The sequence below is a fragment of the Phyllobates terribilis genome, unplaced genomic scaffold (genome assembly GCF_046119375.1).
Source record: "Phyllobates terribilis strain yellow unplaced genomic scaffold, ASM4611937v1 Scaffold_12__6_contigs__length_324123572, whole genome shotgun sequence".
NCBI classification, from domain to species: domain Eukaryota; kingdom Metazoa; phylum Chordata; class Amphibia; order Anura; family Dendrobatidae; genus Phyllobates; species Phyllobates terribilis.
In genome coordinates, this window is record NW_027362772.1 from 292,965,732 (window position 1) to 293,037,820 (window position 72,089).

Genomic DNA, 72,089 nt, shown 5'->3' on the forward strand with positions numbered 1-72,089 from the left:
AGCCGAGCTCGATCCTTATAAAAGCTTTTTAACTGCAGCAGCTTTAGTGGACGCTACTGGAGCTGGAATTACGCAGCTGCTGGCATGAGACTTGCCCTCCAATAGATCCTTGTAAATGGATTTAAAGTGTATTCATTCAAATTAGAGAGACAATTTAAATTAAAAAGCTTAGAGCTGCCTCCACCACAGGGGGGCTCGCTCGACCCACCAGCGGACAGGCACCAGTATTGGGAGAGGGGGGCTGGCCATCAGGGTTCACCGCGGCTCTGGCACAAACCCGGCGACACGGAGGTGGCACGGGCAGGAGCGGACTGGCCGTGTCGGCTTCTCACTTTTTGGATTTTAGAAGGGCATGACATGCCTATATCTGTGTCTCCCCCTCCTTTTACTCCTCCACCTCTTTTCTTTTCGCATGACTATATGTACTTGTCACTTTTCCATGTGTTAGTTGTGTCTTCTGAGCAGTTTGTCAGCTTTTGGACACCTTTGAAGGTGTTTTCTATGTGTTTCTATGTGTTTTTGTTTGCCTGCCATTGGTTTTAACGGTGTTCGAAGGTGTTCGACGAACAGTTCGACGAACAGTTCGGCGAACACACGGGTGTTCGACGAACCGAACTCGAACACTACGGGGGTGGCTCAACACTAGTTGTCATGTCTCAATTGCAATGAGCGCCACCTAGTGGTCAGCGCTCATAGCAAGTGAGCATTTCTCCTGCATACAAGCGATCTGCTCATCGCTTGTATGCAGTAGAAGCAATCAGACAACTGCTGCTTCTAGTCTCCTCTGGAGACAATAGAAGCAAGCAGAAAGTGTTAAAAAAAAGTTTTTTTAAAAAAAATAAAAAATATATAAAAGTTTAAGTCACCCCCCTTTCGCCCCATTCAAAATAAAATATATATATATATAAAAAAAAAAACACATACACATATTTGGTTCAGAATCGCCCGATCTATCAATATAAAAGAAGAATTAATACAATCAGTAAACGGCGTAACGAGAAAAAAATTTTAAACGCCAGAATTAAGTTTTTTTGGTCGCTACAACTTTGCAATAAAATGCAATAACGGGCAATCAAAACATCGGATCTACCCCAAAATGGAATCAATAAAAACGTCAGCCCGGCACGCAAAAAATAAGCCCTCACCTGGCCCCAGATCCCGAAAAATGGAGAAGCTAAGGGTCTCGGAAAATGGCGTCATTTTTTTTGTTTTTATTAGCAAGCTTTGGATTTTTTTTCACCACTTAAATAAAAAAGAACCTATACATGTTTGGTGTCTATGAACTCGTAACGACCTGGAAAATAATGATGGCAGGTCAATCTGTGAACGTGATAAAAAAAGGACCCAAAAAACAACTGTGGAATTGCATTTTTTTTGCAGTTTCACTGCACTTGGATTTTTTTTCCCATTTTCCAGCACACGATATGGTAAAACCAGTGATGGTGTTTAAAAGTACAACTCGTCTCGCAAAAAATAAGCCCTCACATGGCCATATTGAACGAAAATTAAAAAAGTTCTGGCTCTGGGAAAAAGGGGAGCAAATAAGGAAAACACAAAAACAGAAAGACCCATGGTCGTTAAGGGGTTAACATATTTCACAGGAAAGCACTTTCACTTTCGTTTTTGAACGTTTTATTGGGAGCCTGTAAAAGTGGCTTAATACCTCTGACCACGTTGTTGACAGCAGTGACCTGGGGGTCAGAAATTCTTCCAGGGGCGATCCCCATGCTGTCCCCATGTCATTTGAGCACTGTCACTATCGTTTTGGGCACTTTTTAGGCTTTCTACAGACTGCCGGGGGAGCCGCCGCAAAAATGTTCGGGTCTTCCATAGACTAACATTGGGCTCGCTGCTCGGGTCGAGCACCCGAGTATCACAGTGAGCTCTGCTCGAGCTTCGAGCACCCGAGCATTTTAGTGCTCGCTCAACACTAGTATTATTCTCTTCATTTAATTTGCTTGCAAGGAAAAAACACAAAAGAGAATGAAGCAAAAATCAAATCATTGATCATTTCACACAAAACTCCAAAAATGGACCAGACAAAAGTATTGGCACCCTCAGCCTAATACTTGGTTGCACAACCTTTAGCCAAAATAACTGCGAACAACCGCTTCCGGTAACCATCAATGAGTTTCTTACAATTCTCTGCTGTAATTGTAGACCATTCTTCTTTGGAAAACTGCTCCAGGTCCCTGATATTTGAAGGGTGCCTTCTCCAAACTGCCATTTTGAGATCTCTCCACAGGTGTTCTATGGGATTCAGGTCTGGACTCATTGCTGGCCACCTTCGAAGTCTCCAGTGCTTTCTCTCAAACCATTTTATAGTGCTTTTGGAAGTGTGTTTTGGGTCATTGTCCTGCTGGAAGACCCATGACCTCTGAGGGAGACCCAGCTTTCTCACACTGGGCCCTACATTATGCTGCAAAATTTGTTGGTAGCCTTCAGACTTCATAATGCCATGCACACGGTCAAGCAGTCCAGTGCCAGAGGCAGCAAAGCAACCCCAAAACATCAGGGAACCTCCGCCATGTTTGACTGTAGGGACCGTGTTCTTTTCTTTGAATGCCTCTTTTTTTTTCCAGTACACTCTATGTTGATGCTTTTTCCCAAAAAGCTCTACTTTTGTCTCATCTGACCAGAGAACATTCTTCCAAAACGTTTTAGGCTTTCTCAGGTAAGTTTTGGCAAACTCCAGCCTGGCTTTTTTATGTCTCGGGGTAAGAAGTGGGGTCTTCCTGGGTATCCTACCATACAGTCCCTTTTCATTCAGACGCCAACGGATAGTACGGGTTAACACTCTTGTACCCTCGGACTGCAGGGCTGCTTGAACTTTTTTGGATGTTAGTCGAGGTTCTTCATCCACCATCCGCACAATCTTGCGTTGAAATCTCTCGTCAATTTTTCTTTTCCGTCCACATCTAGGGAGGTTAGCCACAGTGCCATGGGCTTTAAACTTCTTGATGACACTGCGCACGGAAGACATAGGAACATTCAGGTCTTTGGAGATGGACTTGTAGCCTTGAGATTGCTCATGCTTCCTCACAATTTGGTTTCTCTAGTCCTCAGAGAGTTCTTTGGTCTTCTTTCTTTTCTCCATGCTCAATGTGGTACACACAAGGGCACAGGACAGAGGTTGAGTCAACTTTAATCCATGTTAACTGGCTGCAAGTGTGATTTAGTTATTGCCAACACCTGTTAGGTGCCACAGGTAAGTTACAGGTGCTGTTAATTACAAGAATTAGAGAAGCATCACATGATTTTTCAAACAGTGCCAATACTTTTGTCCACCCCCTTTTTTAGGTTTGGTATGAAATTATATCCAATTTGGCTTTAGGACAATTCTTTTTGTGTTTTTTCATTGAAGACAAATTAAATGAAGAGAATAATACCAAAGAATTTGTGATTGCAATCATTTTCAGGAAGAAACGGAGTATTATCTGACAGAATTGCAGAGGTGCCAATACTTTTGGCCACCACAGTAGGTTGTTCAATAATAAAACAATATTGTTGCCACAATTAGAATACAGAGTAAGGACAGAGCAAATTTATAGCTTAATCACATGTTGTGGCTAAATCACATGTTTAATCACATGTTGTGGTTAAATCACATGTTGTATGCATATAGAGAAAACTGTGTCAACAACATTGAATACCACCTGTTTGGTAGAGGAATAGGTAAGTATGGACTGACATGTAAAGACAAAAATGAATAGCTGCCAATCAAAAACAATTCCAAACACAGTTTCCCAATGCCTATGTGAATGAATAGAAATAAACAAAAGAATGTATATCAAAAGGGTTAATACCTTGATAAAATGCTCTGTGCAGCGCCTGCCCATCGCCTCGACACACGTTTCGTCTAGCCTTCTGGGACCTGTAGTTGGTATACCGCATGTATGATATATATAGTGGAAAAATGGATCTCACATCATTAGCCGGTGTGTGCTCTGCTGTTTCCGGTCATGACCCAACCTCCAATGGCGCATGCGCCGGATGACAACTTCCTTTCATGGAACTTCCATTCGTGTCCGGTGGAACACAAGCGACAGGTTGCTAAGCAACACATGTACGCTCGGGGTCAGAATGGCCGAGTTGGGAAGAATCCTGGCAGCAGTCAATTCTGCGCATGCGCACCGGTCTGGGCATCATGGTAGTAGCATATATGAATGATATGAATAGAAAATAACAATCGAGTTAGTGTTACCAGCCGTTACTGTTTATAATCTGGATCCCAGTATCACGCATGTGATATTTCCCAAGCTTGTATAAATAATACACATGGTAAACATGATAAATCAATATACAAAAGAAATATTTTACATACTACATCAATTACTATAAATAATTGATACCATATAATCATTGTGCAAAATATAACTCAGAATCTGAAATATTACCTTTGTAAACTGATGAATAAATAAATAGATAAAATGAATGAATGAAGTGCTGGAATGTTACTGTGCTTAAATGTGATATGAACATTACAAGCATGTGAACACGTATGACATGGATTGTGAATATCTGTGAATGAATATGTGACAATGATTGAAGCCATACTGGTATAGTGAATGTAAATATGAGTATGAATGTCAATGGGAAAAGGGGTATGATTGGAAGCTTAATGGTGTTATAAATAAAATATGTATGTGAATATCAGTGAAAGCTTACTAGTGTTATAGATGAAATTGAATGAATGGTGAATGAAAATATGTATGTGAATGTCTAAGTGTGTAAATGAAAAATTGTGAATGAATGGAAACATGTGAGTGTTATGAATAAACTTGTGTGTCGGCATGAAGCCAAAACATTCATAAAATATGTATGTGAATATCAGTGAAAACTTACTGGTGTTATGGTGAATGAAAATGCATATGTGAATGCCAGTGAGTGAATGTGTGTGAATAAAACATTGTGAATGAATGGAAACATGTGAGTTTTGTGACTAACCTTGTGTGTCTGCAGGAAGCTGAAATAAGGTGCTAGATACAGGATGTGTATAAAGTGTAAATTTGAAAGGAAAACAATACAAGAAAGTGCAAAAAAGGAAACATTAGTGTAAGAGTACATATATGTGGCCAGTAGTGATGAGCGAGTATGTTCGGTTAACCCTTTCACTGAGTATACTCGGCCAAGCACCGAGTATTTATAGCGTGCTCGGGCTTTAAGTTTTCATCTCTCCGTGAACATGATTTGTGACTGTTTGACAGATTTAATACATGTGAGGAATGCCTGTTTTTCCAGCATTCCTCACATGTATTAAATCTGTCAAACAGTTGCAAATCATGTTCACGGAGAGACGAAAACTTAAAGCCCGTGCATTCTATAAATGCTCGGCCGAGTATACTCGGCGAAAGGGTTAACCGAACATACTCGCTCATCACTAGTGGCCAGATAAAGTGCAAGTGCAACTGTATGTTAAGATAACACAGCAAATATAAAAAGGAATAAATAACGTTCCATCTAAAAAATAATAATAAAATGTACATATCAAATGCATCATGAAAGAAAATACATTATAAATTATAAAGTCCAATACGATATATAATGTTCACGTGAATGCTGTATCCTGATGAAATGTTCAAGACATTCATAATGTTATGCAAACAACCCCAGGCAGCCAATGATGACCAAATTGGACAAATCTTCAACACAATCGATAACAGGATTAGAAAGAGAACTTCAACATCCACCATATAAAAAGCATATATACCTGATGTGCAAATAATAATGAAATTAAAATCACTTAAAAACACTTTAAGAACAAATACTCAGAATGTTTACAAGAATGAACCAAAGCCAAAGTTCTCATTCAATCCGTATGGGACAATTGAATTTAATCGGTATAGCCACCGACTTTCTACCTGGGATAAAGTCTTAAATAAATCTCCACCTCTCACACCTAACGATACCTTATTGATGGCTTTAATTTTCAAAAGGGTTGCATCAGAGTCATGGAATCGTTTGAAGTGGCCTGGAAGAGTCTTTAACTGTTCAATATCTTCAGCATTTCTCGACTTCTCAATATCGCGCACGTGCTCTCTCACTCAAATTCAAAATTCTCTAGTAGTCATGCCCACATAAATTTTCTTGCATGGGCATTCAGCCACATATACCACTGTCTTATGGAGAATTCACGGTCCTTTGCAGAATTATAGAATACTTTACTTTTAACAGTATTAGGGCATGCTTTACACTGTCTGCAGGGACAGAAACCTTGTACTTGGTCCCTAAAAGATGTGAATGTGCTTTTGATTTGTTTGTATTGACTCCGTACCAAGAAGTCTTTTAAATTTTTTGATCTCTTGGCTGTGATACATGGTTTCAATGGCAACATTTTTCCAAGAATCACATCTGTTTGGAGGATGGTCCAATGTTTTTGGATGATTTGAGTAAACCTATCCCATTGACTATTGTATGGAGTGATTAGTCTAGTCTGATTGATGCCCTGATTTTCCTTAGGATTACTGTATGAGTAAAGCGCCTGATCCCTACTAACTACCTTGGCTCTTCTATATCCACGTCTAATTTGTCTATGTCCATAGCCACGTTCCCTAAAACGGCTATATAAATCCGTTGCCTGTTTCTCAAAAGCTTCCTCAGTTGAGCAAATTCTTCTCGCTCGTAAGTATTGACTAACTGGTATGCCACTTACAGTAGATGGTAAATGGGAGGAATCAGCCCTCAAAATAGAATTAGTAGCAGTGGGTTTTCGAAATATATCTGTATAATTCCACCAGATGACACTTCAATGTCTATGTCAAGAAAATTAACTCTGCGTCCATATTGATATGTTAATCTGATGTAAGATCATTGTTGTTGATAGTACGCATAAATTCATGGAGGTCCTCACTAGAGCCCTCCCACACAATTAGGACATTGTCAATATATGTGATCCAGTTATGGATCTTTTCACTGCCTACAATTGGGAAACATTGGAAAATGTCTTTCTCCCATGCTCCTAAGAATAAGTTTGCATAGGCTGGGGCACATGTTGCCCCCATGGCCGTCCACTGTGTTTGTAAGAATACTTGATACTTGAATAAGAAGTAGTTGTGTGACAGTACAAATTCTAACAGCGCGACTAATAGTTCAAAGAGGTCAGGATCCAAATTACTATTCTTGAGATACCACCTTGTGGCCTTCAAGCCATGAGCATGTTTAATAGAGGTGTATAGGGCTTCCACATCTGCGGTGACCAATATCATGTGGGCATCTAAATGTAGCTGGTCCAAACGTCTCAGTGCCGCAGATCTATCCTGAACATATGAAGGAAGTGTGGCCATGATGGGCTTTAAATAGTGGTCTATTAATAGGCAAATAGTCTCACATAGTCCCCCATTCCCAGAAATAATTGGCCTACCTGAAGGATCAGTGGGATTTTTGTGAATCTTTGGGATCAGGTATAGAGTTGGCATGCGTGGTTTTAATTTTATAATGCTGTCCAGAAATTTTTTTGGGATTATTCCATTTTTATATGCTTTTTCCAAAATATCAAACAATTCAGACTGAAACCTGGCTATGGGACTACTGGGAAGTTTTTTGTAACATCTCTGGTCTGACAGGAGTTTATAGGCCTGTATTTCATATAGTTGATTAGGCCAAATAAATAAATTCCCCCCTTTGTCAGCCATCTTAAGAACACAGTCGTTCCATTTACCAATTTCCTGAATTGTTCTCATAAATTGATTCTTATGGTGGTGACCAGCGGTACCGAGCTTCAATTGCTCGATATCCCTGCTCACCAGTTTTACAAAAATGTCAACAGCTGAACATGTGCTTATATTAGGAATTTTTTTGGATTTGTTAACCAACTGCATCGGAAATGTACTTAGCCCTCCAGTTCTTCATCAGCTAAAGATTCAAGAATGACAAGAGCTGCTTTTTCCTCCTCAGAATCAAGGGTCAGGCCCATGTTTGAATTTTCATGGAACCTTTTAAGTATCAGCTTCCTGGCAAATAGATGAATGTCCTTCACTGCCGTGAAGGTATCTAGAGGTTGATGAGGGGAGAACATTAATCCTTTTTCTAAGAGCGTAATTTGTTGTTCAGGTAATATGTGAGTAGACAAAGTAATTACCTTGGGGTGATCGGTACATTTATTTTCATAATTAGGTACATGATCATTACGGGGTCTTCCTTTTCCACCATACTGTGTTTTTATATATCGATATGTAACAGATTCATTTTCGAAACCTGAAGTTGTGTAGCGCTGGCGTCCCTGCCCTCTGCTAGGCAGGGACGCTGCTCCCCTCACCGCTCTGCTCCGTGCCCGGCGTCCTCTCCCCGCTCTGCTGTCAGCGCGCGCTCCTTCCCGGCGTCCTCCTCCCGCTCTGCTCTCAGCGCGCGCTCCTTCCCGGCCCCTGTGCTTAGGGCGCGCGCGCGCTCCCCTCCTCTTAAAGGGGCCGCGCGCGCCGTCCTAAGGAGTCCCCGGCCAATGGCCGGAGGACTTCATCATATATAAGGCACCTCCTCCAAAATGGAGGTGCCCGAGCAATGTTGTTTGCACCTGTGTCTCACCTGTGCTTCAGCCCTCAGGTCCCGTTGCCAGTTACCTGCCAGTTACCTGCCAGTTTCCTGCCAGTTTCCTGCTAGTTACCTGCCTGATTCCTGCCTGAATACTTGTTACCTGTCTGCCAGTCTGAGGTCCGACGGTCTGCCTTACTACTCCTGTCAGTCTGTCTAAAGGACCAGCCTGCCCGCTCACCTGGGAGCGCATATCAGCTACCTGCCTGCTTGCCTGAGGTCCGACGGTCTGCCTTACTACTCCGGTCAGTCTGTCTATGGACCAGCTTGCCCGCTCACCTGGGAGCGCTTCTCCGTTATCTGCCTGCTTGCCAGCCCGGAGGCTCCGTTGTCACGTGCTGTGACCACCAGCTATCTCAGAGACTCTTGCCCGCTCACCTGGGAGCGCATCTCCGTTACCTGCCTGCTTGCCAGCCCGGAGGTCCCGTTGTCACGTGCGGTGACCACCAGCTATTCCAGAGACTCTTGCCCGCTCACCTGGGAGCGCTTCTCCGTTACCTACCTGCCTGCCAGCCCGGAGGTTCCGCCGTCACGTGCCGTGACCACCTGCTATTCCAGAGACTCTCGCTTGCTCACCTGGGAGCACACTTCTACCATCTGCCTGCTAGCCTACCCGGAGGCTCTGCCATCACAGGTCGTACCTACCCCTTACCTAGAGACTGCCACCCGCTCCCTTACAAGGGCCGCCCCCTTGTATAGTAGCTCAGAGGTTCCGCCTCCCGGACCCGTTACAGTTTGCTCGGGCCATGGAACCCGGTGGCACCCAAGCTCCCTCGCTCTCGGACCTCTGTCTTGAACTGTCCTGTCAGAGGTCCCAACAGGAGGCCATCCTGGGTCACCTGCGGAATGTTAATACTCGCCTGAACACTCTGTCTGATCCACCAACAACCTCCGCCAGTGTCATATCTTGCAATCCGGCAGCTCCGCTGCCCACTAATACTATGGTATCCTACCCCGGACCCCGGCTTTCTGCACCTCCTCGCTTCGGAGGCGACCCCGTCCAGGCTCGGGGCTTCATAAATCAGTGCACCCTGCACTTTGAACTTTTGTCCCATCAGTTTAATTCCGACCGGGCCAAAATTGCCTTTATCATGTCCCATCTCACCGGGGAGGCCCTGGCCTGGCTAAATCCTCTATGGGAGAGAGGAGACCCCCTGGTGTCCAACTTGCCTGCTTTTCTCTCGGCTTTCCGGAAAGTCTTCGACGAACCCGGACGGAAGACCTCATCCGCATCCTCTCTGCTACGCCTCCGTCAGGAGGGTCTCACCGTGGGCCAATATGCCATACGGTTCCGCACCCTTGCCTCGGAGCTGGCCTGGGATAACGACGCTCTGGTATCCGTCTTCTGGGAGGGTCTGTCCGGTCGTATTAAAGATGAACTTGCTGGTCGGGACATTCCTACCTCTCTCGATGATCTAATAACCCTTGCCACCCGGATTGACCTACGGTTCCAGGAGCGTGCCAAAGAGGTCACCCGTGAGAGAAGGATTCCACGTTTAGCTCCTACTTTCCAGAAACCCGTCATTCCCTCCATCTCTCCCCAGGTACACTCTCCTGAGCCTATGCAGGTCGACCAGACCAAGATGGTCAAAACCCGTCAGGACTCACGCCGTGCCGAGGGGAGCTGCTTCTACTGTGGCAGTAAGGAGCACCGGATCCGTGCCTGCCCGGAGAGGTCGGAAAACGCCTGTGTCTAGGTTCGCTCAGAGAGGTCCACCTAGACAAGAATAAATCCTCTCCATCCCTGCTGTTGTCAGTTTCGATCATCTACGGGGAGAACCGTTATTTCGAACTAGCCCAACTTGACTCTGGAGCAGCCGGGAACCTTATTTCACAGTCCCTGGTTGAGAAATACCGCATCCCCACCAAACCTCTGGCTGTACCCTTGTCTGTCGCTGCCGTGGATGGGGGCCTCTTACCTCGCCCCATTCAACTCATCACCGAATCCATTACCCTGCAGGTGGGAATGCTGCATTCTGAAAGTATCTCCTTTCATGTTCTGCCTGGACTCTCTCACGCCCTCTTGCTAGGTCTGCCCTGGCTCCAGAGACATGCACCCGTGCTAGACTGGCAAACCGGAGAGGTCCTTCGCTGGGGACAAGACTGTCATAAAACCTGCCTGGTTCCCGTCCATCCCGTCCGTCCCTCTCCTACCCCAGCTAATCTACCTGGACTTCCGATTCCTTATTGGTCTTATGCAGATGTCTTTAATAAAAAGGAGGCAGAGACATTACCCCCACATAGACCATACGACTGTCCCATCGATCTGCTACCCGGTACTCTGGCCAGAGGATTCATCCGGAAATCTACCTCCCCGGCGGGAGCAGGCTTCTTTTTCGTCAAAAAGAAGGACGGCTCTCTCCGTCCCTGTATAGACTATAGAGGCCTAAACCTGATCACGGTGAAGAATAAGTACCCCCTTCCGCTCATTCCAGAATTATTTGATCGCCTGAGGGGGGCTAGGATCTTCACCAAACTGGACCTTCGTGGGGCGTACAACCTGGTTCGTATTCGTCAGGGGGATGAATGGAAGACGGCATTCAACACCCGGGACGGCCACTATGAATACCTGGTAATGCCCTTTGGTCTCTGTAACGCTCCTGCCGTCTTTCAAGAGTTGGTCAATGACATCTTCCGGGACCTTCTCTACTCCTGCGTAGTGGTGTACCTGGACGACATCTTGGTCTTCTCTCCGGATCTCCAGACTCACCGGAGGGACTTTCGTCAGGTCCTGCTCAGGCTAAGGCAGAACCATCTCTACGCTAAATTTGAGAAGTGCCTCTTTGAGCAGACCTCGCTTCCGTTTCTGGGCTACATTATCTCTCAGACCGGCCTACAAATGGATCCTGAGAAACTGTCTGCCATTGAGAAATGGCCCCGACCGGAGGGGTTGAAGGCCATTCAGCGATTCCTGGGCTTCGCCAACTACTACCGCCTCTTCATACCACACTTCTCTTCCCGGACGGCCCCAATTTCTGCGCTCACCCGTAAAGGTACTAATCCCAAAGAGTGGCCACCCGAAGCAGAGGAGGCCTTTCTTTCCCTTAAACAGGACTTCTCTTCCGCCCCGGTGCTGCATCGCCCAGATGGCAACAAACAGTTCTTCCTGGAAGTTGACGCCTCCTCCTCTGGAGCCGGAGCGGTACTTACTCAAAAATCTTCTTCCGGGAGGATGGTAACTTGTGGCTTCTTCTCTAAACTCTTCTCCTCCTCTGAGCGCAACTATTCCATAGGAGACCGAGAGTTATTGGCCATCAAACTGGCATTGGAGGAGTGGCGTTACCTGCTCGAGGGGGCTCTTCACCCGGTAATAATTTACACTGACCACAAGAACTTGGCTTACCTCCAGCATGCCCAGAGACTTAACCCGCGCCAAGCCCGGTGGTCCTTGTTTTTTGCTCGTTTTGATTTTGTCCTTCATTTTCGCCCGGCTGACAAAAACGTCAAGGCGGACGCCTTGTCTCGGTCCTTTCTGGTGTCTGATCTCGAGGAGGATCCGAAACATATCATCGATCCCGCCAGAGTAATGCAGGTGGCTCCCGTGAGTCTAAATCGTCTTTCTCCTGGTAAGACGTTCGTACCAGTACCTGATCGGGAGAAGATCCTACACTGGGGTCATTCGTCTAAACTAGCTGGCCACGCCGGTCAGAAAAAGACCCTCCAACTTATTACCCGGCACTACTGGTGGCCTAACCTGCACAAGGATGTAATAGACTTTGTTTCTGCCTGTGTGTCCTGCGCCCGCAACAAAGTTCCGAGACACCTGCCGGCCGGCCGCCTCCTACCTCTGCCAGTACCTGCTGCCCCCTGGCAGCATATAGCGATGGACTTCATTACTGATCTACCCGTCTCTGCCGGTTGTACGGTCATTTGGGTGGTCGCTGACCGCTTCTCCAAGATGGCTCACTTCATTCCACTGCCAGGTCTTCCGTCTGCACCCGAGTTGGCTAAAGACTTTATCCGCCACATCTTCCGTCTTCATGGCCTGCCCCGTCACATCGTGTCGGATCGTGGGGTACAGTTCACTTCCCGTTTCTGGAGAGCCACTTGTAAATTGCTGGACGTCACCCTGGACTTCTCCTCCGCTTACCACCCACAGTCTAATGGTCAAGTGGAGCGGATCAATCAGAACCTGACCAGTTACCTTCGGCACTTCGTTAATGCCCACCATTCTGACTGGGTGGATCTCCTGCCATGGGCCGAATTCTCGTACAACAATCACGAGAGCGAGTCTTTCTCCAAATCCCCGTTTTTTGTAGTCTACGGTCAGCATCCTCGGATCCCGTTTCCCTTCTCCACCTCGGCGGACAATCCGGCTGCGGAATCTCTTGTTAACAAATTTTCCTCCATATGGGAGAGTACCCGGTCCGCACTCCTTCTGTCATCCGAGCGTATGAAAAGACACGCTGAAAAAAAACGTCTGGACCCTCCTCAATTCCGCCCTGGGGATAAAGTCTGGCTCTCGTCCAAATATGTCCGGCTCAAGATCCCTTCCTATAAGTTAGGGCCTCGGTTCATCGGCCCACTGGAGGTCATCAGTCAGATCAACCCGGTGGCCTATAAATTGAAACTCCCGGCCAACTTACGGATCCCTAACTCCTTCCATGTGTCTCTCCTCAAACCTGTGGTGCTTAACTCTTTTTCCAAGTCTACAGGTACGCCTCCTGCTCCGGTTTCTGCTGAGGACGAGTTTGAGGTAGAGAACATTCTTGCCACCAAAAGGGTAAGAGGAAAGACCTTTTTTCTGGTAGATTGGAAGGGGTTTGGTCCTGAGGAGAGAACGTGGGAGCCCCGGGAGAACATCCATGCCCCTCTCATCCTAGCTAAATTTCTGTCTGGCCTAAAAAAGGGGGGGCCTAAAGGGGGGGGTACTGTAGCGCTGGCGTCCCTGCCCTCTGCTAGGCAGGGACGCTGCTCCCCTCACCGCTCTGCTCCGTGCCCGGCGTCCTCTCCCCGCTCTGCTGTCAGCGCGCGCTCCTTCCCGGCGTCCTCCTCCCGCTCTGCTCTCAGCGCGCGCTCCTTCCCGGCCCCTGTATTAGGGCGCGCGCGCGCTCCCCTCCTCTTAAAGGGGCCGCGCGCGCCGTCCTAAGGAGTCCCCGGCCAATGGCCGGAGGACTTCATTATATATAAGGCACCTCCTCCAAAATGGAGGTGCCCGAGCAATGTTGTTTGCACCTGTGTCTCACCTGTGCTTCAGCCCTCAGGTCCCGTTGCCAGTTACCTGCCAGTTACCTGCCAGTTTCCTGCCAGTTTCCTGCTAGTTACCTGCCTGATTCCTGCCTGAATACTTGTTACCTGTCTGCCAGTCTGAGGTCCGACGGTCTGCCTTACTACTCCGGTCAGTCTGTCTAAAGGACCAGCCTGCCCGCTCACCTGGGAGCGCATATCAGCTACCTGCCTGCTTGCCTGAGGTCCGACGGTCTGCCTTACTACTCCGGTCAGTCTGTCTATGGACCAGCTTGCCCGCTCACCTGGGAGCGCTTCTCCGTTATCTGCCTGCTTGCCAGCCCGGAGGCTCCGTTGTCACGTGCTGTGACCACCAGCTATCTCAGAGACTCTTGCCCGCTCACCTGGGAGCGCATCTCCGTTACCTGCCTGCTTGCCAGCCCGGAGGTCCCGTTGTCACGTGCGGTGACCACCAGCTATTCCAGAGACTCTTGCCCGCTCACCTGGGAGCGCTTCTCCGTTACCTACCTGCCTGCCAGCCCGGAGGTTCCGCCGTCACGTGCCGTGACCACCTGCTATTCCAGAGACTCTCGCTTGCTCACCTGGGAGCACACTTCTACCATCTGCCTGCTAGCCTACCCGGAGGCTCTGCCATCACAGGTCGTACCTACCCCTTACCTAGAGACTGCCACCCGCTCCCTTACAAGGGCCGCCCCCTTGTATAGTAGCTCAGAGGTTCCGCCTCCCGGACCCGTTACAAGTTGCACCACTAGATAGAGATGACATGAATGTGGTGGATGTATTCTGAACTAGGATTTTAGAGTCATCCACGTTTTTGTATTGCCATCGAAATACTTTTTTTATTTTCGTAATCCCCAACATCCCTCAGGTATTTCTTCATTTTTATTTTGCTAATTGAGTCTTCCCATTTCTCCATTTCAATGCTCATGTCATGATAGAATTTTTCAAGTAGTTCAGATGACATTTCCTGAGACAACTGTTTTTGGATTAGTTCAAGTTCCCGATCTATCTCATGTAATATACCAGCATTTTTCTCATTGATAATGTCAATAAATGTCAACAAGCAAGTAGAAAATGCCACTTCCCATTTTTTACTCAGTTCACCATCATCTAATCCAAATGTAGGGAATAGCTGAATCCTTAAACCTCTAGGAATAATTTTTTGTTTGGCATAATTTTCAAACAAATTTTCAATTAGTTTTTTTATTGTTTTTTAATTTTGTGACATAATAAAATCTATTTTTATGGTTGAATAATATACTTGTATAATTCTTCTTTTTTGGGGAACAAGTCCCTGTAGAAAAAGAGGGTGTGTCATGTTTATATTGAGTTTATGACCAGAAATACTATATAGGATTCCATTAGTGGAACTTTGTTGTTAATACTTTGTATAGGTTTGAAGCAATTGACAATATCAGTTTTCATCAATGTCGGATCAAATAAAAAACAAATTGCAGCAGAATCCATTGTTATCATCTATTTCAGCGCTTCAGTTACCTTTATAGATTATCTAGTTATAGTAATACATATTTTATTCCACACCGCAGTGGCCAAGTCAGCAACAACTTAGAATCATTTCTTTATTTTGTGCTTCTTGATCATATTAATTCTTTGTGAAACCATTGCAGACTGAAAAATAAACAATTTATGTGGATTTTTTTTTTGATTAAAATATCTTTTGATCAATATGCCATGATATGATCTTATGACTCTCTAACTGAAGGTTAAAACTCATGACCTGATAATTAATTCTTACTTCTTTGTAAATGTATTCCTGCTGATTATATAAAGGCCTTGAATACCGGTGTAGAAGGAGCCTCCTCATCTGTGATACAAGATTACTCGATGGATCCCTCTACCCATAAGCTCTATCATGTAGATGGCTTCGATTCTAGACAAAGTCTGGAGACTTTCTTTTCGGATAAAGAAGGCATGATCTTTGTAGAGGATTTCATAATATTTCCCCTTGAAAATTTTACAAAAACTTTCACAGAGGGTATGTATCCGAGTCTTTCTATATTTCTATTGGTTACAATTTTAAATAACTGCGTACAACTTGGGCACATTTCTTTTGTGAGTGTTAAAGAGATTAGAAGAGGTAAATCCACCTCCTTCCATATTTTATAAATAGTGATAAGCGAGCACTAAAATGCTCTGGTGCTTGTTGTTCGGGTCGAACAAATTGGAATGCTCGGGTGCTCGACCCGAGCAATGAGCGTAATTTAAGTTTATGGGAAACTCAAGAATTTTTCCGGCGGCCCCCCCCAGATGTCTACAGGGGGCCTAAAAATTGCCCAAATTGATGGGAAACAGTGCTCAACTTAGTAGTTCAGCAGTTTCTCAAAACCTACCCAGAAATGCCAGAGCGGCTTGTGAAAGTACGCCGCATTTGTGCATATTTCGGAAAGTCAGCTACAGCTTCCGCCGCCCTGGCTGGGCTTCAGCAGCGTTTGCAGCTTCCAACTCACTGACTGGTGTGCGATGGGACCACGTGTTGGAAATCAAAGTTGCAGATGTTTGAAATGATTTGTGAGCAGCAGGGGGCAGTTGTTGAGTACCAGCTTCAACAGGCCTGTCAGCATTCAGGTCAGCCTCCACATATAAGAGCTGATGAGTGGACATGGATGTCTGACATCTGTGTCATCCTCAAAGACTTTGAGGACTCCACCAAGATGGTGAGTGGCAATGATGCCATATTTAGTGTCACCACCCCGCTTCTTTGTCTACAGAAATGCTCGCTGCTCACAACTAAAGAGGAGTCATTGCAGGCGTAGCAAGGATCCATACAGCGTGATGCTACTCAGCTCAGCCTCATCTCATCCCAATGCGCATTGGGTGATAATGATTTCGGTGACTACCTCTTGAAGCTCATCAAGAGAATGCCAAGAGTGTGCAAAGCAGTCATCAAAGCAAAAGGTGGCTACTTTGAAGAACCTAGAATATAGGACATATTTTCAGTTGTTTCACACTTTTTTGTTAAGTATATAATTCCACATGTGTTAATTCATAATTTTGATGCCTTCAGTGTGAATGTACAATTTTCAAAGTCATGAAAATACAGAAAAATCTTTAAATGAGAATGTTTGTCCAAACTTTTGGTCTGTACTGTATATGGAAGAGATAGGTTGTGGATGCCTTTGTATGTCATGGTTGGGGTTTTGAACTGGAGTCTCTGAGCAATGGGTAGCCAGTGAAGGCATTGACAGAGAGGAGAGGCCGGGGAAGAGCGGAGGGACAGGTGGATTAGTCGGGCAGCAGAGTTTAGGATACATTGAAGGGGTACGAGAGTGTTGGAAGGGAGGCTACAGAGCAGGAGGTTGCTGTACTCGAGGCTTGAGATGATGAGGGCGTACACTAGTGTTTTTGCGGATTCGTGGTTGAGGAATGTGCGGATCCAGGAGATATTTTTTACTTGGAGTCGTCAGGAAGTGGAAGGAGCTTGAATATGCGGTTTGAAGGAGAGATTAGAGTCCAGGGATACCCCAAGAGCTGTTCACTTTTCCAATTACAGATTCAGGCCTTTTGCCCAGCCTGCTTCAAGCAGGGCAACAGAGAATTGCATGTAGCAATGCCCAAATATTTGAGCAACCATAGTCACCTGAAGGTGACGGTGGGAAAGTGTCATTACTGTCGCAAGAGGTGGATGATGATGAGACACAATGGACAGAAAGTCTGGAGGAGGACCAGGGTTTGGAAGTGTGTGTAAGACGAGGTGGTGGACGATGAAGTCGATGAGCCGAACGCCAGTGTCCAGAAACAGTGTCTGCTGGTGACACCACTGCCTCTTCCCCTGTTGTACATGTACACGAAGCCTCCGTCCTTGATGCAAGTGAAAATGCCTCCAACCCTGCACCTGTCATTGCACACTTGCAACCATCACCATCATTAACCATGTCCACATCCTTGTCCCAGTGCAGCGTTCAGTTTTCCCTACCCCAATCCTTTGAAAGCAAGCGAAAATATGTAGCCAACCACCCACGGGTCACAATACAAAGCTGCCACATTTCTCGACTGCTTGCACTAGAAATTTTGCCTTTTTAGCTCGTGGAGGCCGAAGTTTTCTGCAACCTCATGGTAGTGGCTGGCTCTTGGTACTCGGTCCCCAGCCGCCACTATTTCTACTGGTGTCGTCCCAAATTTATGCAAGCACGCGTCCCAGAACATTACCTGTACGCTCACCAGCGCAGTTAGTGGGAAGGACCACCTAACCACAGATACGTGGACAAGTGCTTGTGACCAGGGACGGTATATCTCACTGGGTTAATATGTTAGAAACCGGGACCCAGTCAGACCTTGGGATGGAACACGTCTTCCCGATGCATAGGATTGCGGGCCCTGCGTCTATCAAGCCTACAGTGCCGGGAACCTTCACACAGTCTTTTCTTAGCCAGGGCTGCTTCTCGGCAGGGTTGGACGGGCCCACCAGAGAACCAGAAAATCCTTTGGTGGGCCCTGGCTTCTCCTTCAGGAGAGTTCATACCGCCAACATTGCAGCTGCTATGGGGCTCTTGAGTGGGGGAGAAAGGTAAACCCTCAGAATCAAATCCACTGGTGGGCTCAATGTTCTTCATTCTGACATTGCTTCTTGGTGAGAGTTGTATTTTACCACAGCCATATTCTTTAGTTAGGTGAAAGGACTGACATAGAGGGAAACCATATCTACTCTGGCTGTCATTTCTCCCCCACCAGGTTCCAGCTTTTGTCACATAAGACCATGCCTGGCTGTATGTTTAGCGGTGAGAGCCACAGATCAGGCTGCTGTGTTACAGCTTTCAACAACTCTGCAGCGTTGTGCAGTTTGTCACCTAAGCATTAAGCATGTTATCTTCAGCACAGCCTGTTGCCGCTTGGCCGAGGCAGTGCTGCAGTGCTTCCAGCTTGGAACTGATGTGGTAATTTCGGAGATGGAGGCCGAAGAGGAGGAGAAGATGCAGCAGCTGAACAATGTGCTTACATGGAGGTTACATTGGCGAGTCTGCTATTTATACTAAAGTTCCTGTTGTGTTTTTAAATTTTAATTCATATTTCTCATGTCTCCAAGTGTGTATTGGAGTGCATCCTAATTTTTGGCAGCCCTTGAAATTGCTGAAAATACGCAATAACAGTATAAGGGACCCATTCTTTAATAATTGGAAGGACAATTCAAATAGATTCTATATTCTAGAATATCACCTGTTTTATCTGAAATTCATTTACGGGTGAGGCATCGCAGTATGGATAGCGAATTAAACCGATCAAGCCAGGTATTAGTGCCTTATACTGCTTACTGCTGGTGCTGCCAAAAAAAATAAAAATTGAATCTATTCCCTATCGATACCGCTGTTAGATGCATTTACAATAGGGACAGGTGCTAGGTGGTATCATTACCTCAAGATGAGTGTTCATTCTGGTCACATAACTCTCTTCCACAGTCCATAACTATTTTTATTATTTCGTTAGCCTTATATACAAGTCATTACCCTGGAAAGAATGTTTCTTAAAATTTTTTCCAGTAAAATCCATTTTAGCTTGTTTTTGTACGCTTTATTGTCAAGTCCATAAAAGTGACATAATACTCTGACAAATTTGTTCACAGATATGCTATTTTTCAGCGACCAACTGTGAATTGGTTTGAACACACAACTGCCATACTTTAAATGGAGTGTAAGGCTATGTGTCCACGATGCAGAAATGCTCCGGATTTTTCCTGTGCGTTTCTGCATCTTCCTGGCAGAAAAAAATGCATGCGGATTGTCCATGCATTTTTCCTGCCAGGGACATGCGGATGTGAAGCGTTCTTCACATGCATTTCCGCATGCGGGTTAACAAGCGCTTTTCAAGAGATTTTAGCATAACTTGGAAAGTGCTTCTCAACTTGGTCACACAATACACTGTGTGCCGAATTATTAGGCAAATGAGTATTTTGATCACATGTGACATTTTATACATGTTGTCCTACTCCAAGCTTCATTGGCTTGAAAGCCAAATATCAATTAAGTAAATCTGGTGATGTGCATCTCTGTAATGAGGAGGGGTGTTGACTAATGACATAAACACCCTCTATAAGGTGTGCTTAATTTTTAGGCAACTTCCTTTCCTTTGGCAAAATGGGTCAGAAGAGGGATTTGACGGGCTCTGAAAAGTCCAATATTGTGAGATCTCTTGCAGAGGGATGCAGCAGTCTTAAAATTTCCAAACTTTTGAAGCGTGATCACCGAACAATCAAGCATTTCATGGCAAATAGCCAACAGGGTTGCAAGAAGCGTGTTGGCCAAAAAAGGCGCAAAATAACTGCCCGTGAATTGAGGAAAATCAAGCGTGAAGCTGCCAAGATGCCATTTGCCACCAGTTTTGCATATTTCAGAGCTGCAACGTTACTGGAGTATCAAAAAGCACAAGGTGTGCCATACTCAGGGACATGGCCAAGTTAAGGAAGGCTGAAAAACGTCCACCTTTGAACAAGAAACATAAGATAAAACGTTAAGAATGGGCCAAAAAATATCTGAAGACTGATTTTTCAAAGGTTTTATGGACTGATGAAATGAGAATGACTCTTGATGGGCCAGATGGATGGGCCAGAGACTGGATCAGTGAAGGGCAGAGAGCTCCACTCCGACTCAGACGCCAGCAAGGTAGAGGTGGGGTACTGTTATGGGCTGGTATCATCAAAGATGAACTTGTGGGACCTTTTCGGGTTGAGGGTGGAGTGAAGCTCAACTCCCAGACCTACTGCCAGTTTCTGGAAGACAACTTCTTCAAGCAGTGGCACAGGAAGAAGTCAGTATTGTTCAAGAAAAATATGATTTTCATGCAGGACAATGCTCCATCACATGCATCCAACTACTCCACAGCGTGGCTGGCCAGTGAAGGTTTAAAAGAAGAAAAAATAATGACATGGCCCCCTTGTTCACCTGATCTGAACCCCATAGAGAACCTGTGGTCCATCATAAAATGTGAGATCTACAGGGAGGGAAAACAGTACACCTCTCGGAACAGTGTCTGGGAGGCTGTGGTGGCTGCTGCACGCAATGTTGATCAAAAACAGATCAAGCAACTGACAGAATCTATGGATGGAAGGCTGTTGAGTGTCATCATAAAGAAAGGTGGCTATATTGATCACTAATTTTTTTGTTTTTTGTTTTTGCATGTCAGAAATGTTTATTTCTAAATTTTGTGCACTGATATTGGTTTACCTGGTGAAAATAAACAAGTGACATGGGATTATATTTGGTCTTTATTAAGTTGCCTAATAATTCTGCACAGTAATAGTTACCTGCACAAACATATATCCTCCTAAGATAGCCAAATCTAAAAAAATACCACATCACCGATCTTGGCGCCACATTTAAACACCGCTGTGCTGATTGGTCGCGGATGCTATTTAAATGTTGCGCCCAAATCGGTGATTGGTCGCGCCCAGCGTCAGTGACCAATCAGCACAGCGGTGTTTAAATGTGGCACCAAGATCGGTGATTGGTCGCGGGCAGCGCCAGCGACCAATCAGCAATTTTTAACACAAATGTCCGGACCTTTGTAACACCATGCGGATACTGTGGGGACATCAGCGGCTAGGGTGTCAAGGGAGGACCGGGGAGCGGCGCTGCGGGTCGGGATACTTCTGCTGCGAGCGCCCGCTCATGTCCCGGCTTCTCGCAGTGGAAGTATCTGCACAGGCAGCGCCACTGACATCCATGTGGCTAGGGTGTGAAAGGAGGACCGGGGAGCTGCGCTGACATCCAATTGGTCGCGGCCGCTATTTAAATGTGCCGCACAAATCGGTGATTGGTTGCGGTCTTGACCACACAGAAGCTCACAGAAAAATTCGGAAGCAGGAGACAACACCACACACTGCCGCCAGACAAGCACAGGATGTGGAAGCTCACAGAAAAATACGGCAACAGGAGACACCACGACACACTGCGGGCAGACAAGCCCAGGATGTGGAAGCTCACTGTAAACTTCGGGAACAAGAGACACCACAACACACTGTCGCCAGACAAGCCCAAGATGCCGAATGTCACAGACAACGTCGGGAACAAGAGACACCACAACACACTGCCGCCAGACAAGCCCAGGATGCGGAATCTCAATAAAAATGCCGGGAACAAGAGACACCACAACACACTGTCGCCAGACAAGCCCAGGATGCGGAATCTCACAGACAATGTCGGAAACAGGAGACACCACAAGACACTGCCGCCAGACAAGCACAGGATGCGGAATCTCACAGACAACGTCGGGAACGGGAAACACCGCAACACACTGCGGCTAGACAGGAAGACGATGCGGAATCCCATAGACAATGTCATCTGAATGAATCTCCAGAATCCAGGACAAACCGAGAACAACACGATCGACAAATTTATCAAAAATGAATGCTCTACCAACTAAGGCAAACCCAGCAGAACATTCAACAACTTGCACGTTACGTAACAGACAATGAAACTATTATTATTCAACACTACTGTGGGAAGATGAATGTAGTCTGTTCAAAATGCGAATCTATGAATTTTATCGAGGAAAAACTATCTGACAATCAGTTTACTCAATGCTGCCAAGAAGGAAAAGTGATGCTAACAAGATGTCACTACTCAGATCTGTTTGAGCAGTTGATGAAAGGAATGCATGAACACAGTAGAAATTTTATGGAAAATATCAGAAGTATCAACAGTTCTCATGCGTTTGCTTCATTTGGAGCCAACATTGCACCGCCCCCTGGATTCGGACCGTATTGTTTTAAAATTCATGGCCAGATCTACCACCGCACTGGAACACCTCACCCAGAACTAGGACAACCACCAACATTTGCACAATTATACATCTTTGATCCAAATGAGGCTACAGAACAAAGGATGAACCGAAAAGAAAATAAAAAGTGTAATGCAGAACTGATGAACCTAATTGCCATACATTTACAAACAATTAGCCCATTTGCTGCCGCATATCGCATGCTAAAAGACGTTGATGCTGAGGAAGAACAGAGAGCTATACAAAATGGGATGAAAATGCCTTCTATTATCATGGCCATTAAACAAGAACGTCAACAAGATCCCCGATGTTACAACAAACCACGTGTAAGTGAGGTCGCAGATGTTTTTCAAAACGATGATGGAGAGCCTCCTTTTCAAAGAGATATATTAGTCCATCTTAAGCCAGACGAAAACAACCCTTTCGTTTCTAAAACACAATGGATTAGCATTTTGCACAGCAACCTTGATGCTCTTCTGTATCCGCTATTCTTTCCAAGCGGTGATCAAGGGTGGCATGAAAGCCTACACCAGCAAGGAACTTCAAGAACAATTACACAACTACAGTACTACAGTTTTCTTCTGTCTGTGCGAAATTACTTCAATCCTATTTTAAACGGTGGCAAACTGACACAACAGTACTTAGTAGACGCATACATTAAAATTGAAGCAAATCAGCTCAATTTCATACGAAGGAACCAAAAACAACTTAAAGTTGAAGACTACTGCGTTCTTCAAGAACATTTTCAAAAACAATCCATTCAAAAAGGAATTCCAATTGGAAAAACAGTAATTCTCCCGTCGTCCTTTGAAGGTAGCCCCCGCAACATGCAACAGCGTTATCAAGATGCAATGGCAATAGTAACAAAGTATGGAAGACCTGACATTTTTTTGACAATGACCTGTAATCCTAAATGGCCAGAAATTACAGAAAATCTACAACCCTGGCAGCAAGTTGAACACAGGCCGGACTTAGTTGCACGCGTATTTCGACTAAAACTCAGCAGCCTTTTTAAAGACATCAAAAAAGGCCTTTTTGGAAGAGTCGTAGCAATGGTACACGTCATAGAGTTTCAGAAACGAGGTCTCCCACATGCGCATATACTAATTATTTTAGACGCGGATTCCAAGTTTCGCACGGAGGACGAAATTGACAACATAGTGTGGGCTGAAATTCCTAACCAAGAAAAGTATCCTGAATTGTATAATATTGTAATCTGTAATATGGTTCATGGCCCATGCGGTGTAGCAAATCCAAAAAGTCCATGCATGGAAAACGGAAAGTGTACAAAAGGGTTTCCAAAGCTGTTGAAACAGCACACTGTTAAAGATTTGGACGGCTACCCATCCTACCGGAGACAACTGATTGATAACATTGTACACAACAAAAAGATTATAAATAACTCATGGATAGTTCCATACAACCCGTACTTATTAAAATGCTACAACTATCACATCAACGTTGAAATCTGCGCTTCAATAAAAAGTGTTAAATATCTTTTCAAGTACATCTACAAGGGGTATGACAAAGCTAACGTCGAAATACAACAAAAAGCAGTCAATCACGATGAATCATCACGGTTTGTTGACTCAAGATATGTCAGTGCTCCAGAGCTGCTTGGAGAATATTTGCATTTCCGATGCATTCACAGTCCCATGCCATTATACGTTTAGCTATTCATTTACCATATCAACAGCAGCTTTATTTCTTTGAAAATGCTCAAGTCGAAGATGTCTCCAAAAATTTAAGCACAACGTCAACATTAATAGAATGGTTTTTGCTGAACCAACGTAACGAAAACGCAAGGCAGTATTTGTATCGAGAGATTCCAGAGCATTACGTTTGGAATAAAACTTGGAAGCCAAGACAACAAGGACTTAGCAGAATAATTGGACGCATGTATACTGTTAGTGTCAAGGATCAAGAAAGATATTGCCTTCGGCTGTTACTACTGCTTGTCAAAGGAGCTAGAAGTTACGAAGATTTGAAAACAGTTAATGGAGTATTGCACAATACATTTAAAGCTGCAGCTTTGGCTTTAGGACTTCTATTGGATGATACTATGTGGACACTTACTTTAGAAGACGCAGTTACCCAACATATGCCTTAGAAACTTCGTGAATTGTTTGCCTACATTTGTGTCTTTGGATCGCCTACAAATCCGGCTCAACTTTGGAAAAATTTCAAAGAACATATAATTGAAGATTACTGCTTACGTCTTCACAACAAAAGTGGAAATTGTCACAATTGCGAATCTTATGCCATGCAAGATGTCCAAAATATCCTACTACTGCATGGAAAAACATTTTCAGACTTTAATTTGCCACAGCCTGCAAGTCAAGTTGCACAAATTCAAGAGTATGACAAAGCTTATGAATTAGAAGAAAAACTCCTTAAATCAAGAACAACGGATTGCATATGACACTATTGTGAGCGCTGTAGAAAACCAAGCCGATCCAACGCCAAAATGTTTCTTTATTGACGGTCCTCGAGGCAGCGGTAAAACATACCTCTATGAAGTTTTAATGCATCACGTTAGAGGGGTAGGAAAAGTCGTATTGCTATCGGCTACAACAGGTATTGCAGCAAACCTTTTTAGAGGAGGTCGCACTATGCATTCACTGTTTGGGATACCAGTTCCGGTCAATGAAATCTCCGTTTCCAGAATCAAACAAGACACATTTGCAGGAAAACAGTTGAACAGTGCAAATCTTTTGATACTTGATGAGTGCACCATGGCACCCAAATATGCTTTGAGCTTAATTGACAGACTTCTGCGTGAAGTTATGACTACAAATATTGCTGAAAAAAATCAAATTCGTTTTGGAGGTAAAGTTTTTGTCCTTGGCGGAGATTTTAGGCAATGCCTTCCAGTTGTACCGAATGGAGCAAGAACAAATATTATCGAGTCAACCTTAAAAATGTCAGACCTTTGGAAAGAGTTTAATAAACTACAACTAATTAACAACATGCGATCTTCTGACCCAGAGCACAGCAACTGGCTTCTTAAACTTGGTAATGGTGAACTTAGCAATGAATATAACCTTGGAGAAGACATTATTGAAATACCAGAAGACATGTTGTGCACTGACTGCATCGTAAGTGATGTTTTTGGACAACGCGTTGAAATAGATGTGAACAACCAAAGCAGTGTTGAGAGGGCCTTTTCCTATGCAATTCTCTGTCCCAAGAACGATGACGTAGCTCTGCTAAATTCCTGTGTGATGGATAGAATGCCTAGAGAGTATAAATTGTACAAAAGTGATGATTCGGTGGATATCGACAATGAAGATGAACGAGAGCATTATCCAGTTGAATTTTTAAATACTGTTACGCCATCAGTAATGCCATCCCACAGACTACAACTTAAAGTTGGAGCAATCGTAATGTTGCTTCGGAATCTAAATACAAGAAATGGTCTATGTAATGGAACTCGCCTTATTGTTACTGGACTCCATTCCCACATAATTCAAGCAACAGTGATCATTGGATCTGCAAAAGGAGATGAAGTGTTCATTCCACGCATTGATTTATGTCCTTCAGACACCGGTCTTCCATTTAGGCTTCGACGTCGACAGTTTCCAGTAAAACCAGCATTTGCCATGACAATAAACAAGTCACAAGGTCAAACTCTACACCGTGTTGGCATATATTTACCGGAGCCCGTTTTTGGTCATGGACAACTCTATGTTGCATTTTCAAGAGTTAAAATGAGATCCAATGTCAAGGTGCAAGTTTTGGATACCCATTTACAAGGAAAGTTGCTTACAGATAGTCCAAAAGTATTCACCAAAAATGTTGTGTACAAAAATATTTTAGGTTGATATTGTTAAGAAATATATTCTAGGGTCGTACTTCTTTTGTCCGATGATTTATTGTAAAATATTTTTACATATTCATGGAATAGTTTATATATTTTGATCATCTGTTTAATAATTTTGTTCAGTTGTATTAAGTTCTATAACCAATAATAGTTAATAAAGTATTATTTTGTGTATTCATTGTATTATTGTTAAATCTTCATAGCGACATCTGCAGCATCTGCTACTAAAGTGAATGCAGATTTGTGCCTCTCCACGCACTTATTCCCGGCGTGGAAAGCAGCGAATCTACAGACAGCAGCTAATCACGGCAGTATCTGAGAGCGCCTGCTGTTCCTCACATCCTGCGAGGAGCTGCTGAAAACAGGACACACAGCGCTGGAGCAGAGAAAAGGAAACAAGGTGAGGATTAGGGTTTAGTTTTTTAACTGTGCTGTAGAGATGGGGGAATGAGTAGGTCATACAAATCCAGGATAAGCAGGCCATACAAGCTAAGATGAGGAAGGCGTACAATCCAAAATAAGTCAGCCATACAAACCAGGATTAGAGGAATGACGGAGCCATACAAACCACATTGACAGACCGCGCTGTGGATGCTGGATGTGACACGATGAGGGATAACCCCGCCCACAGCCCGTCATTCACTGTGGTGTGCGAAACAGCAGACCCCTGGCTGCAACCGCAAATAGTCGTGATGTAAACGGAAGCAAGATCCGGCTGCAGGCGGGAGAATTATGTGCTGGCTGTGCGTCGTCAGCGATGATGTCACAAGCAGGATTGACAACATGACGTAATGACAAAATTCATTAGGGGCACTGAGGGGATACATTGAGAAGTTAATTAAAAGTAGTGCACAACCCATTTAAACACTGCTTCGCTGCTTAGTCGCGCCCGGTCAGCCGCATGCATATTTTAGATTAGCCGATGCATTAGAATCGGGCCACCATCTAGTCAGTCCATAAAACCTTTGAAAAATCAGTCTTCAGATATTTCTTGGCCCATTCTTGACGTTTTATCTTATGTTTCTTGTTCAAAGGTGGTCGTTTTTCAGCCTTCCTTACCTTGGCCTTGTCCCTGAGTATCGCACACCTTGTGCTTTTTGATACTCCAGTAATGTTGCTGCTCTGAAATATGGCAAAACTGGTGGCGAATGTCATCTTGGCAGCTTCACGCTTGATTTTCCTCAATTCATGGGCAGTTATTTTGCACCTTTTTTGGCCAACACGCTTCTTGCAACCCTGTTGGCTATTTGCCATGAAACGCTTGATTGTTCGGTGATCATGCTTTGGAATAGTTTGGAAATTTCAAGACTGCTGCATCCCTCTGCAAGACATCTCACAATTTTGGACTTTTCAGAGCCCGTCAAATCTCTCTTCTGACCCATTTTGCCAAAGGAAAGGAAGTTGCCTAATAATTATGCACACCTTACATAGGGTGTTGATGTCATTAGTCAATACCCCTCCTCATTACAGAGATGCACATCACCAGATTTATTTAATTGGTTGTTGGCTCTCAAGCCTATGCAGCTTAGAGTAGGACAACATGTATAAAAAGTATCATGTGATCAAAATACTCATTTGCCTAATAATTCTAAAACAGTGTACAGTAATGCGAATATAATCAAAAAAATCTGGCTGTATTCTGCTAACAAGCAAATGGAGCAGTGAAATGGTGCACTTTGGATTGGTTTTTAAGGAAACAATCAGGATTAAGAGCAGAAAAAAAGCCCAGATATGTAGGGCTATTTGTAACAGCAGCAGGCAGAACGTGCAATGGACCCTATTGTGCTATGTACACTGCCACAAACCCTGCCTGCCTAACTCCTGCTATCAGGATTAATAAATGCAGCTGGATTAGTCCTCAGATGGACTGTTAGTTCAAACGGATATATATCTTGGTGTGGAATACCTATATCTAACTAATAAACCGCCAATTCTCTCCATAGCTCAGCAGCATCTCTCCCTACTCTGCCTGTTTACGGGTTAGACTGTGACGAGCATAGGGTCACTAGGTCTCATATAGACCCGATGACGCTATGCAGCCAGGCGGTCACTGTAATGCCGCAACCAACATGGATACGGTATTACCGTGCGTGGCAAGCAATCCCTGCATGTTAGTTGGCTCTCTAAAGAGCGCCCAACATGTAAGGCAGGGACCCGAGTTCCCACCCGAGCATCCCGGAAATACTCGCCGAGCGCCAAGCGCCGAGCATGTCAGGCAGTAAGATGCTCGGGCGAGTACCGAGCAGTGGCGAGTATGCGCGCTCATCACTAATTATAAATCAAAGGAAGCAGGGTAAATCTCATGTAATTGAATATGATGAAGAATATAGAATGTCTGGGTTTAGTTGAGTCATTGCAGCCTACTTTGTAATAGTCAGAACCCTGGAAAATGTTGAGTGTAAAAAGAGTTATCCTTATATTTCAATTATGGGTGAAATTACTTTGATATAAGCTGTTATATGGCAATTTGTGGTTCACTAGTTTGAACTTATGCGATTTCTAACAGTGTTGCACATGCTAATCTGTTTTTGTAAATTGGGACTCATGGAAACAGGATAGTTTTAAGTGCTACGCTGCTGTCGTAACTCATTTCTCTAGGAGGCCCTTTGTCTCAAAAGAGTGTCTTTTCATTCAGAAGAGGTAACACTTGTTGCATTATACAGATATTTTATTACATTGAAAGAACACTAAGTAAAGCTTAACTATTTCAAAACTAAATCATGTAAAATGATGTCATGTTGTCTTGGCAGTTGCATGTAGCAGGCTCAGTAAGCTGAGCCCGCACAATACCCTGCAGATGCTGCCTTTGTTACACAGCCAAAGTTTGCTTGCAGCAGCAACAGCAGGAGCTAACGATGATTGATGCTGTTGAACCCTCGCAAAGTAATCACAAAGTGTAGATGTGTTTACATGGCAGCCATGGGTGTGTTAGTGTCCATCATAACTTGCTGGTCCTCCTGTAAGGTCATATCTGTGGCTATGCTTCATAGTAAAACTAGCAATTAAATAGTATACTGCAATGTTGTAGTATTGCAGCATATAGTAAATAGTATAAGCAATCAAGTGATCCCAGGTTCAAATTGTGTATTGCTCTACATGTTCTGACCTGAAGAATTATACTACCAGATCGTCTTTCCATATAATTAATGCTTTAAACACATAGCCTTAGATCACTGGTGGAATTGTGTTGTTTTTTTCACCACTTTGCCACTCTTGGAATTCCTTTCCTGTTTTCTTGTACATAAAAGTATAAAGTGAATAGTGTCATTAAAAAATACAACTTGTACCATAAAAATCAAGCCCATGTATGGCTATTTTGACCGAAGATTAAAAAAGTTAAGGCTTTTGGATAAAAGGAAGAAAAAACAAAAGTGAAAAAAATGAAAAGTTCCTGGTAATGAAGGGGTTAATTGCTACATTTCCTTCAAAATATGAATTAATCCCACTAGGAGAATATAACATGAAATGATTGGATCCTTTATAGTGATGGGCGAGCACTAAAATGCTCGGGTGCTCGATGCTCGGGTCGAGCACATTGGAATACTCGGGTGCTCGACCTGAGCAACGAGCCCAATGTAAGTCTATGGGAAACTCGAGCATTTTTCCGGCGGCTCCCCCCGGCGGTCTGCAGAGGGCCTAAAAATTGCCCAAATCGATGGGAATAGTGCTCAAATGATATGGGAACAGCATGGGGAAGACACCTGGAAGCATCTCTGACTCCCAAGTCACTGCTGTCAACAACATTGTCAGAGTATTACGCCACTTTTACGGACTCACAATAAAACATACAAAAACGACACCAAATTGAATTTTCCTGGGAAATATGTTAAGGAACATCCTTTCCAGGGTAATGACTTGTATATAAGCCAAAATAAATAACCAAAACCAAAAATGCTCCTCCACACCTTGGGCTATGTTCACACGTAGCGTTTTTGATGCGTTTTTGCACTTTTGCATTGCTTTCAACCAAGACAAATGCATTCACTGGGAAATGTCATTTTAACATTTTACAACCTTATCTGGCCATGTGGTGTGTGACACATCATCAGACACATGCATACAGTGCTGAAAAGACATGGGAACAGCACGGGAAAGAACCCTGGAAGCATCTCTGACTCCAAGGTCACTACCTAAAAGTGTGCCCATCATAAGTGATCCTTGGCACATGCAAAGATGCCTTCCGCCATGCATCTGTCATTGCGGACTTGCAACAATTACCGTCTGCACTCTTGTCCCAGTGCAGCGTTCAGTTGTCCCTACCCCATTCCTTGGAATGCAAGCGCAAGTATGCAGCCAGCAATCCACCCACCGACAGGCTGCAACACTATACTTCCAAATTTTTGACAGCTGCTTGCACTTGAAATGTGGCCTTTTAGGCTAGTGGAGGCGGAAGCTGTCTACAACCTTATGGCGGCGGTGACCGGGTATCCATACTCGGTCCTCAGCCACCACTATTTCTCCCGGTATCGTCTCCGCCTTCCAGAAGCACGGGTCCACAACATTACCCCTGCCCTTCCCAGTGTACTTACTGGGAAGGAACGCCTACCCACAAATACATGGTCAAGTGAATGTGGCCAGGGATGGTACAGAGCCAGTTCACAGCTTGTTGGTGAGTTGTATTTCACCACAGCCATATTCTTTAGCTTGGTGAAACGTTTTGGGAAACCGTATCTACTCCAGATGTCATTTCTCCCAGGAAGTCCTCTATAGCTGCTTGCACTTGAAATGTGGCCTTTTAGGCTCGTGGAGGTGGAAGCTTTTCACAACCTCATGCTGGCGGCAGCTGGGTGTCCATACTCGGTCCCCAACCGCCGTTATTTTTCCCGGCGTCATCTCCGCCTTCCACAAGCACAGGTCCTACAACATTACCTGTGCACTTCCCAGTTTACTTACTGGGAAGGACCGCCTAACCACAAACACATGGACAAGTGAATGTAGCCAGGGACGGTACGGAGCCAGTCCTCAGCTTGTCGGTGAGTTGTATTTCACCACAACCATATTTTTTAGCTCGGTGAAAGGACTGACTTTTGGGAAACCGTATTTACTCCAGCTGTCATTTCTCCCAAGAAGTTCTCCAAAGCAGCTTGCACTTGAAATTTGGCCTTTTAGGCTCGTGGAGGCAGAAGCTCTTCACCACCTCATGCCGGTGGCGGCCGGGTGTCCATACTCGGTACCCAAGCGCCACTATTTCTCCCGGTATTGTCTCCACCTTCTACAAACACGGGTCCCACAACATTACCCGTGCCCTCCCTAGTGAACTTACTGGGAAGGACCACCTAACCACAAACACGTGGACAGGTGAATTTGGCCAGGGATGGTATGGAGCCAATTCACATTAAAAATGCAGCCATAGAGTGTCCAGGAACCTTCCCACACACTTTTCTTAGCCAGGACTGCTTCTCTGAAGGGTTGGACGGGCCCACTGGAGAATTCTCGGGTGGGCTCTGGCTTCTCCATCAGGAGAGTTCATGATAGGCGCAAACTTTGCAGCTGCTATGGGGCTCTTGAGTGGCGAAGAAAGGTGGGCCCTCAGAATCAAATCCTCTGGTGGGCCCAATGTTTTTCAGTCTTGCATTGCTTCTCAGTGAGAGTTGTATTTCACCACAGCCATATTCTTTATCTCGATGAAAGGACTCGCATAGAGGGAAACCATATCTACTCTGGGTGTAATTTCTCCCAGGAAGTCCTCTAATGCAGCTTGTTGCAGAAGCAATGGCAGCACATCCAACATCAGCTTGCACTTGTCGGTGGTGCTTTGACACCCAAACATCTTTCTTTGCGCCTTTAATTTCATGACTACAGAGTTGGGCAATGGCCTGATCTGCAATGCGGTTTAAGAAATAACATGCATAAGCACATGCAATCCACATTAAGAAAGCAGCCATAGAGTGTCCGGGAACCTTACCACACACTTTTCTTATCCAGGGCTGCTTCTCGGCACGGTTGGATGGGCCCACCAGAGAACTGGAGACTCCTCCGGTGGACCCTGGCTTCTCCTTCAGGAAAGTTCATAGTGCCGAGGTGAGGCCATGATGATGATAGAGGCCACCATTTGCTTAGTTTTCTGTTACTTGGAATGCAAGCGCAAGCATGCAGCCAGCAACCCACAGGCCACAATACTAAACTGCCAGATTCCTGGGCAGCTGCTTGCACTTGAAATGTGGCCTTTTATGCTTTCAGAGGTGGAAGCTTTTCACAACCTCATGCTGGTGGTGGCCAGGTGTGCATACTCAGTTCGCAGCCGCCACTATTTCTCCCATTATTAATTCTGCCTTCTTTAAGTGCTGGTCCCTAAACATTACTGCTGGTACTTTTCTGTGGGAATCTGCATGCCTCGTACCTGCCTGGAAAATTTCCAGTAAACTATGGTACGACGCCATGATATTAGCAGTGCCCCAAGTACCAGTAGCAAAGCCATCCCCAATTTCCTTCTCAGGAATTTTATTTGGTAGACTGAGTGGCTGCCAAATACATTAGTTTCTCACAAAGGAGCTGAAGTTAGAGTGGCAGTAGGTGCTAGTTTCTCCAGCCTGTTAGATATCAAAGGGTGAACGGCAGCACATTGGATCAGTGGTTAGCACTGAAGTCTTGCAGTGCTGGGATTCTGGATTCAAATCCCAGCAAGGACAACATCTGCAAGGATTTTGTATGTTCTCCCCGTGTTTGCGTGGGTTTCCACCTCCTTAAAAAAGCAGCCATAGAGTGTCAGGGAACCTTCCCACATACTGTTCTTAGCCAGAAGTGCTTCTCGGCAGGGTTGGACGGTCCCACCAGAGAATCCTCTGGTGTGCCCTGGCTTCTACATCAGGAGAGTTCATGATGGCACTAACTTTGCAGCTGCTATGGGGCTTTTGAGCAGGGGAGAAAGATGAGCCCTCAGAATCAAATCCTCTGGTGGGCCCAATGTTTTTCAATCTGAAACATCTTCTCAGTGGGAGTCGTATTTCACCACAGCTATATTCTTTAGCTCGGTGAAAGGACTGGCATAGAGGAAAACCGTATCTTCTCCGGCTATCATTTCTCCATCATCAGGTTCCACCCTTTGTTACACACGATCATGCCTGGCTGTATGTTCAGCGGTGAGAGCCACAGATCAGGCTGCTGTGCTACAGCTTTCAACAACTCTGTAGCGCAGGGTGGTTTGTCACCGAAGTATTAAGCATGATATCTTCAGCACAGCCTGTTGACGCTTGGCCAAGGCAGTGCTGCAGTGCTTCCAGCTTGGAACTGATGTGGTCATTTCGGAGATGGAGGAGGAGGTGCAGGAGCTGCACAATGTGATTACATTGAGGTTACATTGGCGCCTCTGTTTTTTATACTAAAGAAAGATTCTACGTTTTTTTTTTTTACGTTATTTGTAAGACAAATGCATTCACCGGGAAATGTCATTTTAGCATTTTACAACCTTATCTAGCCATGTGGTGTGTGATACATCATCAGACACATCCTGTTTCATTTATGATGTACGGACTCTGAATGTCACAAAGCCTAGTTTCATAGGACCATCAAGCGGTCCTTACTATTCTTAAAGGGCTAGCAGTCGGCCCTCGCTATTGTTGGAGAGCCATCAGCCGGCTATGCTTTGTTGTTCCCACTATTAACGAGTGGGTCTCCTATACTGTTATTGCGTATTCAGTGACGGCTAGGGCTGCCAAAAATTCGGACACAACCCAATACCCCTTTGAAGAGACATACAGGAGGGTCTCAGTACAAAAAATGTTCCCATTATAAAGATGCGGGTCTCCTATAGTGGTAATGCCCATGCTGTGACTGCATGGGCTGCCAAAATTTGGGAAAAACACCACTAAATATTTAAAGACACATAGAGCAGAGCCACAGTAATGACATGTTTCCATTACAAAGGAGCGGGTGTGCTATACAGTTATAGGGAATGCAGTGAGTCCAACGGCTGACAAAATTTGGGAAAAACCCCACTAACAATTTAAATACACATAGAGCAGAGCCACAGAAACGGCAAATTCCCATTAGAAAGGAAAGGGTCTCCCATACTGTTTGCCTATGCAGTGAAACAACGGCTGCCAAAAATTTGGCAGAACTCCAATGCCCCTTGCAAGAGACGTAGAGGTTGGAGAGCCTCCTAAAAACAATGTTCCCATTATTAGGAAGTGGGTCTCTCATAGTGTGGTCCTATGCAGTGAATGCAAGGGCTGCCAAAAATTGGGAGGCACTCCAATGCCCTTTGGAAGAGACGTAGAGGGCTTCATGAAAAAATGTTCCCATTATTAGGAAGTTGGTCTCCCATAGTGTTGGCCTATGCAGTGAATGCAACGGCTGCCAAAAATTAGGAGGCAGTTCAATGCCCCTTGGAAGAGACGTGGAGGAGGGCCTCATAAAAAATTATTCCATTAGAAAAGAACGGGTCTCCTATACTTTTAATGCCCATGCACTCAGTGTCTGGGCTGACAAACATTTACCCCTGGGGGTTATACATAAACATACTGTATAATTTTTTTTTATGAGCATCATAAACACCCTTTAAAAAAATTATGTGTGTGTTGCATCACCGACCACAGTCACCCTGGTGATATGGTGGTGGAGGATGAGGATGAGGAGAAGGAGGAAAACAAGAGCAAATAGTCAAAATCAGGAAGCATATACTCATGTATGGGTGTGAAAAGGTGCATGAGAATACATCTCTCAAAAAAAGACACTGGATTTGAGTTTATGTTACACTGCTATCATTCGGTGGTCTTGAGAAGTCTGGCCCAATCCAACCCTTGTTCATTTTCATAAGAGTCAGCCTGTCAGGATTTTCAGTTGACAGACGGATGAGCTTATCAGTTATAATTCCTCCAGTGGCACTAAAAACCAGCTCTGATAAAACGCTAGAGGCAGGACAGGCCAGGACATCGAAGGGGTAGAGAGCCAGTTCATGCCACGTATACAGCTTGGATACCCAATAATTATAAGGCACAGAGGATTCACGGAGGATGTTGGTACGGTCCCAAACTTTGCACTCCTTGTGAGAGTTCACAGGCCTCAGGGCCTGTGCGATGGGAGTGGCTGCCAAAATTCTTCCAGAATTTTGACAGTGTTCCATTCCCCTGCCTCTGCTGGATTGGAGTTGTGTCTCTTTCGCCTGTAGTCCTTGTTTGTCCAACAAACTATGACCTCTGCAGCCAGTGTTTTCAGATGGGAATTTTTTAATAGTTCTGCAACAAGGGCCTACTGGTACTGCCCCATTTTTGTAGACCTGTCTGCCTCAGGAATAAGAGATATAAAGATCTCCTTGTAGCGTGGGTCTAGAAGTGTCACCAACCAGTAATGACTGTCACCCAAAATTTTGAGAACGCGAGGGTCATGGGAAAGGCAGCGTAAAATAAACTCAGCCATGTGTGCCAGACTGCTAACAGGCAAGATTTCCATGTCCTCACCAAGAGGACAAGTGACCATGCTCTCCTCCTCCTACTCCTCTCTGTCCTCAGGCCATCCATACTGATCAGATGGTATGATAGTTGAATAGGTAGTACCGTCTATAGCGCATGAAACTAGATCTTGTTTTTCCTCCTCCTCCTCTTTCTCATTGTCACCCAATCCACGTTGGGATGAGATGAGGCTTGGCTGTGTGTAATCACCCTATATGGTTCCTTGCTCCATCTCATCGTGCTTAGCCTGCAATGCATCTTCTTTGATTGTGAGCAGAGAGCGTTTCAGAAGACAGAGAAGCGGGATGTGATGCTAATTATGGCGTCATTGCCGCTCACCATCTTGGTGGAGTCCTCAAAGTTTTGGAGGATGGTTCATATGTCTGACATCAATGTCCGCTCCTGAGGTCTTATGTGTGGAGTCTGAACTGAATACTGATGGCGTTGTTGATGCTGGTACTCAACAACTGCCCTCTTCTGCTCACAAATCCTTCCCAACATCTGCAGTGTAGAGTTCCAACTTGTGGGGACATCACACACCAGTTTTTGAGCCGGAAGCTGCAAACGCTGCTGAAACACGGCAAGGGTGGCGGAAGCTGTAGGTGATTTTCTAAAATGAGCACACAGGCGGCTTACTTTAAAAAGCAGATCCGGCAGTTCCAGGTAGGATTTGATAAACCACTGAACCACGAGGTTAAGCACATGGGCCAGGCATGGTGTTTGTGTGAGTTTGCCTCGCCTCAGAACCGCCACCAGATTCTGGCCTGTAGGTTCAGCGGTGTGAGCCACAGATCTGCCTGCTCTTTCAGAGCTGTCCACAACTCTTCAGCATTGTGTGGTTTGTCACCTGAGCATATTAGCTTCAGCACAGCCTGTTGCCGCTTGGCTGAGGCAGTGCTGCAGTGCTTCAAGCTTGTGACTGATGTGGTCATTTCGGAGATGGAGGCTGAAGAGGAGGAGGAGGCTGAGGAGGATGAGGTGCAGGAGCTGTAGACTGTGGGGGCAACCCTGATTGACCTAGGGCCTGCAATCCTTGGCTTCGGCAGGACGTGTTCCGTCCTTAGGTGCGACTGGGTATCGGCTTCCACTATGTTAACCCAGTGTCCGGTCAGCGAGATACATGTCCCTGCCCACAAGCACTTGTCCATGTGTCGATTGTTAGGTGGACTTTCCCAGAAACTGCGTTGTTGATGGCATGGCTAATGTTTGGGACATGTTCTTGTGTAATGCGAGGACGGCACACCAGGAGAAATAGTGGTGGCTGGGGACCGAGTAACGAGGAACGGCCGCCGCCATCAGGTTGCGGAATGCTTCAATCTCCACTAGCGAAATGTGGGACTTTAGTAGTGTGGCCTGTGGGGCGTTGGCTGTTTATTTGCGCTTGCGTTCAACGGACTGGGGTATGGACAATTGAACGCTGTGCTGGCACAATGATGTGGACGTGCTTCCTGATGCTGCTACTTGAGAGTGTGCAGTGACAGGTGTAGGGAAGGAGGCATCTTCGCATGCACCATGGACAGGGGATTGGCTTGCAAGCATAACAGCGGAAGAAGCAGTGGTGCCACCCGCAGACACTGTTCCTGGACCCTGGGGTTCAGCCCACAAAGTCGGGTGCTTTGCTGCCATGTACCTGATCATGCTGGTGGTGGTCAGGCTGGTCGTTTTGCCACCAATGCTGATGCTTGCCTGGCAGGTGGTGCAAATTGTCTTCTTGGTGTTATCGACAGAGTTTTTAAAAAACTACCAGGAAGGAAGACCTAACAATTGTACTGGCAACTTCCTTCATGTTGGTGTTACGGGGAACGGATGCTTGCCTTCTGTCAGTGGCCACCACACTGCTTCTTTCTGCCTGTTGGGGTGCTCTGTCTCCCTCCCTCTGTGTGCTGCTCTCCTCACTCTGCATGTCCTCCTGCCTGGTTGGGTCAGTTACTATATCATCCATCACCTCGTCTTCCACTTCCGCACCCTGGACCTCCTCCTGACTTCTGGCAATTGTGTCTCATCATCCTTCACCTCTTGTGACACTTTCCCACCGTCGCCTTCATGTGACCGTGGCTGCACAAATATTTGGGCATCACTGCATGCGATCTCCTCTTGCCCCGCTTCAAGTGGACCGGGCGAGAGGCCCTAATCTATAAATAGAAAAGTAAACAGCTCTTTGGAGTGTCCAAGTATGGGATCAGTTGTCTCTGAGCACTCGGCTTGGATGGAGGAAGGAGGTTCAGGTTGAGGAATATGCGGTCCAAACTCACGGTTACTGAGACTTGACCGTGTGGAAAACAGGGTGGTGGTGGTGGCTAAGTGACCATAAGTATAATCTGCTTTACAATCAATAACCTTTTCACACTGCTCTGTGTTCAATAGTGGTGTTCTGCGGTCCCCTATTAATTGGGACAGGAAGGGCGAGCGAGAAGATGTGGTTGTTTGCTGTGGCTCAATTTCAGCTTGCCCACGGCCACGGCCTCTTCATGTACCATCACCATCATGTCCAGTTCCCCATCCCTTTCCACTTTAAAAGGAGGACAATATCTTCCACGCTCACTACAAATGGCTGAATTTGGAGCGAACTTATATGTGATCCATGTGACGGACAAACCACAGTTTTAAATACATGGCCTGTAGGTAACTATTTTGAACAGCAAACTGGTGTCAATAGCTTCACTGACACACTGAAACTAATGTTTAATGGAGGCGCAGAAATGGCAGTATTTTCAGCACAATTATATGTGATCCAAGTGACGGTCAAACCACAGTTTTAAATAGCTATATTTTTAGCACTGTTACATAGAAAGGTGTTAGGCGTCAGGAGTTTGCTGAATCTGAAATGGGTTCAGAATCATCAGGAGATTCTGTGGTCTCCCATTCTTGTTCAGCCAGGGCAGATGCTGCTTAGCTTCACCCGTCAGTCCCAACGCCTAGCTGCTGCACGAGATGTACAAATTGTCTCCCAGGTCTTTGTTCCTAGCAATGTGAAGCATAGGTTGCGGAGTGAAATAGGGTTACTACAGCCTAAGTCAAGGATGCACTGCACTGAGCATGCCCGTGACGTGGCGGACCGTGATTGGTGGTTTGGGAGTCAGCCGATCCGGTGACCTGGCACCGCCTGATTGGCCGCAGGTGACATCACTAATAATGCAATGGTGGGCAGGGCTTAATCTTTAAATAGCCCGCCCACAAACATGGCGGCACCCTCTGATCATTGAGCTGAGGTTGTGTAACTGTGTGGACGCTTGTTCGTTTGGGCTCCTCGTGCTCTCTTGCTGTTATAGCTTTGGACAGGCAGGTTTAGCGGGGGATAGGAAGCCTTACTTGGAGGGAGGCAGGTAGCTTATTCTGACAGTCTGGCTCCGACAACGGGGTCGCTATACACCCCGAGCAGACTGCGGACTCCCTATTCCTGGTACCGCCTGTTGACCACGTGGAGAGATACTCCACAATCCGGTAACACGCCAGCTGGGAGCACGTATACGCCGGCGTGAATCACACACACGTCCTAGCGCCTACTGCATAGCCTCTGTGCAGTTAACATTGCTACGGCTACATTATCTGTCGCACATCTCTCGTGCTGTTAACGGAGATAGTGCGAATCCCTATTTCCGTCCCGGTGTGCAGTAACACGGGAGGGATTGATATATTAGTTGGTTGTTTCTCCTTCTACCCGGAAGGTGTTAGGCCGCAGTGTTCCAGGCTGCATGGCGGACCCCGGGTTCGGTTGCTTTCCATTATTAATAAAGTTGTTTGCAGCCGTCCCCATAAGAGTATCAGAGCGCCAGGGTCTAGCCAAACATGGCTGACAACCAGCAACTGCAACGCTATATACAGCAACTTGAGGCCAGACTTAGGACTCTGGAACAAACTGCCCCGGTCGCTGATATCACTGCAGTAGCTACCCAGGCAGCTTCACAGGCGGCTAATCTAGTAAACACGGCTGCGGTGAATGCTGCGGCAGCTGCTATTACGCCATTACCCCGTTTTGCTCTCCCGGAAAAATTTTCTGTCGACAGCAGATCCTGCAGAGGTTTTATTAATCTGTGCTCAATTCAGTTAGAGATAATGGAGGCATGGTTCCCCTCCGAAAGGGCCAAAGTGGGTTTTGTCATCTCGTTACTCTCCCACAGGGCTTTGGAGTGGGCCACCCCTCTGTGGGAGCGGAATGATCCAGTAGTGGCTAGTGTGGGTCTCTTTCTTAGAGCCCTAAAGAGTGTTTTCCTAGGTCCTCAGGTCACGAATGATACGGCTCCTAAGCTTCTTGCGTTGGTCCAGGGTTCGGCCACTGCCAGCCACTATGCCATCCAGTTCAGAACCTTAGCGGCTGAACTGGATTGGTCTTAGCGGTTGCTAATCCCAGTGTTCTGGAAGGGTCTAGCTGGGCATAAAGATGCTCTAGCGACCAGAGAGTATTCCAACCTCTCTGGAAGAGTTAATCACTCTCGCAAACCGAATAGATTTGCGTCATGTAGAACGCAAGTTAGAGCTGGAGGTCTCCAGACCTCGGTTTTGGTTGGCACCTTCATTCTCTAGACCTATTTCCAAACCCGCTGCTCCCGACGCGGAGTCTGAGGCTATGGATATATCCCGGACTAAGTCTAAGTTCCCTCGGTTCCGACCTGCACATCTCTTGGAGTACCCCATTAATAAGGGTTCCAAGCGGTCGGGAAACGAGGGTGTCTAACCACCGTTGGAAGAGGTGTTTTAGATTCTGGGGCTTCTTCCTCCAAATTACTGTATGAGGTGACGTTGTTCTTCAGAACAACCACGGTTACTGCCAGGACGTGGGTGGATTCTGGCATCGATGGCAATTTTTTGTCATCAACTTTTGACCAGAAGCACGCCATTCCTATGGAGTTACTGCCAAAATCAATGAACATTAGGGTGGTCAACGGTTCACTGCTGGACTCACCAGTCGATTCCCCTCACCATGTCGTTTCCTCAGGGTCACCGGGAGGTTATCTCCTTCCTTATTATTCCCGGTGGATTAGATGAGGTGCTATTGGGTCTTCCATGGCTACACTGTCACATTCCACACATTGACTGGAATCCGGGGAGAATTTCTTCCTGGGGTGAGAATTGTGTATCTCAGTGTATGGTTACGGCCGCCCGGAGGATAGTCTCAGAGCCTTCTACCGACTTGTCCGCTTTTCCTGTGCAATATCAGAGTTTTGCGGACGTCTTTTCCAAAAAGGCTGCAGAGACTTTACCTCCCCACCGACCGTATGACTGTCCTATTGGTTTGGTCCCCGGCACGGAGCCTCCTCACGGTAGGGTTTATCACCTGTCTATCCCCGAGACTCAGGCCATGTCAGATTATATCAAAGAGAACCTGGCCCGGGGGTTTATCAGAAAATCGGTCTCTCCTGCTGGAGCTGGGTTTTTCTTCGTCCAGAAGAAAGAGGGTGATTTACGTCCCGGTATTGATTACAGAGGATTAAATGCCATCACTATCAAAAATAAATACCCTCTGCCCCTTATTTCTGAACTGTTTGACAGGTTGCGAGGCGCTAACATCTTCACTAAATTGGACCTGCGAGGGGCATATAATCTTATGCAAATCCGTGAAGGTGACGAGTGGAAAACAGCTTTTAACACTCGTGATGGTCATTACGAGTATCTCATCATGCATTTCGGGTTATGCAATGCCCCTGCTGTTTTTCAGGATTTTGTCAACGATATCTTTCGGGATTTGCTGCTATCATCCATGGTAGTCTATCTTGATGATATCCTTATTTTTTCCCCGGACCTCTCCACACACAGAGAGGATGTTCGCAGAGTTTTTGAACGCTTGGTGCAAATTCTCTGTATTGTAAGCTGGAGAAATGCCAGTTCGAACGAGAGTCTCTACCGTTCCTGGGCTACATCATATCCAGTAAGGGATTGGCCATGGACCCACAAAAATTTATGGCAGTACAGAACTGGCCGGAGCCCCATTCCCTTAAAGCGGTACAATGCTCCATGGGCTTTATCAACTACTACCAGCAGTTCATACCACATTTTTCCACACTGGTGGCTCCTTTGGCCACTTTAACCAGGAAAGGTGCCAATCCCAAGAATTGGTCTAAGGAGACATCCGAGGCATTCCGGGAGATTAAATCCTATTTTTCTAGAGCTCCCATTCTCCGTCACCCGGATGTGGACAGGCCATTCTTCCTGGAGGTCGACGCTTCCTCTGTCAGAGCAGGAGCGGTTCTCTCTCAAAAGAACGAACAGGGTCGGACAAGACCATGTTTTTTCTTCTCCAACACCTTCTCTCCAGCAGAGAAGAATTATACTATTGGGGACAAAGAATTACTTGCTATTAAGATGGCTTTTTCGGAGTGGAGGTACCTCTTGTAGGGAGCTAAACATCCTTTCGTGGTATATTCCGATCATAAAAATCTTTCGTACCTACAGACAGCGCAGCGTCTTAACCCGAGGCAGGCCAGGTGGTCTCTTTTCTTTTCCCGATTCAATTTTTCCATTCACTTTTTAAAAGGGGAAAAGAACCCTCGGGCGGACGCTTTGCCCCGGTCCATGGATACTGCTGAGGACGATGACGAGACAAGGCTTATTGTTCCTCTGGAGTGTATGCGGACAGTGGCTCCAGTGTCCCTAAACCAGGTTCCCCCCGGGAGGACGTTCGTTCCTCCTAATTTATGAAATGAGGTGCTCTCCTGGGCACATGCCTCTAAGATCGGAGGTTATTTTGGGGTCAAACATACCACGGAGTTTCTCCAATGGTCGTATTGGTGGCCTCGGTTACCCCAGGACGTTAAGGAATATGTTCAAGCGTGTGTCTCCTGTGCGAGAAATAAATCGTCGAGTCAGAGGCCGGCTGGTCTTCTTCATCTGTTACCCGTGGCGGATAGACCTTGGGAGCTCCTTGGGATGGATTTAATTGTCGAGTTACTTAAGTCCCGGGGAAACACGGCAATATGAGTGGTTTCTGACCATTTTTCTAAGATGGTTCACCTGGTTCCTCTGCCTAGGGTTCCTTCTTCCCGGGTTCTGGCATCACTGTTCATTCGTCACGTTTTCCGTCTCCACGGAATACCTGATAGGATTGTCTGTGACCGGGGTCCACAGTTTTCCTCCCGGTTCTGGAAAGATTTGGGTAATTTGCTTTGCATTGAACTGAATCTTTCTACTGCCTATCACCCGGAGACCAATGGTCTGGTGGAATGCACTAACCAGACGCTTGTGACTTATTTACGCCATTTCTTTTCGGCCAACCATAATGATTGGGCGATATTGCATCCTTGGGAAGAGTTTGCTCTAAACAACCCAGTGGCTGATTCCACAGGTCAGACTCTGTGTCTTCTAAATAATGGCCAACATCCGTGAGTCCCGGTTCCTATGCGAGTTTACTCTGTGGAACCTGGGGTCAAACATTGGGCTCTGGAGGCACGGGAGGTTTGGGACCACACCCAGGATGCTATATTGGCCTCCAAGAATCAGATGAGAGAGTCGGCTGACACTCATCGCCGTCCAGCCCCTGTATTCTCTCCGGGCGTCAGGGTGTGGCTCGCGGCTCGCAATATCAGAGTAAGCAGGGAATCTGCTAAGTTTGCCCCCCGTTTTATTTGTCCTTTCAAAATTTTGGCCCAAATAAACCCCGTAGTGTACCGGTTACAGTTAACACAACACATGAGGATTCACAGCACTTTTCATGTATTGCTCCTTATGCCTGTTCGCCTGACAAAATTCTCTGAACCCCAACCTGCTTCAGACACCAGGGGTGATGATCTCGAGGTACAGGCGATCGTGGGGTCTAAGATGGTTCGTGGGAAAAAATATTACCTAGTACACTGGAGGGGCCATGGATCTGAGGATCGCTCCTGGGAACCGGTGGACCACATTCATGCTCCCCTGCTCATTAAGGAATATGAGCATCAAGTGGAGGGGGATTATGTTAGGCGTCGGGTGTTTTGCTGGATCTGAAATGGGTTCAGAATCATCAGTGGATTCTGAGGTCTCCCATTCTGGTCCAGCCAAGGCAGATGCTGCTCAGCATCGCCATCGGTCCCAACGACTAGCTGGTGCACAAAATGTACAAGATGTAAAAATTGTCTCTCGGGTCTTTGTTCCTAGCAATGTGAAGCATTGGTTGCGGAGGGAAACAGGGCTACTATAGCCTAAGTCCAGGATGCACTGCACTGAGCATACCCGTGACATGGCGGACCGTGATTGGTGATTTTGGAGTCAGCTGATCCGGTGACCTGGCACCGCCTGATTGGCCGCAGGTGACGACACCAATAATGCGATGGTGGGCATGGCTTAATCTTTGAATAGCCCGCCCACAAACATGGCGGCACACTCTGATCATTGAGCTGAGGTTGTGTAACTGTGTGGACGCTTGTTCGCTTGGGCTGCACGTGCTCTCTTGCTGTTATAGCTTTGGACAGGCAGGTTTAGCGGGGGATAGGCAGCCTTAGCTGGAGGGAGGCAGGTAGCTTATTCTGACAGTCTGGCTCCAACAAGGCTCTCGCTATACACCACGAGCAGACTGCGGACTCCCTATTCCTGGTACCGCCTGTTGACCACGTGGAGAGATACTCCGCAGTCCGGTAGCATGCCAGCTGGGAGCACGTATACGCCGGCGTGAATCACACACACATCCTAGCGGCTACTGCGTAGCCTCTGTGCAGTAAACAGGGCTACGGCTACATTATCTGTCGCACATCTCTCGTTCTGTTAACGGAGATAGTGCGAATCCCTATTCCCGTCCTGGTGTGCAGTAACATGGGAGGGATTGATATATTAGTAGGTTGATTTTCCTTCTACCCAGAAGGTGTTAGGCCGCAGTGTTCCAGGCTGCATCGCGGACCCCGGGTTCGGTTGCTTTCCATTATTAATAAAGTTGTTTGCAACCGTCCCCATAACAGAAAGGACCTGGCTGTATTCTGCAGTGCAAACAAGCAAATGGCACAGAAAAATGGTGTTCTCTGGATTTCTTTTTAAGCAAATAATGAGGATTAAAAAAATTAATTCCTGGCCCCTGAGACCTGGGCCTATTTCTAGAAATATCTAACAGCAGCAGCAGACAGAACTGGAATAGAGCCTCTTGTGCTATATGTACTGCAGTCTGCTATATACACTGCCTGCCTGATATCTCTGCAAATGGATTAGTCCTCAGAAGGACTGTTTGTTGAGATGGATATGTGTCTCTAATATAGTCTGGTATACCTACACTAACTAGAAACAAGCAAATCTCTCCCTAACTCAGCAGTACCTCTCCCTACACTGTCTGATTCCGGAAAGACTCTGATGGGCATGGCGGCGCCAGGTCTGATATAGACCTGATGACGCTGTGCGGCCAGCCAATCACTGTAATGCCACAACCAACATGGCTGCGGCATTACAGTGAGTGGCAGGCAATCCCTGCATGTTCATTGGCTCTGTAAAGAATGCCAAACATGCAGGGAGGAGACCCGAGCTCCTGCCCAGCAACCCCAGAAATACTCTGCGAGTGCCGAGCATCTCGAGCAGTGAGATGTACGGGCAAGCACCGAGCAGTAGCGAGCATGCTCGCTCATCAGTAATCCTTTACATATCAGAATTAGTATATTGCATCTGTCTGTCTAAGATTATCAGGCTTTCTTACTTGGCCAACCTTGAGACATTGTTATGACTCCAACTGCCAATGTTGTCCATTTGTACACTAATGAACCTCTTTGAAAAGATTATGACTGAATTGTCATTCCAGTGTTAATTGATCTAATTGTTGGTGGAAAATGTGTATTTAAAAAATGGAGAATCCTGTTGTGCATATTATGCAAATTTTTACATTTGGATTGTTTTTTCTGCAGGTCATGTTGAAGCAGACATCTTGATAGACCTCAGTATTGGTTCTTTGATTCCTCATTTATATGCAGCCTGTGATTTTTTCAAACACATCATAGTGCTGAAGTTCAGAGACAGATGCATCATGGAGGTGAAGAGATGGGTGGACTCACGCACAGGAGCATTTGATTGGGGCCATGCCACAAACGTTCATGTAGAAATGAAAGAAAGCAGGTGAAGTAATTGCCTAGAAATAAGGAGAAACTCAATATCATCGTCATCGTTGCTTCCGGACTAGAAATTTAAAGGCAAATTTAGGAGATTTTTGTCCAGTATAGCTTCTATTTCCCATACATTCCTTAGGTAGAATCTTTAAAATCAAAATTCAGATTTCTGTAAAAGTCTACTTTTATCTACTAAGATCAACATTCTCAACTATAGTGCTGAATAAAATGGGTAATGTTGACAGAGCGAAGTATAGTACATTGTGTGTGGTCTGTAGGTCAGAGGTAGATATCTTGTATACCTCCCAATGTATACCTCCAAAGTATACCAATGTGCAAAGAAAAAAAAACATTATACTGTGTGGTATACAAGATTTGGCAAAGAACCAATGTATAGGAAAGCTACAGTATTTTATATAGTAAAAAAATGGTATACGACCATATATCACCCTGAAAGAGGCAAAAATTAACACTTTTTTTTCTTAATAGTAGCCTGTAGCTGCTTTCCTGGACATACATTTAAAGTAGCACATCAGTTTGGCTTGAATTCAGGTCATTCCCCACATATTGAATGTCCAGTGCTATTCCCCAAGCCCCGATGCCACTCTATTCAATATTGACTGGGAGACAAGAACTTTCTTCATCTTTCACATTTTTCTATTTTTTTGTTTTTACAGTGAAAAGACACAGGAAAGAGAAGATAAAGTGCGATCATCCCTTCAACATGTTGTGAAATGTGACCTCGAGAAAGTAGATATGATGGAACCGATCGTCTTACCACCAGCAGATTGTCTCATCAGTGCTGTCCTTTTGGAGTTTATTAGTAAAGATAAAAATGATTACATGAGATATCTAAGGAAGTTCTCAGGGTTGCTGAAACCTGGAGGACACTTCATATTAATTGGATTAATAGAGGCTACATATGCAACAGTTGGGAAAGACAAAATTCACCTTCTCAAATATGATGAGGATTTTGTCAGGAAAGCTCTAGTTGATGCTGGCTTTTCAATTGATAACTGTCAGATTAAAAAGAGAACGGCTGTGAGTGACCTTACTGATTATAAGAGCCTCATATTCGTTGAAGCCCGCAAGGATGAGGTGTAAATAAAAACCCAAGAGTAGATTCCGCATGTCAAGATTTATATGTAAATTTATAATAAATTATGTTGATTTCTGTCATTTGTGTTTAGTGCATGATACTACTATATAATAGTAAAAAAAAAAATTTCAGTAAAGGGAAAATATATATATATATATATATATATATATATATATATATATATATACATATTTGTACCGTGTTAGCCAGTGGATAGAAAAATATTTAGATTTGAGAGTCACCAAATATCCATCAGGTGGTTTATATGTAGGGGAGACAAAAACTTAGGACAAGGATGAATTATCATCACAACACAATAAAAGAAGAAAAAATAGATCTACCTGTAGCCAAGAATTTTATGTTTACCTGATCACATCACAGACATGAAATTGTTGGTATTAAAATGTAACTTCAAATCTCAGAGAGACAGAAGGGTTTGGGAATATAAACTGATGATGACCTTTGACACCTTCAGAACAGGAATGAATGTGTCACATGGATTTATGTCATTCTACATCAACTAAGGAATGTGATTCTGAGAACTTTGGGATCATCATAACAGTCCTTATCTATGAACCAAGCCAATATTTACAGCCAGAACTGTTTAACTTTCTCCCACAGTAATTGTTCTGTTTAACGTTACCTGTCTCATCTATTGCATTATTTCTGTGTCCTAATGTGTATAAATATGTGACTCCTCAGATATTAGGTTATACTATTACTGATGAAGAGGCCTGAGTAGCCTCGAAAGCTTGCTATCTGTTACCATCTTTTCAGTTAGCCATTAAAAGGTATCAACCACTGAGGGCTCTCAAATCTAAATGTTTTCAGTATGAAATGTGTTGTGCATCATATATTACAGAAAATATATTTTGCATAAATACATCAAAGCATCCAACTTTTAAGTCAAGAGTTTTAGATTTCATGTCCTAAATATAGAGTCTTAATCTCTTGATCATTTCAAGCTGCATGAAATTCCTGATGTCTAGTGATCAATGGCTTTTTGATTGCTGATACAAGCTAACTATTGTTGAGTGAGCATTAAAATGCTCAGGTGCTCGAAGCTCGGGCCGAGCTGACCGTGATATTCGGGTGCTCAACCCGAGCAACGAGCCCAATGTTAGTCTATGGGAGACACGAGCATTCTTGCGGCGGCACCCTTAGCAGTCTGTAGAAAGCCTAAAAAGTGCCCAAAACGATAGTGACAGTGCTCAAATGACATGGGGACAGCATGGGGATCGCCCCAGGAAGCATTTCTGACCCACAGGTCACTGCTGTCAACAACATGGTCAGAGGTATTAAGCCACTTTTACGGGCTCACAATAAAACGTTCAAAAACGAAACTGAAACTGCTTTCCTGTGAAATATGTTAAGGAACATCCTTTCCAGGGTAAAGACTTGTGTATAAGGTAAAATAAATAACTAAAAACAAAAATTCTCCTCCACACCTTGGGCTATGTTCACAAGTAGCATTTTTTATGCGCTTTTGCACTTTTGTATTGCTTTCAACCGTGACAAATGCATTCACTGGGAAATGTCATTTTAACATTTTACCACCTTATCTGGCCATGTGCAGTGTGACACATGCATACAGTGCTGAAAAGACATGGGAACAGCATGGGGAAGAACCCTTGAAGCATCTCTGACACCCAGGTCACTGCCTAAAAGTGTGCATCAGAAGTGATCCTTGCCGCATCAGAAGATGCAGACTTGCAACTATCCCCATGCAAGTCCTTGTCCCAGGGCAGTGTTCAATTGTACCTCACCCATTCCTTGAAATGCAAGCGCAAGTATGCAGCCTGCCACCCACCCACCCCTATGCTGCAATACCATACTGCTTGCTTGCTTGCACTTGAAATTGGGCCTTTTAGGCATGTGGAGGCGGAATCTGGCCACCACGTCATGGCCGCGTCGGCGGCCTGGTATCCATACTCAGTACCCAGCCGCCCAGCGGCCGAGTGTCCACGCTTGATACCCAGCCGCCAGGAGGCGGCCGGGTGTCCATGCTCGATCCCCAGCTGCCCCGCGGCCGGGTGCCCACACACAGTCCCTAGCCGCCTGGGGGCGGCCGTGTGTCCATAAACGGTCCCCAGCAGCCCCTATTTGAAGGACAGCCTAACCACAAACACGTGGACAAGTGAAGGTGGCCAGGGATGGTCCATCTGACTGATGCCTTCACACTGGGTTAATATTGTTGAAGCCGGGACACAGTTGGACAGTGGGATGCAACACGTCGTCCAGACAAAGAGGATTGCGGGTCCTGGGTCAATCAGGCTTCAACACAAAGTTCAGAAGGTAGACAGCAGAAGTGGTTGGCCTGCTACACAACGAGTAAATTATTCATGATCATGAGGCCATCCATCTCCTTAGCTTTCTGTTCCTTGGAATGCAAGCGCATGTATGTAGTAGGGGCTAGGCCTGAGGTGGTCTGCGTTTTGGCGCATATCCTACCTCCTCCGAGGATTGCTGGATGTTTTCCTGCTACTATCCCAGTTCTATGACACCCGTTAAAACAAAGCTTCAGGTGATGAATGATGGATGAGATGGTGGCAAAGGAGAAAGAGCAGGAGGAACAGGGACCATTCAAATCAATATCAGGCCAGTCAACCACACATGACTTGTAGGATATGTTTCTGCACCAAAAGGAGTGGTTAAGCTAAACAGTTATAGGGCATACAGTGAGTGCAATGCCTACCAAAAATTTCAAGACACTCCAATGCCCCTTGGAAGTGACATGGAGGTCAGAGGGCCTTAACTAAACCGTTTTTTTCATTTATAGCAACTGGGTCTCCTGTACACTGTTGGTCTAAGCAGTGAATGGAAGGCTTTCCAAAAATTCTGAGGAACTGCAATGCCCCTTGAAACAGACGTGGATTACAGCATACTAAAAACCTTCTACCCATTATTGGGGAGTGGGTCTCCCTTAGTGTTCGCCTATGCATTGAAAAGCAAAAGCTGACTAAAATTAGGAGGAAATGCAATGCTCGTTGGAAGAGTCATGGAGGTTAGAGTTAATTAAAAACAACATTTCAATGCCCCTTGGAAGAGCTGTGGAGTTCAGAGTGTTTTAACAAGATGCTTTTAATGCCCCTTGGAAGAGACGTGGAGGTTAAAGTGGTTTAACAAGACAGTTTTAATGCCCCTTGGAAGAGACGTGGAGGTCACAGTATCTTAACAAGACAGTTTTAATGCCCCTTGGAAGAGACATGGAGGTCACAGTAGCTAAACAAGATGGTTTAATGCCCCTTGGAAGAGTGGTGGAGGTCACAGTAGCTTAACAAGACACTTTTAATGCCCCTTGGTAGAGACGAGGATGTCAGAGTGGTTTAACAAGACGATTTTAATGACCCTTGGAAGAGACGTGGAGGTCACAGTAGATTAACAAGATGGTTTTAATGCCCCTTGCAAGAGTGGTGGAGGTCACAGTTGCTTAGCAAGACAGTTTTAATGCCACTTGGAAGAGACGTGGAGGTCACAGTAGATTAACAAGATGGTTTTAATGCCCCTTGGAAAAGTGGTAGAGGTCACAGTAGCTTAACAAGACAGTTTTAATGCCCCTTGGAAGAGACTTGGAGGTCACAGTAGCTTAACAAGACAGTTTTAATGCCCCTTGGGAGAGTGGTGGAGGTCACAGTAGCTTAAAAGATGGTTTTAATGCCCCTTGGAAGAGTGGTGGAGGTCACAGTAGCTTAATAAGACAGTTTTAAAGGCCCTTGGAAGAGACTTTGAGGTCACAGTAGCTTAACAAGACAGTTTTAATGCCCTTTGGAAGAGACGTAGAGGTCAGAGTGGTTTAACAAGACAGTTTTAATGCCCCTTGGAAGAGTGGTGGAGGTCACAGTAGCTTAACAGTACAGTTTTAATGCCCATTGGAAGAGTGGTGGATGTCAGAGTGGTTTAACAAGAAGGTTTTAATGCCCCTTGGAAGAGATGTGGAGGTCACAGTAGCTTAACAAGACAGTTTTAATGCCCCTTGGAAGAGACGTGGAGGTCAGAGTGGTTTAACAAGACGGCTTTAATGCCCCTTGGAGGAGATGTGGAGGTCACAGTAGCTTAACAAGAAGATTTTGATGCCCCTTGGAACAGTGGTGGAGGTCACAGTACCTTAACATGACAGTATTAATGCCCCTTGGAAGACACGTGGAGGTCACAGTAATTAACAAGATCGGTTTAATGCCCCTTGGAAGAGTGTTGGAGGTCACAGTAGCTTAACAAGATGGTTTTAATTCCCCTTGGAAGAGAGGTGGAGGTCACAGTAGCTTAACAAGACAGTTTTAATGTCCCTTGGAAGAGATGTGGCGGTCAGTGTGGTTTAACAAGACGGATTTAATGCCCCTTGGAGGAGACGTGGACGTCACAGTAGCTTAACAAGAAGGTTTTAATGCCCCTTGGAACAGTGGTGGAGGTCACAGTAGCTTAACAAGTCAGTATTAACGCCCCTTGGAAGAGACGTGGAGGTCACAGTAATTAACAAGGTGGGTTTAATGCCCATTGGAGAAGTCGTGGAAGTCACAGTAGCTTAACAAGACAGTTTTAATGCCCCTTGGAAGAGTGGTGGAGGTCACAGTAGCTTAACAAGACAGTTTTAATGCCCCTTGGAAGAGTGGTGGAGGTCACAGTAGCTTAACAAGACGGTTTTAATGCCCCGTGGAATAGACGTGGAGGTCAGAGGGGTTTAACAAGACGGTTTATAAGCCCTTTGGAAGAGTGGTGGAGGTCACAGTAGCTTAACAAGATGGTTTTAATGCCCCTTGGAAGAGTGGTGGAGGTCACAGTAGCTTAACAAGACAGTTTTAATGTCCCTTGGAAGAGACGTGGTGGTCAGTGTGGTTTAACAAGACGGATTTAATGCCCCTTGGTGGAGACGTGGACGTCACAGTAGCTTAACAAGAAGGTTTTAATGACCCTTGGAACAGTGGTGGAGGTCACAGTAGCTTAACAAGTCAGTATTAATGCCCCTTGGAAGAGACGTGGAGGTCACAGTAATTAACAAGACGGGTTTAATGCCCCTTGGAGAAGTGGTGGAGGTCACAGTAGCTTAACAAGACAGTTTTAATGCCCCTTGGAAGAGTGGTGGAGGTCACTGTAGCTTAACAGGATGGTTTTAATGCCCCTTGGAAGAGACGTGGAGGTCATGGTGGTTGAAGAAGAATATTTTAATGCCCCTTGGAAGAGACGTGGAGGTCACAGTAGCTTAACAAGATGGTTTTAATGCCCCTTGGAAGAGACGTGGAGGTCACAGTAGCTTAAGAAGACGGTTTTAATGCCCCTTAGAAGAGACTTGGAGGTCAGAGTGGTTTAACAAGACTGTTTATATGCCCTTTGGAAGAGTGGTGGAGGTCACAGAAGCTTAACAAGACAGTTTTAATGCCCCTTGGAAGAGACATGGAGGTCACAGTAGCTTCACAAGATGGTTTTAATGCCCCTTGGAAGAGTGGTGGAGGTCACAATAGCTTAACAAGATGGTTTTAATGCCCCTTGGAAGAGTGGTGGAGGTCACAGTAGCTTAACAAGACAGTTTTAATGTCCCTTGGAAGAGACGTGGTGGTCAGTGTGGTTTAACAAGACGGATTTAATGCCCCTTGGAGGAGACGTGGACGTCACAGTAGCTTAACAAGAAGGTTTTAATGCCCCTTGGAACAGTGGTGGAGGTCACAGTAGCTTAGCAAGACAATATTAATGCCCCTTGGAAGAGATGTGGAGGTCACAGTAATTAACAAGACGGGTTTAATGCCCCTTGGAGAAGTGTTGGAGGTCACAGTAGCTTAACAAGACAGTTTTAATGCCCCTTGGAAGAGTGGTGGAGGTCACTGTAGCTTAACAGGATGGTTTTAATGCCCCTTGGAAGAGTGGTGGAGGTCACAGTAGCTTAACAAGACAGTTTTAATGTCCCTTGGAAGAGACGTGGAGGTCACAGTAGCTAAACAAGACAGTTTTAATGCCCCTTGGAAGAGTGTTGGAGGTCACAGTAGCTTAACAAGACGGTTTTAATGCCCCTTGCAAGAGACGTGGAGGTCACAGTAACTTAACAAGATTGTTTTAATGCCTGATGGAAGAGACGTGGATGTCAGAGTGGATTAACAAGACAGTTTTAATGCCCCTTGGAAGAGTGGTGGAGGTCACAGTAGCTTAACAAGGCGGTTTTAATGCCCCTTACAAGAGCCATGCAGTACAGCATATTAAAAACATTATTCCCGTTATTGGGGAGTGGGTCTCCCATTGTCTTTGCCTATGCCTTCCAAGCAAAAGCTGCCAAAAATTAGGACGGAGGAACTTGCAATGCTGGCAAAAAGGACCACGGTCACCCTGGTGGTATAGTGGTGGTGGAGGCTGAGGATAAGGAGAAGAGCAAAAAACAGCCGAAATGAGGAAGCGTATACCCATGTGTAGGTGTGAAGCGGTGCATGGGAATACACCTCCTGAAATTACACAGTGGATTTGACTTTATGTTACTCTGCTGTCATTTGGTGGTGATGAGAAGTCTGGCCCAATCCAGCCTTTGTATATTTTGATAAGGGTCAGCTAGTCAGCATAGTCAGTTGACAGGCAAGTGCGCTTATCAGTTATAATTCCCCCAGCGGTACTAAAATAACACGCTCAGATAACACGCTAGCGGCAGGGCAGGTCAGGACATCAAAGGCGTACAGAGCGAGTTCATTCCATGTGTCCAGCTTGGATACTCAATAATTAAAAGGCACAGAGGAATCACGGAGGACGCTGATAAGGTTGGCAAGGTACTCCCTCACCATCTTTTGAAACTTTCCACTCCTTGTGAGAGTACCCCGCGCCTCAGGGCCTGTAAGCTGGGCGGGTCTCAGAAAACTGTCCCAGAATGTTGACAGTGCTCCCCTGCCTCTGCTGGATTGGAGTTGCGTCTCTCTCGGCTGTACTCCTTGGTTGGTCAACGAACTGTGACCTCTGCCGCTAGCGTGTTCAGATGGGATTTTTTTTAACAGTTCTGCAGCAAGGGCCTTCTGGTACTGCCACATTTTTGTAGACCTCTCCACCTCAGGAATAAGAGAGTGAAAGTTCTCCTTGTAGCGAGGTTCTAAAAGTGTCACCAACCAGTAATGACTGTCACCCAACATTTTAACAACGCGAGGGTCATAGTTAAGGCAGCGTAACATAAAGTCAGCCATCCTTGCCCGACTGGTAACGGGCAAGACTTCCGTGTCCTCACCAAGATGACGACTGACCATGCTCTCCTCCTCCTCCTCCCCCCTGTCCTCAGGCCACCCACCCTGAACTGACGGTATGAAAGTTGTACAGGCACTACCATCTACAGCGCATGAAACCAGCTCCTGTTCTTCCTTCTCCTCCTCCTCTTCCTCATTGTCCCCCAGTGCACGTTGGGATGAGATGAGGCTGGGCTGTGTGTAATCACCTATTACGGCTTCTTGATCCATCTCATCATACTCTGGCTGCAATGCCTCCTCTTTAATTCTCTGCAGAGAGCATTGCAAAAGACAGACAAGTGGGATGCTGACGCTAATGATGGCATCATCGCCACTCACCATCTTGGTGGAGTGCTCAAAGTTTGTAAGGATGGTACATATGTCAGACATCCAGGTCCACTCCTGAGGTCTTATGTGTGGAGTCTGACCTGAATATCTACGGCTTTGTTGTAGCTGGTACTCCACAACTGCTCTCTTCTGCTCACAAATCCTTTGCAACATGTGGAGGGTAGAGTTCCAACGTGTAGTGACATCACACACCAGTCGGTGTGCCGGAAGCTGCAAACGCTGCTGCAACACAGCAAGGGCGGCGGAAGCTATAGCCAACTTCCGAAAATGAGCTGACAGGCGGCGTACTTTGACGAACAGATCTGGCAACTCGGGGTACGATTTAAGAAACCGCTGAACTACGAGGTTAAGCACATGAGCCAGGCATTGTAAGTGTGTGATCTCGCTTCGCCTAAGAGCCGCCACCAGGTTACGGCCATTGTCACACACGACCATGCCTGGATGTAGGTTCAGCAGTCTCAGCCACAGATCTGCCTGCTCTTTCACAGCTGTCCTCAACTCACAAGCAGTGTGAGGTTTATCACCTAAGCTTATGAGTTTTAGTACAGCCTGTTGCCGCTTGGCTGAGGCAGTACTGCAGTGCTTCCAGCTTGTAACTGATGTGGTGATTTCTGAGATGGAGACTGAACATGAGGAGGAAGATGATGCGCAGGAGCTGTACACTGGGGGGCAACTTATAAAAAAAAACAGTTTGAGTGTGTCGCTGACTGTTCAGACACAAATATATCTATTTTAACAAGTCTGGTATACACCAGGAAATTATAACTGTGGTTTTGCAGTTCCAAGGTTCAAATCTCTGTATTATCCACTTTTTTTTATCTTTTTTCCATAAAAAAAGACATTTTCAGTGTCTCGCTGACTGTTCAGACACCAATATATCTGTTTAATAGAGTCTGGTGTAGGATAGAGTACTAGAACTGTGTTTTTCCTCTTCCACGGTTCAAATCTGGGTGTTATCAACCTGCTTGCCTTTTTTCCATAAAAAAAAACAGTTTGAGTGTGTCGCTGACTGTTCAGATACAAATATATCTATTTAAACAAGTCTGGTATACACCAGGAAATTATACCTGTGGTTTTGCAGTTTCACGGTTCAAATCTCTATATTATCCACTTTTTTGTGTTATTTCATAAAGAAAAACATTTTCAGTGTCTCGCTGACTGTTCAGACACCAATATATCTGTTTAAAAGAATCTGGTGTAGGCCAGAGAAATAGAACTGTGTTTTTCCTCTTCCACGGTTCAAATCTGGGTGTTATCAATCTGCTTGCCTTTTTTCCATAAAAAAAAACAGTTTGAGCATGTCGCTAACTGTTCAGACACAAATATATCTATTTTAACAAGTCTGGTATACACCAGGAAATTATAACTATGGTTTTGCAGTTCCAAGGTTCAAATCTCTGTATTATCCACTTTTTTTTATCTTTTTTCCATAAAAAAAGACATTTTCAGTGTCTCGCTGACTGTTCAGACACCAATATATCTGCTTAATAGAGTCTGGTGTAGGCCAGAGTACTAGAACTGTGTTTTTCCTCTTCCATGGTTCAAATCTGGGTGTTATCAACCTGCTTGCTTTTTTCCATAAAAAAAAAAAGTTTGAGTGTGTCGCTGACTGTTCAGACACAAATATATATATATTTTAACAAGTCTGGTATACACCAGGAAATTATACCTGTGGTTTTGCAGTTTCACGGTTCAAATCTCTGTGTTATCCACTTTTTTGTGTCTTTTCCATAAAAAAAACAACTTTTCAGTGTCTCGCTGACTGTTCAGACACCAATATATCTGTTTAAAAGAATCTGGTGTAGGCCAGAGAAATAGAACTGTGTTTTTCCTCTTCCACGGTTCAAATCTGGGTGTTATCAATCTGCTTGCCTTTTTTCCATAAAAAAAACTGTTTGAGTATGTCGCTGACTGTTCAGACACAAATATATCTATTTAACCGCTTCCCGACCGCCCACTGTAGATAAACGTCCGCGCTGCCTGGGCTCTGTGCAGCGCGGACGTTTAAAAACGGTGGGTGGTCTCGCAGTGCTCAGGACCCCCTGGGTCCTGCAAGCGCTGTGAGAGCGGTGCAGAGCGTTAGCTCTGACAGGGAACATCATCGGGACCTGATTAGATCAGGTCCCAGTGATGTTAACCCTTTGCTGTCTTCTATATGCTGCGATCTATAGTGATCGCGGCATATAGGAGACAGCAGGAGGAGAGGGGGTCGTCCACTTACCTCTCCGACGACCCCTTGATTGCTTTCAGGACCTGGCGTTGCTATGGCAGCTGGAGGTCACATGACCGCCTCCAGCTCTGCCATATATGATGTCCTTCCTGTCTGGCTTCAGCCTGTAGCTGATGCCAGACAGGAGACTGTGAAACAGTCAGTGAAGATCTCATATAATGTAATATATGTCTATTACATTACATGAGATCAGGGATCAGAAAAATAAAAATTAATGTCCCATACAGGGACTAAGTAAAAATGTAACAAAAAGTAAAAAAAAATGTTTTGAAACTGTTAAAAAAAAAATACAAAATAAATAAAAATAAATAAATAAAATATTAAACCGATAAATCCATATAGTTATGCAAAAATAAAAAAAGTACACATATTTGGTATTGCTGCATCCGAAACAACCCGAGCTATAAAACTGTCACACTAATTAACTCCTTATGTGTACACCGTAATAAAAATAAATAAAAAAAGGAGCAAAAAACTATGCTTTTTCCTCATATCGCCAAACAAAAAGTGGAAAAAAATGCGATCAAAAAGCAAAATGGAAATAGAAATGGTACCGCTGAAAACGTCATCTTGTTCCGCAAAAATCAAGCTGCTATACAGCTCCATCAGCCAAAAAATAAAAAAGTTATACCTCTCAGAATAAAGCAATGCAAAAAAAATATTTTTTCTATAAAATTGTTTTATTGTGTAAAAGCGCCAAAACATAAAAAAATATACAGTAAGTGTAGTATCGCTGTAAACATACTGACCCGAAGAATAACGCTGCCTTATCACTTTTACCACACGCAGAACGGCATAAAAAAAAACCTCAAAAAACAATTCCTGAATTGTTGGTTTTTGTTAATTTTACCTCCCAAAAAAACGGAATAGAAAGCGATCAAAAAATGTCACGTACCCACAAATGGTACCAATAAAAATGTCAATTCGTCCCGCAAAAAACAAGCCATCACATGACTCTGTAGGCCGAAATATGGAAAAATTATAGCTCTCAAAATATGGCGATGCAAAAACTAGATTTTGCAAAAAAAAGCGTCTCTTAGTGTGTGACAGCTGTCAATCATAAAAACCCGATATAAATCTGGTATCTCTGTAATCGAACCGACCCGAAGAATAAAGTAATCTAATCAGTTATATCACACTAGGAACGGCGTAAAAAAATAAATAAAACCAATTCTTCACCTGCTACTGATTTGTTTATTATGTCTCCCAAAGATCGCAGTATGGCTCGGCACACATTTATCCTGCGCTCTGCGCTGAGCACTTACGCCAGAGTTTCCATGTAAATCTCTGAAATATGTGATTCAGCCGGAACCCATGACGGAAGATTCCCTGTAATGAGGCAGATATAGGCCACTGTGGATGCCGTCTGGCCTGTGATCCCATGGTGTCATTTGTTTTAGGCGTGCATAAAAGTGCGGTTGGCCACAGTTTTGTGCACTTCTGAAAAAAAGGACACCGCTAAACAGAGGCCAGACGGAGTCCAGAGTAACTCTGCTGCTTCATTACAGTGAATGGATCCCGCAGGGGTTTCATCTGAATTACATCACTTGGAAATTTAGATGGAAACCCCGATGTAAGTGCTCAGCCTAGAGCGCCGGATAAATGTTACGTAAAATGTTCCCAATAAAAGCTTCAACTCAGTCCTCAAAAAAAGCTAGTCCCCACTCAGGTCCATCATCTGTTAAAAATATAAGGGACTTCCAAGTTACTGGTAGCAGAAAGGCTCTGGAAAAGCGAAATGGCCCTTGCCCCCCAAAAGAAATTCAAAAAATGTTGTGCTCCCAAATCCAAATGCCTATTCTACAATAATTTGTTCTCCAATTGTCAAATAGCACTCCGTCCCCCCCAGATCTCGCCATATGGCTGAGCGGTACGATACAGCCACATATGGGGTATTGCCACTTTTAGAAAAAATTGTGTGACACATTTCGGCACCATTTTTACCCATTGCCCTGTGTGAAAATGTAAAATCTGAGGGTAAAACATTTTTTTGTGGTAAAAATATAATTATGCTTTTTTCACTGCCCAATGGTATAAATTTAAAAATTAAAAAATACTCACTACTTCCCTAGATGAATTCCTTGAGAGGTGTAGTTTACAAAATGGGGTCACTTGTGGGGGTTTCTGCTGTTTCTGCATGTCAGCGACTCTTCAAATGTGACACGGTGTCTGCTGCCTATCCCAGCCAACATAGCGCTCCTTTCTCTTCCGAACCCTGCCGTACACCAAAGCAGTGGTTTTCCCCCACATATGGGGTATCGGCGTGTTCAGGAGAAATTGAACAACAAATTTCATGGTGCAATTTATCCTGTTACCCTTATGATAGTACAAAATTAGGGAAAGGAATACATTTTTTGTGGGAAAAATGTGAAAATTTTTTTTTATGGTTCAATATTATAAACTTCTGTGAAGCAGCTGGGGGTGCAAGGTGCTCACCACATATCTAGATAAGTTCCATAAGGGGTCTAGTTGCCAAAATGGTGTCACTTGTGGGGGGTTTCCACTGTTTAGGCACATCAGGGGCTCCCCAAATGCAACATGGCGTTCGCTAATTATTCAAACAAATTTTACATTCAAAAAGTCAAATGGCGCTCCTTCCCTTCCGAGCCCTGCCGTGCACCCAAACAGTGGTTTGCCTCCACATATGGGGTATCGGCGTGTTCAGGAGAAATTGCACAACAAATTTCATGGTGCAATTTATCCTATTACCCTTATGATAATGCAAAATTAAGGGATGAAAAACGTTTTTGCGGGAAAAATGTGAAAATTTTATTTTTACAGCTGATTATTATAAACTTCTGTGAAGCACCTTGGGGTTCAAGGTGCTCACCACACATCTAGATAAGTTCCCTAAGGGGTCTAGTTTCCAAAATGGTGTCACTTGTGGGGGGTTTCCACTGTTTAGGCACATCAGGGGCTCCCCAAATGCAACATGGCGTCCGCTAATTATTCAAACAAATTTTACATTCAAAAAGTCAAATGGCGCTCCTTCCCTTCCGAGCCCTGCCGTGCGCCCAAACAGTGGTTTGCCTCCACATATGGGGTATCGGCGTGTTCAGTAGAAATTGCACAACAAATTTCATGGTGCAATTTATCCTATTACCATTATGATAATGGAAAATTAAGGGATGAAAAACGTTTTTGTGGGAAAAATGTGAAAATTTTATTTTTACAGCTCAATATTATAAACTTCTGTGAAGCACCTTGGGGTTCAAGGTGCTCACCACACATCTATATATGTTCCCTAAGGGGTCTAGTTTCCAAAATGGTGTCACTTGTGGGGGGTTTCCACTGTTTAGTCACATCAGGAGCTCTCCAAACGCAACATGGTGTCTGCTAATTATTCAGACAAATTTTACATTCAAAAAGTCTAATGGCGCTCCTTCCTTTCCGAGTCCTGCCGTGCACCCAAACAGTGGTTTTCCCTCACATATGGGGTATCAGCACGCTCAAAAGAAATTGCACAAAAATTTTGGGGTCCATTTTTTCCTGTTACCCCTGTGAAAATAAAAAAAATTGGGTCTAAAGTAACATTTTTGTGAAAAAAGTTAAATGTTAATTTTTTTCTTCCACATTCCAAAAATTCCTGTGAAGCACCTGAAGGGTTAATAAAGTTCTTCAATGTGGTTTTGAGCACCTTGAGGGGTGCAGTTTTTAGAACGATGTGTCTTTTGGGTATTTTCTGTCATAAAGACCCCTCAAAGTGATTTCAAATATGATGTGGTCCCTAAAAAAATGTTTTTGTAAATTTTGTTGGAAAAATGAGAAATCGCTGGTCAACTTTTAACCCTTATAGCTCCCTAACAAAAAAAAATTTTGGTTCCAAAATTGTGCTGATGTAAAGTAGACATGTGGGAAATGTTATTTTTTAAGTATTTTGTGTGACATATCTCTCTGATTTAAGGGCATGAAAATTCAAAGTTTGAAAATTGCAAAATTTTCAAAATTTTCGCCAAATTTCCGATTTTTTCACAAATAAACGCATGTGATATCACAGAAATGTTAACACTATCATGAAGTACAATATGTCACGAAAAAACAGTCTCAGAATCAGGGGGATCCGTTGAAGCGTTCCAGAGTAATTGCTTCATAAAGTGACAGTGGTCAGAATTGAAAAAATTGGCCCGGTCACGAAGGCAAAAACAGGCTCTGGTGCGAAGTAGTTAAACAAGTCTGGTATACACCAGGAAATTATAACTTTGGTTTTGCAGTTCCACGGTTCAAATCTCTATATTATCCACTTTTTTGTCTTTTTTCATAAAAAAAAAACATTTTCAGTGTTTCGCTGACTGTTCAGAGACCATTATATCTGTTTAAAAGATTCTGGTGTAGGCCAGAGAAATAGAACTGTGGTTTTCCTCTACCACAGTTCAGATCTGGGTGTTATCAACCTGCTTGCCTTTTTTGCATAAAAAAAAACAGTTTGAGTTTGTCCCTGACTGTTCACACACAAATATATCTATTTTAACAAGTCTGGTATACACAAGGAAATTATAACTGTGGTTTTGCAGTCCCACGGTTCAAATCTCTGTATTATCCACTTTTTGTCTTTTTTCCATAAAAGAAAAGCATTTTCAGTGTCTCGCTGACTGTTCAGACACCAATATATCTGTTTAAAAAATTCTGGTGTAGGCCAGAGAAATAGAACTTTGGTTTTCCTCCTCCATGGTTCAAATCTGGGTGTTATCAACCTGCTTGCCTTTTTTCCATAAAAAAAACAGTTTGAGTGTGTCGCTGACTGTTCAGACACAAACATATCTATTTTAACAAGTTTGGTATACACCAGGAAAATATAACTGTGGTTTTGCAGTTCCACGGTTCAGATCTCTGTATTATCCACTTTTTTGTCTTTTTTCCATAAAAAAAAAACATTTTCAGTGTCTCGCTGACTGCTCAGACACCAATATATCTGTTTAAATGATTCTGGTGTAGACCAGAGAAATAGAACTATGGTTTTCCACTTCCACGGTTCAAATCTGGGTGTTATCAACCTGCTTGCCTTTTTTCCATAAAAAAAAAAACAGTTTGAGTGTGTCGCTGACTGTTCAGACACAAATATATCTATTTTAACAAGTCTGATATACACCAGGAAATTATAACTGTGGTTTTGCAGTTCCAAGGTTCAAATCTCTGTATTATCCACTTTTTTATCTTTTTTCCATAAAAAATGACATTTTCAGTGTCTCGCTGACTGTTCAGACACCAATATATCTGTTCAAAAGATTCTGGTGTAGGCCAGATAACTTGAACTGTGTTTTTCCTCTTCCATGGTTCAAATCTGGGTGTTATCAACCTGCTTGCCTTTTTTCCAGAGAAAAAAAACAGTTTGAGTGTGTCGCTGACTGTTCAGACTCAAATGTATCTATTTCAACAAGTTTGGTATACACCCGGAAATTATTACTGTGGTTTTGCAGTTCCACGGTTCAAATCTCTGTATTATCCACTTTTTTGTCTTTTTTCCTTAAAAAACATTTTCAGTGTCTCGCTGACTGTTCACACACCAATATATCTGTTTAAAAGTTTCTGGTCTAGGCCAGAGAAATAGAACTCTGTTTTTCCTCTTCCACGGTTCAAATCTGGGTGTTATCAACCTGCTTGCCTTTTTTCCATAAAAAAAAACAGTTTGAGTGTGTCGCTGACTGTTCAGACACAAATATATCTATTTTAACAAGTCTGGTAAACACTAGGAAATTATAACTGTGGTTTTGCAGTTCCACGGTTCAAATCTCTGTTTTATCTACAATTTTGTCTTTTTTCCATAAAAAAAAGAAAATTCAGTGTCTCACTGAGTGTTCAGACACCAATATATCTGTTTAAATGATTCTGGTGCAGGTCAGAGAAATAGAACTGTGGTTTTCCACTTCCACGGTTCAAATCTGGGTGTTATCAACCTGCTTGCCTTTTTTCCATAAAAGAAACAGTTTGAGTGTGTCGCTGACTGTTCAGACACAAATATATCTATTTTAGCAAGTCTGGTATACACCAGAAATTTATAACTGTGGTTTTGCAGTTCCACAGTTCAAATCTCTGTATTATCCACTTTTTTGTGTTTTTCCATAAAAAAACATTTTCAATGTCTCGCTGACTGTTCAGACACCAATATATCTGTTTAAAAGATTCTGGTGTAGGCCAGAGAAATAGAACTGAGTTTTTCCTCTTCCACAGTTCAAATCTGGGTGTTATCAACCTGCTTGCCTTTTTTCCATAAAAAAAACAGTTTAAGTGTGTCACTGTCTGTTCAGACACAAATATATCCATTTTAACAAGTCTGGTATATACCAGGAAATTATAACTGTGTTGTGCAGTTCCACGGTTCAAATCTCTGTATTATCCACTTTTTTATCTTTTTTCCATGAAAAAAAACATTTTCAGTGTCTTGCTGACTGTTCAGACACCAATATATTATTATTATTATTTTTATTTATTGTTATAGCACCATTTATTCCATGGCGCTTTACATGTGAAAAGGGGTGTACATAGCAAAAACAAGTACAATAATCTTGAACACAATGTGACAGCGACTGGTACACGAGGAGCAAGGACCCTGCCCGTGAGGGCTCACAATCTATTAGGGATTGGTGAGGATACATTAGGTGAGGGTAGAGCTGGTCATGCAGCGGTGGTTACTGCAGGTTGTAGGCTTGTCGAAAGAGGTGGGTCTTCAGGCTCCTTTTGAAGGTTTCCACGGTTGACGCGAGTCTGATGTTTTGGGGTAGAGAGTTCCAGAGTAGGGGGGAAGCACGGGAGAAATCTTGTATGCGATTGTGGGAGGAGGAGATAAGAGGGGAGTAGAGAAGGAGATCTTGTGAGGATCGGAGGTTGCGTGCGGGTATGTAACGGGAAACTAGGTCAGAGATATATGGAGGAGACAGGTTGTGAATGGCTTTGTATGCCATGGTTAGGGTATTGAACTGGAGTCTCAGAGCAATGGGGAGCCAGTGAAGAGATTGACAGAGAAGAGAGGCCAGGGAATAGCCAGGGGACAGGTGGATAAGTCGGGCAGCAGAGTTTAGGATAGATTGGAGGGGTGCAAGAGTGGTAGAAGGGAGGCCACAGAGCAGGAGGTTGCAGTAGTCGAGGCGGGAGATGATGAGGGCATGCACTAGTGTTTTTACAGATTCATGGTTGAGGAATGTGCGGATCCGGGAGATATTTTTGAATTGGAGTCGGCAGGAAGTGGAAAGGGCTTGGATATGTGGTTTGAAGGAGAGATCAGAGTCCAGGGTTACTCCAAGGCAGCGAGCTTGGGGGACTGGGGAGAGTGGACAGCCATTGACATTGATAGATAGGTCAGTTGGGGGGGTGAATGGGATGGCGGAAAGATGATGAATTCTATTTTGTCCATGTTAAGTTTTAAAAATCTATCAGCGAAGAAGGATGAAATGGCGGACAGACATTGTGGGATTTTGGTTAGTAGGGAGGAGATATCGGGTCCAGAGAGGTCGATCTGTGTGTCATCAGCATAGAGGTGATAATGAAAGCCATGGGACTCTATGAGCTGCCCCAGGCCTAAAGTGTAGATGGAGAAGAGCTGAGGTCCTAGGACTGAACCTTGGGGGACACCGACAGATAGGGGGCGAGATGAGGAGGTGGTGCGTGAGTGGGAGACACTGAATGTCCTGTCTGTTAGGTATGAGGAGATCCAGGATAGGGCCAAGTCTGTGATGCCGAGAGATGAGAGAGTTTGTAGTAAGAGGGAATGGTCCACTGTGTCAAAGGCAGATAACAGGTCTAGGAGGAGGAGGACAGAGTAGTGTCGCTTGGATTTGGCGGTTAGTAGGTCGTTGGTGACTTTAGTCAGGGCAGTTCCAGTAGAATGGTATGGTCGGAAACCAGATTGTAGGCGGTCGAAGAGGGAGCAGGAGGAGAGGTGGGAGGACAGTTCAGAATGGACGTGTTATTCCAGTAGTATTGAGGCATAGGGCAGAAGTGATATGGGGCGATAGCTAGTCAGAGAGGATGGGTCAAGGGAGGGCTTTTTGAGGATGGGTGTGATTGAGGCATGTTTGAAGCATGAGGGGAAGACACCAGTTGTTAGTGACAGGTTGAAGAGGTGGGCTAGGGCTGGGATGAAGATAGTGGTAAGGTTTGGGATGAGGTGGGACGGGATTGGGTCAAGTTTGCAAGTGGTGAGGTGTGATTTGGAGAGTAAAGTGGAAAGTTGATCTTCAGAAATGGTGGAGAAAGTGGTTTTGGAGGAAGAGGGTTGAGTAGGTGTGGGGAGGGGCTGTGGGTGCTTTAGGCAAAAGCTTTGTCTGATGGTGTCAATCTTCTGCTTGAAGAATGAGGCAAAGTCTTCGGCTGAAATAAGAGGAGAGGGAGGAGGCACTGGGGGATGGAGGAGAGAATTGAAGGTGTTGAATAGTTTTTTTGGGTTGTGAGACAGGGTGGATATGAGGGATGCGAAGTATGTTTGTTTTGCTGCAGTGAGTGTGGACTTGAAGGTAGTGAGGGATTGTTTGAATGCAATGAAGTGCTCACTGGAATGGGACTTTTTCCATCTATGCTCAGCAACCCTGGAGGCCCGTCGCAGTTCTTTAGTTAGGCTGGTGTGCCAGGGTTGTCTGTTGATTGTGCGAGCTTTGGTATGTGTGAGGGGGGCGACCGAATCTAGAGCTGCAGCTATTGTGGTGTTGTATAAAGTGGCAGCAACATCTGCATCATGTAAGGAACTAATATCTTTAAGAGGAAGAAGGGATTCAGAGAGTGAGTGTAGGTCAAGGTGTCTGAGATTTCTGCGAGGGTGTGCAAGTTTGTGGAGTGGGGATTGTTGACCTGGAGAGGAGAGGGAAGAGAATGTAAGTAGGTTGTGGTCAGAGAGAGGGAGAGGTGAGCTAGAGTGGTTAGATAGGGAACAGAGGTGGGTGAAGATGAGGTCCAGCGTGTGGCCGTCTTTGTGGGTGGGTGTGGAAGACCACTGGGTAAGACCGAAGGAGGAAGTGAGGGATAGAAGCTTAGAGGCAGCTGAGAGGGAAGTGTCAATGGGGATGTTAAAGTCACCCATAAGGATAGTGGGGATGTCAGCAGAGAGGAAATTAAGTAGCCAAGTGGTGTAGTGGTCAAAGAAAGTGGTGGTTGATCCTGGGGGGCGGTAAATGACAGCCAGTTGGAGGTTGGAGGGGGAGTAGATGCGCACACAGTGCACTTCAAAAGAGGGGAGAGTAATTGAGGGCGGCAGTGGGATATGGGTGAAGGAGCAGTTATCTGAGATGAGGAAACCTATTCCTCCACCGAGCTTGCTGGTGGGGCGGGGGGTATGGGAGAGGTGGAATCCGCCGTACGAAAGTGCAGCAGGAGAGGCCGTGTCAGAGGGGTTGAGCCAGGTTTCAGTGATGCCGAGGAAGGAAAGTTTGTTAGTGATGAAGAGGTCGTGAAAGTAGGAAAGTTAGTTGCAGACAGAGCGAGCGTTCCATGGAGCTCCTGATAGTGGGACTGGGGAAGCAGGGGCTGGGCGTATAGGTATAAGGTTAAAAGGGTTACGAGAGTAACTATATCTGTTTAAAAGATTATGGTGTAGGTGTTAGAACTAGAGTTGAGCCACCCCCGTAGTGTTTGAGTTCGGTTCGGTTTGTCAAACACCCGTATGTTCGCCGAACTGTTCGTCGAACACCGTCGAACACTGTTAAAACCAATGGCAGGCAAACAAAAACACATAGAAACACATAGAAAACACATATAAAACACTTCAAAGGTGTCCAAAAGCTGCTCAGAAGACACAACTAACACATGGAAAAGTGACAAGTACATATAGTCATGCAAAAAGAAAAGTGGTTGAGCAGTAAAAGGAGGGGGAGACCCAGCTATAGGCATGTCATGCCCTTCTAAAACCAAAAAAGTGCGACGCTGACACGGCCAGTCCGTTCCTGCCCGTGCGACCTCCATGTTGCCGGGTTTGTGCCATAGCTGCGGTGGATCCTGACGGCCAGCCCCCTCTTCCTGGTGCCTGTCCGCTGGTGGGTCGAGCGAGCCCCCCTGCGGTGGAGGTAGGTCTAAGCTTTTTAATTTAAATTGTCTCTCTAATTTGAATGAGTACACTTTAAATCCTTTTACAAGGATCTATTGGAGGGCAAGTCTGATTCCAGCAGCCGCGGGAATTACAGCTCCAGTAGCGTCCACTAAAGCTGCTGCAGTTAAAAAGCTTTTATAAGGATCGAGCTTGGCGGTCAACTTCAAGGCCAGTCCCAGCCCCTGTGGCTTGGGGGTGCCTCCCAATGCTCTTCACTGAGTGTCCCGGGGGCCCGAAGCATTTCCTTTGAAAAAATTAAGTGTCCAAACTACAGGTGGTGTAGCTTGCTTAACAGCTGGGATAATCCGCTGACTAGCAGACACTGCTACTAGGCACAAAGTATTTCCTGGGCTAGATGCAGTTAAAAATTTGTAATTAGATACTCTCGTTGGATGCTGAGAAAGCATTCCATAGAGTCTCCTGGCACGCCATATATTATTCTCTTAAAAAGCTTGGGGTAGGGGTCTAGGGGACCCTTTTATAGCCAAAATCACGGCCCTGTATCGCAATACGTCACCTAGGCTGAAGATAAATAGAACATTTTCATCACCTTTCATACTCACCATTGGGACAAGGCAGGGATGTCCTCTGTCCCCTCTCTTATACATCCTAGTGACGGAGCACCAGCTCTCATCAATTCGCCATAACCCCAATATTAGGTGGATTGAGGTGGGAGGCACCGAGTACAAGTGCTCTGCATTTGCTGATGATGTCCTAGTATATATCACTCAATCACATATATCCATCCCTGCTGTTATGGCTGAAATAGATCACTTTGTTACATGGTCAAATTTTAAAATCAATGCAGCGAAGTCTGAGGCCCTCGATGTCTCCCTCCCCAAATCCATACAGGATTCCATCCAGTCCAACTTTCCCTTTGCCTGGCCCTCACAGGGTATCAAATACTTAGGAATTCCTATTCATAGAGACCTCTCCCGTCTATGTTATCTTAATTTTGGGCCCTTTATTGAACAACTCCATACAGACCACGGTTGGCAAGTTAGAACTGTATTCACTACGTGAACCACTGGTGTTTTGTGGAAAAGCACATGTACACTGTGTTCCAAATTATTATGCAAAAAGTGTTTAGGAGTGATAAGGGAAGAATTTGTTTGTTTGTCAGTTAAACTTATTGATGGTGATGTGTGTCAGGGCTCTTTATATCACTGTAAGCAATTGCAGACACCTGTGCTAATTAGTTTGGCAGGTGTGTCCAATGAAAGGCAAGACTACTTAAGAAGGCTGTCCCACATTATTAAGCAGCCTACATTTTCTGCCAAAATGGGAAAGAAAAGGGATGTGTCGGCTGCTGAGAAGCAACAAATTGTGGAGTGTTTAGGTCAAGGCATGACTACAATTAACATTGCCAAGACACTTCATCCTGATCATCACACAATCAAGAAGTATGTAGCTGATTCACAGTACACACGTGTGCGTGCTGATAAGGGAAAATTGAGGACTCTTTCCTACAGGCAATTACGTCAGGTTAAAAGAGCAGCGGCAAAAAAGCATTGTCACAGCAGCAGACAAGTTTTTGAAGCTGCTTGTGTCTCTAACATCCCCTGAACAACAAGATGCAAGGTCCTTCAAAGGTTTGCAGCTGTGCGTAAGCCATCCTGTCGACCTCCTCTATCCACTGTACACAAGCTGAAACGGCTCCAGTGGGCCAAACAATATATGAAGACTGAATTCAAAACTGTTTTGTTCACCGATGAGTGCCGTGCAACGCTCGATGGTCCAGATGGATGGAGTGGAAGATGGCTGGTTGATGGACACCCCATGCAAACACGGCTACGGTGCCAACAAGGAGGAGGTGGAGTAATGTTTTGGGCTGGAATCATGGGGAGAGAGATTGTCGGCCCCTTTATGATTACTGAAGGGGTAAAGATGAACTCCATAATGTATGTGGAGTTTCTCAAACAGCACTTCCTGCCATGGTTCAAGAAGAAGAACCGTGTATTCCGCAGCAAGATCATTTTCATGCATGATAATGCATCGTCTCATGCTGCACATAACACATCTGCATCTCTGGCTGATATGGGCATAAAAGGGGACAAACTTATGGTGTGACCCTCATGCTCCCATGACCTCAACCCCATTGAGAACCTCTGGAGCATCATCAAAAGGAGTGTCTATGATGGCGGGAGGCAGTTCACATCTAAGCAACAGCTCTGGGAGGATATTCTGTCCTCATGCAAAACAATTGAAGCAGAAACCATCCAAAACCTGACAAATTCAATGGACGAGAGAGTTCAGAAGCTCCTTTCGAACAAGGGGTCCTATGTGCAAATGTAACATCACCTAGAATAAACTTTTGAGTTGAAAACTGTTTGATTTCAGTTTCTAATAACCTGCTAATGCTTATAATTTCAAAAATGACCATTTTTTTTGTTCTTTATTAAAATGAAAAGGTTGATTGAAGAGTGTGTGGGATCTAAGAGTGTGGCATCCCAGTAGTCAGTATTATTTCGAATTCTGACAATCTGAGGGTCATGTTGCAGGTAGTGCAGCAAGAAGGCACTCATGTGTCTTGCGCATCTAGGAGCCCCAAAATTATTTTCCGGGCTAGATGCAGCTAAAAATTATTATTAATTTGAAAGCTGGTGGAGCTTAGTATAGATGGCCTAAAATAATCAGTACTGCAACCTGCTACAAGGCCAAAATTATTTTACAGGCAAGATAGAGATAAACATGATTAGTAATAATTTGAAATCTGGTGGAGCTTAGTATAGATAGCCTAATAGAATCCGCACTGCAAACTGCTACAAGGCCAAAATTATTTTACAGGCAAGATACAGATAAACATGATTAGTAATAATTTGAAATCTGGAGGAGCTTAGTATAGATGGCCTAATAGAATCAGTACTGCAAACTGCTACAAGGCCAAGAAACAGATAAACATGATTATTAATAACACTGGTGTACAAAAAAAAAAAAATTTCTGGCATGGACTTTAAGAACAGTTTTAGACTAATTTGAGGGTGCTGAATTCAAATCTGATCTTATAATTTCTCTATCACATCACGTTTTTGCGCTATAGGTATATAGCCCATTTTCAATAATTCCAAGAAAAATATAAGTAGTGAATGAAAAGTGCCAGTTTATACGGTTCACTAAGGTAAATTTAGTTTTCATTTAGTCTCCCAATAAATGTGAAAATATCTTTGTTTTCTTTGAACATGCATAATTCCCATTTGTTATGATAAGAAAGTAAAAAAACAGTTTTCAAACACCTTTGTTTTCTGTGCTACTGGGACAGTAGAGCTACAGCAGAGCATTGGGTGAAAACTGAATGGCCTTAGCGACAGAGTTTGGCATCTGGCGATAAGACTGTCATCCATGATCCTCTAGTGGATAGGAAGAACATTGTCTTTCCTCCCTTGCACATAAAACTTGGATTGATGAAGCAGTTCATCAAAGCCCTCAATCACAGTGGAGAATGCTTTAACTATATATGTTCAACTTTTCCTGGTCGTAGTGAAGAGAAAAAAAAGGCTGGAATATTTGATGTACCTCAAATAAGAACACTTATGAGAGACCCAATCTTTATCACATCAATGAATGAGACAGAAGAAAGAGTATGGAATGCATTTTGTAATGTGGTGCAGAATTTTCTAGGGAATAAGAAAGCAGACAACTATGAAGAGATTGTGGAAGAGCTACTAATGAGTCTGCAAAATCTCGGATGTAGAATGAGTATGAAGATTCACTATTTACACAGCCATTTGGACTTTTTTCCAGAGAACCTTGGGGATGTGAGCGAGGAACAAGGGGAGCGTTTTCATCAGGACATTAAAACAATGGAAGAACTGTATCAAGGCCGGTGGGACTCACATATGATGGCTGACTATTGCTGGAGCTTGATGAGAGACAACCCAGAAGCTGTACATCACAGATCAGCCAAGAAAAGAAAGTTCAAATAACTGCCATTTGCCATTCATCTGTGTGCCATATATATGTGTTTTTATATTTTGTAGTTTAAGTTTGTAAGTATATTTAATTTGCTGTACACAGACTTTGTAATTTTTGTTATTCCTTGATTAAAAATATACAAAATGTAGAAACTAAAATCATGAGGTTGCTATAAAAAAAAATATTAGATAGGAGTAATTTCCATAAAAAATATCTCGAAATCCTGATGTGATAGCCAAAAACGGAGTTCGTATTAGTAATCAGCAGCCAAACTTGACTTAAAATATGTTTTAAAACCTTTTGACAGAAAAATTGCGCTGACCAGTGTAATTTTAAATCTGGTGGAGCTTAGTATAGATGGCCTAATAGAATCAGTACTGCAAACTGCTACAAGGCCCAAATTATTTTCCAGCCAAGATACAGATAAACATGATTAGTAATTTGAAATCTGGTGGAGTTTAGCATAGATGGCCTAATAGAATCAGTACTGCAAACTGCTACAAGGCCAAAATTATTATACAGCCAAGATACAGATAAACATGATTAGTAATTTGAAAGCTTAAAACGGTTGGTGATGATTTTAACAAATCATCAAGCTTTTACTCTCCCCAGGATGACACAGGGGTAGAAAAGTCCTTTCGGATCCATGATTTGTTCATCTTTATGAACATGAGTCTGTCTACATTATCAGTGGAGAGCCGCGTGCGCTTATCTGTCAGCACTAGAGATGAGCGTTGTTCTACTCGAACTGTTCGCCAATCTCAAATTCGAGCTGTTTTGGGCGGTGTTCGAGCCGTTCGGCGAACACGAACAATTTGAGAAAAATTCGGCAGTTCGAGGTTATGTTCGATAACTGTTCGTGCACCAAAATCATAACTGGATTTTTTCTCAGTAATGATGAAAATTAATGTTAATATGCAGTTTGAGTGTACAGCGGGGTGGGGGGAGGGGCAGGGGATGGATCTCTGCAGGAACAATGAAGATCTCCATTTTTTTTTCTCTTTCCCGCATTTACAGTGGGGAGGTGCAATCTGTCAGCCTATCAGCAGCGCACACACGGAGCGAAGTGCTTTTTTTCACACAAGCAAGGGCATGTGTCATTGGCAGTGTATGTCACATGTCCTTGCCCTATAAGACCAAGCCATTTTCCCCATCGCCACCATTTTCTCACTGCTGCAGCTGCGTGTTAGACGGCACCGCTGTTGCTGTGTGCGCTATACCTTGATAATTTCAAGCCAATTTTCGCACAAATATACAGATAGCTTGGGAGTAGGGAATAGTTGTGATTGCAGTCCTTTTAAGGACTAGGTTACAGCATTTCCTACGACTTTTATCAGGCAGGTCTGTGCTCTTAAATAGATAGGTTGTGGGAGTAAAGACTAATTGTAATTGGAGTCCTTTTCAGGACTAGGTTACATCAGTTCCTATCAGTTTTTGCCAGGCAGGTCTGTGCCAGTGCTGTGCAAGTTTTTTTCACAGCATTTGGCTGAATCTAGCAAAGCTAATCCTTTTTGGCCTATTGCAGAGTGTGTTAGTCAGTGGAGTAGCCTATCTGTGTTACAAGATATACCACCTGTGTATAGAATACCAATTTTTTACTGCACCTAGTGAAGTAAAATCTTTTGGGCATAGCATCATTCTATTAGTCCATCTATACTGACCTGAAAAAATATTGGGCTTCTAGCTGTGTGTG

At 44.6% G+C, this 72,089-nt stretch overlaps 1 protein-coding gene across 1 annotated transcript; it reads left to right on the forward strand.

Annotated features, from left to right (window-relative positions):
- Nucleotides 1–15,491: 15,491 nt before the first annotated feature.
- On the forward strand, nucleotides 15,492–46,805 carry LOC141172725 (indolethylamine N-methyltransferase-like). Its single transcript, XM_073657192.1, has 3 exons — nucleotides 15,492–15,706; nucleotides 45,429–45,636; nucleotides 46,304–46,805. Exons 1-3 carry the CDS (start codon nucleotides 15,556–15,558, stop codon nucleotides 46,728–46,730), a joined length of 786 nt encoding a protein of 261 aa, XP_073513293.1. The 5' UTR covers nucleotides 15,492–15,555; the 3' UTR covers nucleotides 46,731–46,805.
- Nucleotides 46,806–72,089: the final 25,284 nt, after the last annotated feature.

Coding starts and splice junctions, on each gene's coding strand:
- LOC141172725 (XM_073657192.1), top strand. CDS start 15,556: ATGGATCCCTCTACCCATAAGCTCTATCATGTAGATGGCTTCGATTCT. Junction 15,707..45,428: donor TACAAAAACTTTCACAGAGG/GTATGTATCCGA, acceptor TTTTTTCTGCAG/GTCATGTTGAAGCAGACATC. Junction 45,637..46,303: donor GTAGAAATGAAAGAAAGCAG/GTGAAGTAATTG, acceptor TTGTTTTTACAG/TGAAAAGACACAGGAAAGAG.